The following is a 72089-nucleotide window of genomic DNA, read 5'->3' as shown; positions in this document are numbered from 1 at the left end:
GTCCCCCGTGCACAACTGAGGAAGAGGACAAGTCCATTAGAGTGTCTCGTTTGAGAAACAGACACCTCACAATTCCTCAACTAGCAGCTTCATTAAATAGTACCCACAAAACACCAGTCTCAACATCAAAAGTGAAGAGGAGAGTCTGGGATGCTGGCCTTCTAGGCAGAGTTGCAAAGAAACAGCCATATCTCAGACTGGCCAATAAAAAGAAAGGACTAAGACAGGCAAAAGAACACAGACACTGGACAGAGGAACTCTGCCTAGAAGGTAAGCATCCCGGAGTCGCCTCTTCACTGTTGATGTGGAGACTGGTGTTTTGTGGGTACTATTTAACCTTTCACACCTACCACACACGGGTGTGATCATTCTACAGTGGTCCAAGTATCATAAAATCCAACTGGTGTGATTAGAACACTTGATTAGAACTCTCATTTAGAACGGCCAGTTTCGATTTTCAACAACTAGCATTTGAGTTGGCCACATTGTTTTTCTCAGAAACATTTTGCACAAACACAGTCCTTACAAAGTTATGTCCAGAATGTGAGCAGTTTATTTTTGCATACAATGTTCAGACATTCACAGAAGTAGCTACAGCATAACACAATCATCCAAACTGGAAAATTGTAGGCTACATTTGTCCTAGCGCTGAGGAAACATTGACGTAACATAAGACACCATATTTTCATTACTCTTGGCTGACAGAAACTACAATATGAATTAGCTAATAGCAATTACTCCTTATAATTGGTCTCATCACGGGCGAGCTCACCATTGATCTAAATAATTGAGTAAAACACTTTCTAGAAATCGAAAGTAATCTGACGATGGGTAGTTTCTGCGCTCCACCATGTTTGTTTTTTCACAGAAACCAAAGATAATAAGAGGAGACAAGATGAGTTTGGTCTGTTTATAGTATGCATGCTGAAGGGGGTGTGTCGTCTACCATCGTTCTCATCCCAACATTCACTCACGTAAGTTCTCGAAAAATGAGTGAACCCTTACTCACCTCATTTTGTCATAACTTCTTTGGTCCGACAGACGTTTCTCGTGAAACCCCGAATGCATTGTATGTCAGCAAACATGCCTCCACACATAGCTGGAATTAGCTTAGCTCATCATAATCAGTACAAACTTCAAAAAAGTATTTTACACACATAATGTGTTCATTCCAACTATGCAAGAATCGGAATGCATGTTTTGCCACCAGTACTTGAAAACATGTGAATAACACAGTAAATATCTAAATAATTACCACACAAAACATTTTCTGATGGTGATTTATTGATTTATACAAGTGGCGCGTGCCAGCAGTCAATCACGTAACTTCACTCTGAGCCATTCAGTGTTGTTGTTTATGTATGTAGCTAGTGAGCTAAGCTGTAGCATTAGCAATGACTTTCAAAAAGAGACAACTCACAAATGCGGAAATTATGGAGATTTTTATCAATCTCTGTATGTATGTATCAATCTCTGTATGTCTGTATGAAAGTATGAAAGTCAGGAATCGGATTCTGACAGTGACAGTGAGGAGCTGCCCCCCAACCCTGTAGCCATTGAGAACCCTGAATCTGAGGATCCCTTGGTCCCTTTGAAGATGCTGGTGGTGATGGAGTCAGACTCACAGTGGATGAAGTACAGGAGTTCTGTGGTAGCTGGAAGGCCGCCAGCCATTTCACCCCTCCTGGCCCTGCTGTTTGCTTTGATGAATCCCAGTCTTGAGCGCAAAGCCCCTCACCAATTCCATCTGAGGCAGTGTGCTTCAAGTTGTTTCTGACAGAGGAGCTGGTGGGAGACATAGTAGAGGAGACCAATCACTATGCCTTAGAGCTACAGGAGAAGAAAGAGCCAAGAGTGAGGGGGAAACTCGCTAAATGGGTGAAAACCACAATTAGTGAAATGTATACCTTCCTGGTGACAGCCCTTCTCATGGGAATAGTAAAGAAGATCTCTCTAAGAGAATATTGGAGCACAGATCCTATGTTTGCAACTCCCTTCTTTGCCACCCTCTTTTCCCAAGAAAGTTTCCTAGTTCTGCTGCGATGCCTGCATTTCATCAACAATGCTACTGCAAACCTCAATGACCCGTTATACAAAATAATAAATGTTCTTACCAGCCTGACATCAGCATTTGGTTGAGTCTTTATGCCATACAAGGACCTATGCATTGATGAATCCCTGATGATATGGAAAGCTGGCACTCTGTCAATATATTCCCTCCAAAAGGCACAGGTTTGGGGTCAAGTTATTTTTCATGTGTTACATAAAGACAGGAATTCTCCAGGACAGTATAGTTTACACAGGGTCCACCACTGACGTCCAACATTATGAGGGGTTTGGGGTGTCCGGGTCCTTGGTGATGACCATGCTGGCTCCTCATCTCAGCAAGGGACACACTTTGTATGTGGACAATTGATACAGCAGTCCCACACTCTTCCAGCATCTCCTCTCCAACAGCACAGGGCTTGTGGCATAGTCAGGTCGAACAGGAAGGGGATGCCAGCATTCGGAGGCAGGAAGATGCAGAGAGGGAAGGTTCAAATATAACGGCCAACAGCTGACAGTAAAGTGGCATGAAAACCGAGACGTCTGTGTCCTCTCCCCTGTCCACACAGCAACCATGTCGGCCACAGGGAAGGTGGACCACCTGATGGGAGAGAGAAAGATCAAACCAGACTGTGTGCTTGACTATAACCTCAAAATGGGGGCATTGGATAAGGCGGACATGATAAACAGCTTTGTGGAATGCACTCTGAAAACTACCAAGTGGTATAAGAAGATTTTTTCCCTTCTCATCGACACTGCTGCCCTCAATGGCCACATAGTTAACCGCCAACTAACAGGTGAGCTGATTACTGAACAAGGTATTTTTTGAAATTGGACATGCAGTTCACATGCAAATCTCATACAGCTCCATTATGCAATTATAGTGACAAAATCTCACCCAGCTACCCACTGCCTCATCATCATCTCCCTTTCTTCATCCTCCCCACTCCCTCATAGGTAAAGTAATTACATACCAAAGGAGGAGCACCACACCCATCTGCCCTATTCCACTGAGGGTCGTCTTGCTGCAGTCAATCCTCTACGCTTCACTGCATTGCATTTTCCCTGCAAAGTCCCTCAAACTGCTGCTCAAGGTAGTCACACACAGTGGCATTGCAAAGTCTCCCTGTCTGGCACCAGGAGAAGGAAGCAGAGGAAGTTGACAGAATACATGTGTTTAGCTTGTGACACACCTCTATGTATTTCACCATGCTTTGGGGAGTATCATATGCTCAAGCACTATTGAGCACATCTGCAGCAATTACTGACTGACTGATCTGACAGGTAACTTGACAGGTGACCTGCTATGATACTATGCCTTTAGAGGTGGGGGATGGAAATACAGTTGTTGTTCAGTCACTGCATGAATATGAAATACGGGTTATGCATATTCATTTCCCCCCCCCCCTCTAGTAAAACAAGTTTTTGTTGTTGTTCATCCAACCACCACCAATACTGCAATAAAATATAAGACTATTACTATTATGTGTTTTCTTGGTGTGTTTCCATCCAGTAAAACTGTAAAGGAATATACACTAGGATACAAAGGCCGGCCTCAATCTTCAGCTCCAACGATGTCCAGCTCCAGGTCTGATATTGGCAAATACTGTTTGTGTGTGGTTTCTGAAAGTACAGAATAAAGAGGAATCATTAGTAATTAGAATACAATATCAGGATATAAAAATAAAACAATATTACAAATAAGTAACATAATAAACACTGCTATAAACATAATATATTGCATTGACAAAATCCCACATTTTAGTTGTAACAGTAAGAAACAGTAACTGTTGAGCTCCACAAGGGAGCAGGGCAGGGAAGAACAGAGCTATGCTAAATAGGACAAATGAAAACTAACCATAGTCATGTAATTTGTATTTATTTAACTACGCAAGTCATTTGAGAACATATTATTAAGTACAATGAAAGCCTACACCTGCCAAACTCGGATGACGCTAGGCCAATTGTGTGCCGCCCTATGGGACTTCCAATCTTATCCGGTAGTTTATACAGCCTTGATTCAAGCCAGGGTGTCTGTAGTGACGCCTCTAGCACTGAGATGCAGTGGAACCCAAACCGGCTGCGCGTGTGCGCTATCGAGCATAAATGTATTTAGCTAGCTTGCTGTTGCTGGCTAATTTGTCCTGGGATATAAACACTGAGTTGTTATTTTACCTGAAATGCACAAGGACCTCTACTCCGACAATTAATCCACACATAAAACGGCCAACCGAATCGTTTCTAGTCATCTCTCCGCCTTCCAGGCTTTTTTATCTTTGAATTTATATGGCGATCGCATCTAAACATTCATTGTATTACCACGACTACCGGCAAAACAGTTCGTCTTTCATTCACCCACGTGGGTATAACCAATGAGGAGATGGCACGTGGGTACCTGCTTCTATAAACCAATGAGGAGATGGGAGAGGCAGGACTTTCAGCGCGATCTGCGTCAGAAATAGGAATTAGTTATATTTTAACATTTGGCGTCGGAGACGCTCGTTCTCGAGCGCGAGCAGTGTGGGTGCAATAATTGAATAACATGGGTTTCTAAATTTATTTTGCGAAACTCGCACACGCAACTGGTCAGCATGTTAGAAGAATGTAGCTAGCCTGTTATGGACGATGCAAATTTTCCTGCTACTCATGCCAGGAATATAGTATATGCATATGATAAGTATGTGTGTATAGAAAACACTCCGAAGTCTCTAAAACTGGTTAAATCGGGTCTGTGGCTATAACAGAACGTGTTTAGGAGTAAAAATCTCTGGTAAAACTGTTTACCAAAAACACAAAAAATATTTGTCCGCCATTCAATGTATTGTTTAAGGCGACCTAAAATAAATGATAAATGATCCCCTGTAAACGCCTACAGCTTCCACACGATGTCGCCATTGCTGTCATTTTCTGACTCACTTGGTTACAACACGAATAGGCCCCTCCTTTCTTGAGGCGCACCACAGTATGTTGTGAAACTGAAAAATGATGATGATTTCCAGACTTGCTGCTATCGAATACAGATCGCCCCGTGATCAATTTGATACATCATTAACGTTTATTAATACCTAAAGTTGGTTTAGAAAAGTCGTTTGAAGTGATTTGTAAAAGTTTATAGGCTACTTTTGTAATTTTAAAAAGTGACGTTGAGTCTTGTAAATGGGCTTTTTGCAGCATCAGACTGGCCTTCAGCAAATGACATTTTGGGTATACAATGACGGATTTAATCGGGAAAAAGACCCAATTGTGATGTTTATGGGACATATAGGAGTGCCAACAAAGAAGCTCGTCCAAGGTAATGAATGTTTTATATCTTATTTCTGCGTTTTGGGTAGCGCCGGCTACCGCAAAATCTGTTGTTTACGTGTCGTGCTGGTATTTTGGGGGGGTGCATGCTATCAGATAATAGCTTCTCATGCTTTCGCCGAAAAGCATTTTACAAATCTGACTTGGTGGCTAGATTCACAACGAGTGTAGCTTTAATTCAGTACCTTGCATGTGTATTTTTATGAAAGTTTGAGATTTATCGAGTACTATACTATAGTACTATAGGTGGCGCTCTGAAATTTCTGCTGAGCTGTTCCTGTGCAGGGACCACCTCCGTAACAAGCTAGCTACATAAGCACGATTGAATATAACACCATAAAGGTTATGAAATTAGTTAAGTTACCTCGCATGTCCGCAGTTATAAGGAATATACACAAATATATTATGCTCCATACATACAGTGAGCTACAGTAGAAACAACATAACACGACATACAGAAACTATTATAACGTAATAAGGCAGAAACGCACACATTTCCAAAGTTATTATTAGTAAACAACAATGAAAACAACAATGACTACAATGCGGGCACCAAACAGAAAATGTGAACACGTGTGTGCAGATCCTGTTTTGATGGGAGATGCGCAAATGTCTGCAGCCTTGAACTGCACAAACAATTGTGGAATTTTGTCCTGCTCGGAAATTCCCCCAAAATGAATTGTCCACAAAAGTAAAAATGCCTACTTTTATGTGAATTAATGAGGCGGAACACACACTCTAAGGCTTCTGTTTCTCAAACGAGACACTCTAATGTACTTGTCCTCTTGCTCAGTTGTGCACCGGGGACTCCCACTCCTCTTTCTATTCTGGCTAGCCCCAGTTTGCACTGTTCTGTGAAAGGAGTTGTACACAGCCTTGTACGAGATCTTCAGTTTCTTTGCAATTTCTCGCATGGAATAGCCTTCATTTCTCAGAACAAGAATAGACTGATGAGTTTCAGAAGAAAGGTCTTTGTTTCTCGCCATTTTGAGCATGTAATCGAACCTGGCGCTACAGATACTCAACTAGGCTAAAGAAGACCAGTTTTATTGCTTCTTTAATCAGGAAAACAGTTTTCAGCTGTGCTAACATAATTGTAAAAGGGATTTCTAATGATCAATTAGCCTTTTAAAATGATAAACTTGGATTAGCTAACACAACGTGCCATTGGAACACGGGAGTGATGATTGTTGACAATGGGCCCCTGTATGCCTATGTAGACATTCCATAAAAAATCAGCCGTTTCCAGTTGCAATAGTCATATACAGCATTAACAATGTTAACAAAATACATTGTATTTCTGATCAATTTAATGTTATTTTAATGGACAAAAAATTGCTTTTCATTCAAAAACAAGGTAATTTCTAAGTGACCCCAAACTTTTGACCGGTAGTGTATATATACAGTGCCTTGCGAAAGTATTCACCCCCATTGGCATTTTTACTATTTTGTTGCCTTAACATTTGGAATAAAAATGCATATTTTAGGGTTTGTATCATTTGATTTGGTCAACATGCCTACAACTTTAAAGATGCTAAATATTTTTTATTGTGAAACAAACAAATTATAAGACACAAAACAGAAAACTTGAGCGTGCATAACTATTCACCCCCCAAAAGTCAATAGTTTGTAGAGCCACCTTTTGCAGCAATTACAATTGCAAGTCTCTTGGGTATGTCTCTATAAGCTTGGCACATCTAGCCACTGGGATTTTTGGCAAAACTGCTCCAGCTCGTTCAAGTTGGATGGGTTTAGGCCATTACACGACATTTAAATGTTTCCCCCTAAACCACTCGAGTGATGCTTTAGCAGTATGCTTAGGTTCATTGTCCTGCTGGAAGGTGAACCTCCGACCCAGTCTCAAATCTCTGGAAGACTGAAACAGGTTTCCCTCAAGAATTTCCTTACATTTGGCTCCATCCAGCATTCCTTCAATTCTGACCAGTTTCCCAGTCCCTACCGATGAAAAACATCCCCATGGGATGGTGTTCTCGGGGTGATGAAAGGTGTTGGTTTTGTGCCAGACATAGCATTTTCCTTGATGGCCAAAAAGCTCAATTTTAGTCTCATCTGACCAGAGTACCTTCTTCCATATGTTTGGGGAGTCTCCCACATGCCATTTGAGAAGCAGCCTCTGTGTCTGGGTAACAGTGGTGATGATATTCAATGATGATTATTGGGCCAATAAGGCTCTACTTTTCTGATCTGTACAGACACACATGATACAGACTGACACAGTGTGGAATAGTGCATTATTGTCTGTCTACCATCGCTCTGGGTTTGGTCTCACACACACACACATACAGATAAACGCAAGCGAGTCAGTCAGCTAATGTTAGCTAGTTAAATAACAATGATGGGAGCTAACCAACCAGGTCCAATGTTAGCTAGCTAACATTAGGCTCTAACTAGAAAAGCATACGGCTCTGGGAAACAAATAATAATGTCAGCAAGGGAGGCAGCCAGCTAACATTAGCGAAGTTGGAAAGCTGTACATTTTAGCTTGAAATGAAACCACTTTGTCAAAATTAGAAACACGTAATATCTAAAAATGCAGCTAGCTAATGCTAGACTATCTTACCAGTATACATCAACATGAATCATGGACGCGTTTCATTGTCAGGAATGCCATGCCACGGTTGCCCTTAGTTTGAAGATGTAATCCGAAGACAGGTGGTTTCTCCATCTTTTTAGCTATCATACTCTAATTCTACTGATTTCAAAACTTGATCCTCCAGAAAATGGAGAGCAACACTTATGCAGCTCCGCTACACAATACATTTTTTTTAAAAGCTGCGCTCGACAGGATTACCAACACAGACTGACGAGCTGAAATAGACAGGCGCCTTTAATATGGTAGACCAATCCGAACTCCTCTCGTCGAGCCCACTCATTATCTCAGCCAATCATGGCTAGTGGGAAGGTTTTTCTATGACTTAACCATCAAGGCTCATAATTTAACCATTGTATTTTTATTTACATATGGCATATATGTTTTTTATTAACTTTTTATGGCTGCAGGGGCAGTATTGAGTAGCTTGGATGAAAAGGTGCCCATTGTAAACGGCCAGCTCCTCAGTCTCAGATGCTAATATATGCATATTATTATAAGTATTGGATAAAAAACAAAGTTTCCAAAACTGTCAAAATATTGTCTGAGTATAACAGAACTTATATTGCAGGCGAAACCCTGAGGAAAATCAAAACAGGAAGTGGTTTCTATTTTGAAAACTCCATGTTCCATAGCCTTCCTTTGCTGGATTTAAAGGGATATGAACCAGATTCCTTTTCCTATCGCTTCCTCAAGGTGTCAACAGTCTTCAGACAGTTTCAGGCTTTTATTTTGAAAAAATGAGCCAGAACGATAACATCGCGTCATGTGGTCACATGAGTTTTGCTCGTGCAACAGACTTTGGATAGGTATTGCTTTTCCCTCTCCTACTGTGAAAGACATTTGCGGTTGATATATTATCGATTATATATTTTTAAAACAACCTGAGGATTGATTATAAAAAACGTTTGACATGTTTCTGTGGACATTATGGAAACTATTTCAATTTTTGTCTGCGTTGTCGTGACCGCTCTTTCCTGTGGATTTCTGAAAATAACGTGGCAATCAAACGGAGGTATTTTGGATATAAAAATAATCTTTATGGAACAAAAGGAAAATTTGTGGTGTAACTGGGAGTCTCGTGAGTGAAAACTTCCGAAAATCATCAAAGGTAAATTATTAATTTGATTGCTTTTCTGATGTTCGTGACCAAGCTACCTGATGCTAAGTGTACTTAATGTTTTATTGTGCAATCAATAAATTTACACAAATTGCTTTCGCTGTAAAGCATAATTTCAAAATCTGACACGACAGGTGGATTGACAAAAGGCTAACCTGTGTTGCACTTGTGATTTCACGAATATAAATATTTATAGTAATACTTATTGAATGTAGCGCTATGCTATTCAGCGATTGTTGATGACACTTATCCCGTTAGTGGGATTGCAGCCATAACAAGTTAAATTTGCTTTTCTAGATACTTTACTTAGGACAGCAAATCAGCCGAACCAGTGATTGTCCGGGAGGTGATATTATCGTCTCTACCTCATGTTGATATTCAGAGTTCGAACCACTTTGGACGTGAACTTCAGCTCCAAGTCTCTCAGGTCTCATATGTTAATTGTTATTTATACCGTTCGTTCAAAAGGGCAGTTCGTCAGGCTGACACGCTCTCTGACCTCACTCAAGGGGGCGGTGACTAGTTACTTGTATAAAGTTATCGAAACAATTTCCTCTTATAGTTTCTAAAATCACACCCCTCCCTTATTAACAAAAACACGTTCCTAATTTTTCACATTTCATGCATCGGATATTTCAATGCATCGGATGGACACTTCACACATATATTGTGTATACTTTTGAAGTTACAGTATTTCCTTTAGAATGTTTTTTATGATATCACAACAAAAAAAAACGACTTAAGTGTTCTTTTAGGTCGTCTCTGACCATTCCCCACGTTCTATGTTAGAAATATTGTTCTAGTATTCGCTTTAGAACATGTTAGAGTTTCGGCGTGAAAATGTCTGTGTAGACAAAGGCACATTCCTGTGGTGAAAATTGGAGAGGGAGAGAGCTGAATGTTCTGTCCTTGATTTACAACAGGGAGCTGTCAACCCCTACCAGGTTCCTTCTCCTCCCTCTGGTTGAAGTTATTTATTGAAAAGCTTGATCTGACCTATTTGGATCCTTACAGGAAAATCATGACAGTGACTTTGCCACATTGAAAGGTAAACAAACAAACAGGAAAATATAGTCTACAAGCGGATTCAGCACCATGGACAGCGATCAGAATTCCGTCGATTTGACAGTTAGGTCAGACAGAGAACAGTGAAAGAAGCATTTTAAAAAATATTATAAGAATAAACCCCTTTTTCTCCCCAATTGGTAGTTACAGTCCTGTCCCATCGCTGCAATGTCCATACGGACTTGGGAGAGGCGAAGGTCGAGAGCCATGCGTCCACCGAAACACAACCCACCAAGCCTCACTGCTTCTTGACACACTGCTCGCTTAACCGGGAAGCGTGTCAGAGGAAACACCGTACAGCTGGCGATCGAAGTCAACGGGCATGCGCAAGAAGTGTCAACGGGTCGCCACAAGGAGTCGCTAGAGCGTGATGGGACAAGGACATCCCGGCCAAACCCTCCCCTAACCTGGACGATGCTGGGCCAATTGTGCACCGCCTCATGGGTCTCCCGGTGGCGGCCGGCTGCAACACAGCCCGGTATTGAACCTTGATCTGTACAAACTCCTCTAGCACTGCGATGCAGGGCTTTAGAACGTTGCGCCACTCTGGAGGACCTGGAAGATGAATTTTTTGAGAAAATGGTAAAGAAACAACAATAAGTAGTGTTTTTTACTTGATGTTCCTAAACGGGCTTCTTACAGTCACTGACACCTTCCATTCAATGGGCATCGCGCATAATGAGTCCAAACGTTTCACAGAAGCTGGACAAAAATAATATCCAATGTAAATATAAAAAAAGTGGAATGTCTGTTGACTGTTTTGCTATTTTTATGACATTGGGGATGTACATAACGCTACTGCGTGCTCTACGGCTTGCAAAATCAATGCAATAAACAATTGTGATACCCCTAAGACCAGCTTTTGGTCGGTCTTAATATCCCTAGTTGTGCTCACCGAAATAGGCATCTTGGCGCATATATTTAAGGACACAACTAAAATATTTCCACCTCTCCCACCTCAACACAAACCAGCTATGTTAGACAGGTAAATTGCCTAAGCTGGTGTACGTTTTTGACACATGCACCTCATTACCGCCAACCGGAAATAGAGTACGAGCCCTCTGGGCAAAGACGTCAATTCATCTTCTATTTCACGTTGGTTCAATGACATGGAAACAACATTGATTCAACCAGTGTATGCCCATTGGCAGGTGTCTTTGCAGCAACAACCGATGGTGAATCACAGTGAATTCGGAAAGTATTCAGACCCCTTGACTTTTTCCACATTTTGTTACGTTACAGCCTTATTCTAAATTGTGTGACACTACAAGCTTGGCACAGCTGAATTTGGGGAGTTTCTCCCAAGTCCGGGCTCTGACTGGGCCACTCAAGGACATTCAGATGAGATGAGAGTCTTTACGTTCATTTTGTTAAATGCCATACGGGCTGTCATTTGCCTTTTACTGAGGAGTGGCATCCGTCTGACCACTCTACAATAAAGGCCTGATTGGTGGTGTGCTGCAGAGATGGTTGTCCTTCTGGAACGTTCTCCCATCTCCACAGATGAACTCTGGAGCTCTGTCAAAGTGACCATTGGGTTCTTGGTCTTCTCCCTGACCAAGCCCTTTTCCCCCGATTGTTCAGTTTGGTCAGACGGTCAGCTCTAGGAAGAGTCTTGGTGGTTAGAAACTTCTTCCATTTAAGAATGATCGAGGCCACTGTGTTCTTGGGGACCTTCAATGCTGCAGACATTTATTGGTACCCTTACCCAGATCTGTGCCTCGACACAATCCTGTATTGGAGCTCTACAGACAAATTCCTTCAACCTCATGGCTTGGTTTTTGGTCTGACATGCACTGTCAACTGTGGGACATTATATAAACAGGTGTGTGACTTTTCAAAACATATCCAATCAATTGAATTTACCATTGGTGAACTCCAATGAAAACATCTCAAGGATGATCAATGGAAACAGGATGGACCAACGTCCAGGATAAAACAGGATAAAAATCTAAGTCGAGTCTCATAGCAAAGAGTCTGAATACTATAAATAATGTATTTCTGTTTTTTTTTGTAATAAATTTGCAAGAATTTATATAAACCTGTTTTTATCTTTATCATTATGGGGTATTGTGTGTAGATTGATAAGGACATGTTTTTATTTCATTAATATCAGAATAAGTCTGTAACGTAACAAAATGTGGAAAAAAGTGAAGTGGTGAAAACTTTCCGAATTCACTGTATGTGTTGTTTATCCGCTGTTGAACCCCCACTGTGCTTTACCTTGACGCAGCAGAGATATACAAGCTAAAGGATCAAAGTGGAATGCCTCGACAGAAACAAATCAAAACTGAGAGAAAGAAACAGAGAAACAGAGAAAAATGTTGTATGTGCTTGCCAAAATGAAATTCCCTCCACACTCTTCGAAAAAAAGGGTTCCAAAAGGGTTCTTTGTGGAGGGATAGGGTTCTTCCAAAAAAAAAAACGTTTTGATCAGAGAACCCTTTTTGGAAAACAAGTTAATAAGGCAAAGGGTTATATCTACAAACTTTAATATCCTAAGAACCATTTTCGGAAGAAAGGCTTATTTGATGATTCTTAGGAGTGCAAGAAGGATTCTTTTGAAGGCATATTTCTTAGCATGCTCTATTGCAGGGAGATTTTCGGAAATGTTTGTTTTACAGTAATAAAGTATCTGTGTTTTTTCATGTACAGTGATTGGTTGATAAATGTTATGCTACACAAAAAAATATAAAAAACATACAGTTTTCTAAACTAATCCAATCTGTTAGTAATTGGATTTACTGCACCCATATGGAGACGGTTGTTCCTGTATAGATAATTGAGGTGGTCTCAGTATTCCATCTTCCCTACATGGCAGTCATTCTGAATGCAGGTTGCAGGTGATTAACAATTCCACTTGTTGGATATGATAACACTGGCTGGATTCTAAAAGGAATTACACATCACTTTGCAAGCCAGCATAATGTGACTTGCAGACCTGATGTGGCCTGTAAACCAGGAGATTCCTAACACCGTTGTGTTAGGGTATAACTAGGCCCTCAAAGAAAGGCCTGATAATATACAGTATGTATTGTCATACATAATTATATTTTAAAGGCTAATAAGGCTTTTGGAACCATTCACAGAGGGTTCTAAGAAGAACTTTCCAAAGATAAAAGGGTTCTCTGTAGAGGCCTTCACAGAGGGTTCTAAGAAGAACCCTCCAAAGATAAAAGGGTTATCTGTAGAACCTTTCAAAGAGTGTGCTAGGTAGAACCCTTCACAGCGGGTTCTAGGTAGAACCATAAACAGGGTGTTCTTTGAAGAACCCCACATAGGGGTTCACACATTCTGGTTAGAACCCTGTGCAAAGGGTTCTACCCAGCACAAAAAGGGTTCCCAAATAATCCTGTATGGTTCTACTTAGAACCTTTTATTATTAGTGTAGTCTAAATGGTCTCCAAAAACATTAAAAGGACAGTATGTGGTAATGTGGTAGTGTGTGTGTGTGCGTGTTTGTGTGTTCTATGTATAAAAGAAGATGCTTGAACAAATGTGCTTGCCAAAAATATATATCCCCAGCCCATGAATTATGCCTTTGAATCTCACTATTTTGAAGGCCACCGAACATCTCCATATTCATGAAGACCTGAATTATATATGAAAAAAGTTAAGCAAAGGAAACTGACAAGGTGTCGTTTGGGAAATAAATCTTTGTTGGGCTTCTCACACACACACACACACACACACACACACACACACACACACACACACACACACACACACACACACACACACACACACACACACACACACACACACACACACACACACACACAGAGTTTCTATGTGTGTTTGTGTACTAGGGTTGAATGGCGGGAAAACAGTTAGTTACGAAGATTTACCACTCAACCACTCAATTTTTACCGGGAAAAATAACTGAGAGAAACCAGTAAATTATAATAAATTCTTTATATGAACAGCATGGCGTTAAATGGAACTGTTAAATTATATGTGATGTCTAAATCTGGCTTCTCTACGGCCAACATTCAGGGTTGTAAAAGACTGCTCATATCAGTATGGAGAGCAGTTCACAACAAATGTAGACCATTGTAACTTGTTTTCCTATGACAGGTAGACCTACATTTGCTGCAGCATAGTCTTTGCTACAGTAATATAAAGACAGAATGCAAGTAATTTACCCATCTCCATCTGGCTTTTTGGGGTCACCTGCTTTTTTATTGTAAAGATTTCCTTTTTTAAATTGCACCTGCAGAGTTTTAAAACAGCCTATCACTCTAATATTTGTTTTAATCAGTGCACAGGCGAGCACTCTCTCGCGGTCTCTCTCTCCATCAATTGCATCCAAAATAGATACTCCTGTTCTTGATTGATATACTGTACAGCCATATATACAGTGCCTTGCGAAAGTATTCGGCCCCCTTAAACTTTGCGACCTTTTGCCACATTTCAGGCTTCAAACATAAAGATATAAAACTGTATTTTTTTGTGAAGAATCAACAACAAGTGGGACACAATCATGAAGTGGAACGACATTTATTGGATATTTCAAACTTTTTTAACAAATCAAAAACTGAAAAATTGGGCGTGCAAAATTATTCAGCCCATTTACTTTCAGTGCAGCAAACTCTCTCCAGAGGTTCAGTGAGGATCTCTGAATGATCCAATGTTGACCTAAATGACTAATGATGATAAATACAATCCACCTGTGTGTAATCAAGTCTCCGTATAAATGCACCTGCACTGTGATAGTCTCAGAGGTCCGTCAAAAGCGCAGAGAGCATCATGAAGAACAAGGAACACACCAGGCAGGTCCGAGATACTGTTGTGAAGAAGTTTAAAGCCGGATTTGGATACAAAAATATTTCCCAAGCTTTAAACATCCCAAGGAGCACTGTGCAAGCGATAATATTGAAATGGAAGGAGTATCAGACCACTGCAAATCTACCAAGACCTGGCCGTCCCTCTAAACTTTCAGCTCATACAAGGAGAAGACTGATCAGAGATGCAGCCAAGAGGCCCATGATCACTCTGGATGAACTGCAGAGATCTACAGCTGAGGTGGGAGACTCTGTCCATAGGACAACAATCAGTCGTATATTGCACAAATCTGGCCTTTATGGAAGAGTGGCAAGAAGAAAGCAATTTCTTAAAGATATCCATAAAAAGTGTCGTTTAAAGTTTGCCACAAGCCACCTGGGAGACACACCAAACACACCATGTGGAAGAAGGTGCTCTGGTCAGATGAAACCAAAATTGAACTTTTTGGCAACAATGCAAAACGTTATGTTTGGCGTAAAAGCAACACAGCTCATCACCCTGAACCCACCATCCCCACTGTCAAACATGGTGGTGGCAGCATCATGGTTTGGGCCTGCTTTTCTTCAGCAGGGACAGGGAAGATGGTGAAAATTGATGGGAAGATGGATGGAGCCAAATACAGGACCATTCTGGAAGAAAACCTGATGGAGTCTGCAAAAGACCTGAGACTGGGACGGAGATTTGTCTTCCAACAAGACAATGATCCAAAACATAAAGCAAAATCTACAATGGAATGGTTCAAAAATAAACATATCCAGGTGTGAATGGCCAAGTCAAAGTCCAGACCTGAATCCAATCGAGAATCTGTGGAAAGAACTGAAAACTGCTGTTCACAAATGCTCTCCATCCAACCTCACTGAGCTCGAGCTGTTTTGCAAGGAGGAATGGGAAAAAATGTCAGTCTCTCGATGTGCAAAACTGATAGAGACATACCCCAAGCGACTTACAGCTGTAATCGCAGCAAAAGGTGGCACTACAAAGTATTAACTCAAGGGGGCTGAATAATTTTGCACGCCCAATTTTTCAGTTTTTGATTTGTTAAAAAAGTTTGAAATATCCAATAAATGTCGTTCCACTTCATGATTGTGTCCCACTTGTTGTTCATTCTTCACAAAAAAATACAGTTTTATATATTTATGTTTGAAGCCTGAAATGTGGCAAAAGGTCGCAAAGTTCAAGGGGGCCGAATACTTTCGCAAGGCACTGTATATATATGACCTAGCCTACCTCTCTCAGGTAACACAGTCAATGCAGTATTAGCCTTATATTTATCTATTTAATTATGGGGAATGAGTAATAAGCTTCTAACTTATAGCCTCCTTCTCTTGCACAATACCCATGCACCTGTGCACCGCTGGCCTCTCTCCCTGAAAAATGCTCCTTAGCTCTTGGAGTCCCGTGCAGGAAAAACATTTTCTAAGCATTTCTTATACCAATAGACTTTTCGAAGTGGGAAGCAAGTTCTTGTTTGCTGAATGTTAAATACAGCTGCCAATAGAACTCATGGCTAGTTTGAAAGAAGATTGAACGCGGAGCAGTGGTAGGCTGCAGCAGTTATTTATTCAGACCCATAATCATTCAATATTCGGGGGAAAAGGGCCTTGGTCAGGGAGGTGACCAAGAACCCAATGGTCACTTTGACAGAGCTCCAGAGTTCCTGGGCACCTTTTCATCCAAGCTACTCAATACTGCCCCCCAGTCCCCAAAAAATTATAACAAACTATAGTTTTGGCAAGTCGGTTAGGACATCTACTTTGTGCTTGACACAAGTAATTTTGCCAACAAAAGTTTACAGACAGATTATTTCACTTTTAATTCACTGAATCACAATTCCAGTGGGTCAGAAGTTTACATACACTAAGTTGACTGTGCCTTTAAACAGCTTGGAAAATTCCCAAAAATTATGTCATGGCTTTAAACCTTCTGATAGGCTAATTGAAATAATTTGAGTTAATAGGAGTTGTACCTGTGGATGTACGTATTTCAAGATATACCTTCAAACTCAGTGCCTCTTTGCTTGACATCATGGGAAAATCAAAAGAAATCAGCCAAGACCTCAGAAAATAAATTGTAGACCTCCACATGTCTGATTCATCCTTGGAATGGCAATTTCCAAATGCCTGAAGTTACCAAGTTCATCTGTACAAACAATAGGACCCAAGTTTAAACACCATGGGACCACGCAGCCGTCATACAGCACAGGAAGGAGACACGTTCTAACTCCTAGAGATGAACGTACTTTGATGCAAAAAGTGCAAATCAATCCCAGAACAACAGCAAAGGACCTTGTGAAGATGCTGGAGGAAACAGGTACAAAAGTATCTATATCCACAGCAAAATAAGTCCTATATCGACATAACCTGAAAGTCCGCTCAGCAATGAAGAAGGCACTGCTCCAAAACCGCCATAAAAAAGCCAGACTATGGTTTGCAACTGCACATGGGGATAAAGATTGTACTTTTTGGAGAAATGTCCTCTGGTCTGATGAAACAAAAATAGAACTGTTTGGCCATAATGACCACCGTTATGTTTGGAGGACAAAGGGGGCGGCTTGCAAGCCGAAGAACACCATCCCAACCGTGAAGCACGGGGGTAGCAGCATCATGTTGAGGGTTTGCTTTGCTGCAGGAGGGACTGGTGCACAAAATAGATAACTTCATGAGGATGGAAAATTATGTGGATATATTGAAGCAACATCTCAAGACATCATCAGTCAGGAGGTTAAAGCTTGGACACAAATGGGTCTTCCAAATGGACAATGACCCTGAGCATACTTCCAAAGTTGTGGCAAAATGGTTTAAGGACAACAAAGTCAAGGTATTGGAGTGGCCATCACAAAGCCCTGACCTCAACCCTATGGAACATTTGTGGGCAGAACTGAAAAAGCATGTGCAAGCAAGGAGGCATACAAACCTGACTCAGTTACAGCAGTTCTGTCAGTAGGAATGGACCAAAATTCACCCAACTTATTGTGGGAAGCTTGTGGAAGGCTCCCCAAAACATTTGACCCAAGTTAAATAATTTAAAGGCAATGCAACCAAATACTAATTGAGTGTATGTAAACTTCTGACCCACTGGGAATGTGATGAAAGAAATTTAAGCTGAAATAAATCATTCTCTCTACTATTATTCTGACATTTCACATGATTTAAAAAAAGTTGTGATCCTAACTGACCTAAAACAGGGAATTTTTAATAGGATTAAATGTCAGGAATTGTGAAAAACTGAGGTGAAATGTATTTGGCTAAGGTGTATATTATCTTTTTATGGCTGCACGGCCAGCACCTCAGTCTCAGTTGCTAATATATGCATAGTATATTATTATTGTTATTGGATAGAAAACACTCAGAAGTTTCTAAAACTGTTTGAATTATGTCTGTGAGTATAACAGAACTCATATTGCAGGCAAAAACCTGAGAAATTCCACTTCCTGTTTGTATTTCTTCTGGGGGTGGCAGATTTTCAACCAAGCTCTCATTGAAATTACAGCGAGATATCGATGAGTTTTCTCTTCCTACGCCTTCCACTAGATGTCAACAGTCAATAGAACTTTGTCTGATGACTCTAATGTGAAGGGGGGGGGGCGAAGGAGACAGGAAATAGTCACCAATGCCACGAGTTGACCATGCTTTCACTATGCACGTTCACAGGGGAAGGACCGGCGTTCCACCGGTCATCTGAAGTCATTCTAATTCTCCGGTTGGAATGTTATTCAAGATATATGTAAACAACATTCTAAAGATTGATTCAGTACATCGTTTGACATGTTTCTACTGACTGTTATGGAACTTTTCGACATTTTGTCACGTTATAATGGATGCGCTTTGTGACTTTGGAATTGTTTACCAAATGCGCTATCCAAAGTAGCTAATTGGACATAAATAACGGAAATGTTTTAACAAATCAAGCATTTATTGTGGACCTGGGATTCCTAGGACTGCATTCTGATGAAGGTCATCAAAGGTAAGGAAACATTTATCATGTATTTTCTGGTTTCTGTTGACTCCAACATGGCGGCTAATTTGGCTTCTGTTCTGAGTGCCGTCTCAGATTATTGCATGTGTTGCTTTTTCCGTAAACTTTTTTTAAATCTGACACAGCGGTTGCATTAAGGAGAGGTATATCTATAATTCCATGTGTATAACTTGTATTATCATCTACATTTATGATGAGTATTTCTGTTGAAACTATGTGGCTATGCAAAATCAGTTGATGTTTTTGGAACTAGTGAATCTAATAAACCAATGTAAACTCAGACTTTTTTATATAAATATGAACTTTATCAAACAAAACATGCATGTGTTGTGTAACATGAAGTCCTATGAGTGTCATCTGATGAAGATAATTGAAGGTTAGTGATTCATTTTATCTCTATGTCTGCTTTTGTGAATGCTATATTTTGCTGGAAAATGGCTGTGCTTATTGCGGTTTGGTGGAGACCTAACATAATCGTTTGTAGTGCTTTTGCTGAAAAGCATATTTGAAATCGGACACTTTGGTGGGAATAACAACGGGAATAGCTTTAAAATGGTATGAGACACATGTATGTTTGAGGAATTTTAATTATGAGATTTTTGATATTTTGAAAATGGCTGGCTGTTGTCAAATCGCTCCCGTTAATGGGATTGCAGCCATAAGAAGTTATTCAAGGATGTCATTAGAAGGATGAAGATAAGGACAACGAAACATATTTCATTTAACTGCTGAAAGCGAGGAAGAAACGAAGCAACAATAGCGAGAGAAAGAGGAGGTATGCTAACAAAATGATATGAAATATTACGAAATGTATATGTGTCAGCCTACTAATTATACAAATAGGCCCTATCATATTTAAAAATTGGAATCTAATTTGTTAGCCTGTACTTGTAACTTTGTAGGACCCATGTGCTGCACCAGAATCCCATGTTCTCTCCCTGCTTTATCAAGGTTTGAAAGATGTGGGTAATTCCAGTCCATATAATACAGTATAATGCAATAGAGGTACAGTAATGCAGTTCACACTCAAAAAGGTTAGCCCAGTTTAATTTATTTAGCCAAGAGAGCATACATCCATGGGCTTTTATGCTTTTCATTCAACGCGTAATGTTCATTAGCCTATATCATGTAGGTATTGAATAATGGCACAATCATTTGGGCCTTTTGGGGCTTGGCTCATTGAATGTCTTTAATGTAGAGCTTATAAAATGTATTTAATGTATGGCTCATCAGGCTCAGGTGGCATCTGGCTGATCAAATCCAGACATAGGCTTATTGATATGTTTTGTAATGCTTTTGAATGACACTTTCAGTTTTGGCGGGAAACACAGGGTTACCCGGGAGAAAAGCTATTTATTCTCAGGATGGAACATTTGTAAAATACTGGTGAAATATTAAACCCTAGTGTGCATGTGTTTGTGTGTGTACGAGTGTTCACTCCTACTGTATGTCTGTGTGCGTTCTGTTAAGTGGTTGAAATTCAGATCACAGATATGTAGCAGGTCACCTCTTCAGCATGCCTCTCAATCTTCCAGAGCCCTTGATTTAACGGGAGTGATTAGTCCTCTTGTTGAGAGACATTAATCAGCCCCTCCTGCATGGTAGAGGACTTCTAATTAAACCAATAGATATTGCTATCTTGTTCATCACAGTGTCTTAGAGAGAGAGAGAGAGATGCAAGACAATAATTGAACAAAAACATCTGTTGTATTCCACTAACAACAGCTAAAGGAGAAAACAGCATTTCATAGGGGGAGAACAAGGCCCTCTAAAAAAAATATGGGTACCCTATACAAGGTGTTTGAGGGGTTATATTGGGTTGGTTCTCGTTTTGTTATCTCACAGTGGGAGTCGCTCTGGTGATCACAATTGACCAAGAGACCAATCACACAACATCAAGTGGCAAATGAGGTGAGCCCCTCCATCCTTATAAGGAGCCACTTGGGCCCTTATATTCTCATTCTCTCCTCTCATCCTTGTAGAAGGGATCACGATGGCTCCTGAAACTCTCCTCAGCACGACTTCCTGATCTTCCTACTTAAGCCTGACGAGCCAGCTGAGGCATCACTGGTTGCTTCGGCAACGGTACTTAGACCCGACATTACCAGTAAAAAAATAAAATAAATCCCTGTCGCTGCCCCTTGGTGAGGCTAAGAATCGGGAAGCAAGTTCAGGGAGTGAATTTAATAAATACCAGAACATTGAACAAAACAAGAAACACGAGTAGCTACAGACATGAAACACAGAAACAGAATCAATAATGCCTGAGGAAATAATCAAGGGGAGTGACAGATACATGGGAGGTAATCAGGAAGGTGATGGAGTCCAGGTGAGTGTCAAGAGGCTTAGGTGCGTGCAATGATAGTGGCAGGTGTGCGTAGTAATGAAACAACTTGCAGGAGAGGGGGAACGGGAGTAAACTGGCCAGCTTTTCAAGTCACGAAGCAGTGGTATTTGCAGAGTTAGTTTTAGGTAAATGTTACAATTTGTCAAACATTTGCGAATCTGTGATCAAAAACAAGCTAAATATGAGCAGTACCAAAACAAGCGATCAAATGAATGTGTCTCTTCGCAGCAAAATCTGCAGAGCATAACATATTTGTTGCATATTTGTTGCAAAAATTTTGTAAAAATAATTTAAATGTAAAAACTCTAAGCTTTAAATCAGGAATTGTTTTGTGTATCAGTTCTTGAACCATGTGCCATGGAATTGGCTATTTTGCAACCTGTATGGCGCAGCTGTCTATTTGTTGGTCCTTAAGTGAAACTGGTATACTTTTTTATTTATATATACAGTACCAGTCAAAGTTTGGACACACCTACTCATTAAGGGGTTTTTCTTTGTTTTTTACTACTTTCTACATTGTAGAATAATAGTGAAGACATCAAAACTATGGCCACACAGGTTTCCGTATATTTTTGTGTGACACAAGTCCACCTGTCCTATTTATGATATCATGCACAAATAATAATTGTATCAATTACTATATTTGAGTTGAACATTAATATTTGTTGTAATATTTGATTTGTCTTTTCTGGTGAATGAAACTGAAATTGCAACCAGCTTTCTATGGCTTGTTTAAAAAATAACGATATTTTGGAGATTATTTCATTTTCAAATAACCGAAAGTGAGAGGTTGTAATCTGGATAAAGAGATGAGCCATAACAAGAGATGAGCCATTCTTTCTAATCTGCTAGAGAACCAGTTCAGATTTAAGTATGACTTTTGCATGACTGAATCCTTCAGTAAGAGGTTCAATGCTTTCATATTTAAGAATTTTAGCCCTCCAAATTCATCAAATAAATAGACCTGTTTAATTTGTCTGGCTTGCCGTTCCAAATTAAGTATAATATTTTTGCTCGTATAGTTAAAAAAATAAGTTGTTTGGCCATAAGTAAATAGGTCAACTGGGCTATGACTAAATAAAACATTTATGTTGGAGGCTTTCCTGAGCCGGACAAACTACTCTCTTCAAGGAGAACCCAAGCACTTCCCCAGTTTTTCCGCAGATCAAGTATGCAGACATTTGCACAGTCTTGAATAAACTTTCCCCCCCCTGGCACATTTTCTGTCTGGCACTCACATTGACTTCATTGTTGTTTTCCTTACAATTAATAACTTTGGACATGTGTGCGTTCTTATCAAACTAAGTGCCTTATTTTCTGTATATCGTGTTTGTCAGTATCTCCCGAGGAGAGGTGGGTGTGGAGTCAGGCGCAATAGAGCAAGAATTTCAAGAAGGGCGTTCCATTTACTGGTCCACCAACAAACAGCTACAGGTACACAAAAGCAGCCACTAGAAAACTGGAACGTAGTGTAGTCGAAAACGGAGGAACACACTCCTCTGACTAAACTAACGTGCTGGAAAAACAGCCAACGACAGTAACACAAACAATTCCGCACAAAACCTAGCGGGTAGGGCGAGATTAAATACCCCACTGATTAGCCTAAACTAGACACAGGTGAACATAAGACAGACAAAATCAAACGAAAGAGAAAAGGGATCGGTGGCAGCTAATAGGCCGGCGCCGCCGAGCGCCGCCCGAACAGGGAGAGGAGCCACCTTCGGTGGAAGTCGTGACAGTGTTGTTGATTATACTGTAGCATACAGTATGTATGTATGGAGCGTAATGTATTTATAGTTTTAGTCACATTAACAATTACTGGTGACAAATCATGCATTCCGATTATTACATAGATTGTCATGGACACCTATGATGTGTGTAAAATACTTTTTTGAAGGTTGTACTGATTATGTTGAGCTTCTGCTAAGTTAGCTACATAGTATGTGTGATGCCATGTTTGTTGACATTATCCAATATATTCTGGGTGTCACGTAAACACCTGTAAAACCAAAGATGTTATAACAAAATTAGGTGAGGAAATGGTTCCCTCATCTTTCGAGTAAACTTCTGCAAGTGAATAAAGGGAAGTGAATGATCATAGATGACACACCCCCTTTCAACATAAATACTGAAAACAGACCAAACTCATCTTGTCTCCTATATTTATCTTTGGTTGACGCGAAAAAAAAACAAACATGGTGGTGCTCACAAACTACCCATTGTCGGATAATTTTAGATTTTTTGAAAGTTTTTTACTTAACTATTTAGATCAATAGTGAGCTCACCCATGATGTGATGAATGGTAAATAGTAATTGCTATTAGCTCATTCATACTGTGGTTTCTGTCATCTGAAAGTTAGCTAAATATGACCGCTTGTGTTGCATCAATCTTATCGCAATTAGCACTAGGACGAATGTAGCCTACATTTTCGGGTTTGGATGATTGTGTCATGCTGTCAGTACTTCTGTGAATGTCTGAACATTGCATTCGGGTTTGGATGATTGTGTCATGCTGTCAGTACTTCTGTGAATGTCTGAACATTGTATTTTTGCATTGCAAAAATAAACTGCTCACATTCAGGACATAACTTCGTAAGGATTGTGTTTTTGCTAAATGTTTCTGAAAAAACAGTGTGGCCAGCTCAAACGCTGACTACCGTGTCAATTGAAACTGGATGTTCTAAATAAGCGTTCTGATCACACCGGTTTGAGCGTACACTGAAGGGACCACTGTAGAATGAATAAGCTTTTTTTTTTTTGGTAGGAGTCAAATGGTTAATGCTTTCTGAGAAGTAGCCATTATTTTCTATTTTAAACCTGGGGTTACTATACATAACTTTAACCCATTGTATAAGAGAGCCCAAAATTAAAATAGTCCAGGCATATATATATAATTTCTAGTTGTACTTTATTAAAGACCTTTTCAAAATCAGCTATGAATACCAGGCCCGGTTTCCAAGATTTTAATAGTGTTCAGTGAATGTCTGAACATTGCATTCGGGTTTGGATGATTGTGTTATGCTGTTATGCTGTGTTATGCTGTCAGTACTTCTGTGAATGTCTGAACATTGCATTTTTGCATTGCAAAAATAAACTGCTCACATTCAGGACATAACTTCGTAAGGATTGTGTTTTTGCAAAATGTTTCTGAAAACACTTGTCTTATATTATCTCCAATGCATTGTCCATGTAAAAAAACCTGTCTGATTGGGATGAATAATATCCATCAATAACTTTTTAGTTCTATACGTTATGCATTTGTGTAGGATTTCTGAATCCAACACTGAAGTTTAAGGGGTCTGCAGTTTTTTAGGTGGACTGGATCTTTATACTTACCACCTGGGTCCTGTTTCAGTAATAGTAAAATCAGACCTTCTCGCTGAGTATCTGATAATCTAGCATTTTTATAGGAGTGTTTAAGACATGCAAATAATGGACCTCTGAGTACATCGAAAATTGTTTGATATACCTCAACTGGTATGCCATCCAGGCCTGGAGTTTTCCCAGACTTAAAGGCTTTAATTGCATCAAGAAGTTCCTCCTCTGCAATTTAGCCTACGCATCTTTCTGTATAGCGGTTAATTTTAAACTATTATTAGAAAAAAAATCCTTAATTTTAATTTAAATTAGTGGAGATAGAGGAGACTGAAATGAGAAGATATCCTTAAAGTATTGTGCTTCCTCTTTCAAAATATTGTTTGGTGAATCATGGATGACATCATTTGTAACAAGTTTCTGTAATTTATTTTGCGTAGCACTTTGTTCAATATTAACACCAAATTTGGTGCATTTTCCCCCATATTCCATCCAGTTCGCTTTATTTTTATAATATATTACGGTAACACTTTACTTGACACCCAGTGTTATAACACGTTATGATACAGTCATAATACAATATGTCATAACAGCTGACATAACTTGTCAAAATATGGTCATAACACTCTCATGACTCATATATTTATACCTGTTGTGACATATACTCAGTGGCGATTTTAGCATGTAAATCTTAGTGGGGCAAACTCCCCCAAAAAGTTTTGATGCATGCCAGCAAAGCCACTACACAACACAACACTAAACAATACATTAAACAATACATTAACCTATATTTAACCTAAACAATACATTAACCTTGCGCGCGGAACGGTTGAGCTAACGTGGGCTAATGTGATTAGCATGAGGTTGCAAGTAACAAACAAAAACATCCCAGGACATAGACATATCTGATATGGGCAGAAAGCTTAAAGTATTGTTAATCTAACTGCACTGTCCAATTTACAGTAGCTATTACAGTGAACAAATACCATGCTATTGTTTGAGGACAGTGCACAATTATGAACTTGAAAATCTATTAGTAAACCAATTAGGCACATTTGGGCAGTCTTGATACAACATTTTGAACAAAATGCATTGGTTCATTGGATCAGTCTAAAACTTTGCACATACACTGCTATCTAGTGGCCAAAATCGAAATTGCGCCTGTGCTGGAATAATACATTTAATACATTTCAAAGATGATGGTAAAAAAATACAAAAGAATATGCATTTTTTTTGTATTATCTTTTACCAGATCTAATGTGTTATATTCTCCTACATTAATTTCACATTTACACAAACTTCAAGGTGTTTCCTTTCAAATGGTATCAAGAATATACATATCCTTTCTTTAGGTCCTGAGGCTATAGGCAGTTAGATTCGGGTATGACATTTTAGGCGAAAATGTATATTTTTAATTGCACTATAACATTGACAAACAGTTCCCACAAACTGTTAGGGCCTACATAAAGCTGTCTCAACAGCAGTCCCAACACCTTACCACTGCATAACCTGGCTGTCAGCGGAGCCTTGTCTGCCGGCGAAACAGTTCATTCAGCCTCATAGCTGATATGGCTGACTTACTTAAACAAATGTGGTTTCTACTGACAATTGAGATGTACAAACTATTGCGTAAGGGGACGACGAGTGGATAAGAGGCTATCTGTAATTTCGATGAAGACATTAATGAGCGAGCTAGGACGGGCATAGTCAATATAAGAATTTGTTCAGCACTTTTGAAATGTGCTGTAGGGGATTTGATTTGTTAGAAGGGAAGAGAGACTGCAGAATTTTCTAATAAAAACTTTATTATAAGATTAGCAAAAATGGAGCAGTTAACCATGCACTTCAACAGTGCATAGTGTCATGTAGAGTAGGCCAGAAGGCAATACTGGAAAACCTAACCTCTATCAAAATAAAAAAAGATGGCGGAGCCGCAAAAGTTATTCTGTGCAAGGGTGTTTATTTACAAAGTGATTCCGGAACAAAAACAACAGTACTGCCATCAAACATATACCTTATGGGCCAGCTAAAAAACAATGCTACTCCATCCACAGCTCAATCCAAAATGCCTCTCCATGAACTGAAAGAGAGGCTCCTTTTGTAGGGCTAGCCCCTCCCCTTAGAACAATTAACACTAATTAATTAAGCAATTACCTAGTCAAACCTACATTTTCCATTAACTAAACATACTACAGGATATACATTGCAACACATTTTTTATGAAACAATATCCAATATAACATTTACAACATTACATCACTACTGACAGTGTCTTTCAATATGCCCATTTACATGAATGAACCATTCGGGACAGGCACTACAAAGCCAGCGCAATTCCCTTAGCTCCGGTCCTTATCCAGCATACCCGGAAGCTACAGAGATAGAGAGAGAGAGGAACAGAACAACGTTATCTTATAACGGAGGAAGGAGGAGTGATGAATGTGTGCGTGTGTTAAAGTACCAAATGCTGCCCGCGGCCAGTGACGGACTTCTACGTCACATTACCTTCCTCCTCTCCTGAAGCGACCAGGTTCGGGAGCCTTGATAGGTAGTCCGCCGTGACATTCTCTTTTCCTGCCTTGTGACGGACACAGAATCTGAAGGGCTGGAGCTCTAGGTACCACCTGGTCACACGAGAATTCCTGTCCTTCATGGTCTGGATCCAGGTCAAATCATAGTTGGGTCTCAGCTCTTGAAGAAAAAGTACAACCTCTTTTGTCTACGTGGCAGTTAGTAGATGTGTGGAAATAGGGGCCGAACATAGTGTAAAAGGCGATTGGTTTGTCAGTTCAGTTTAAGTTAGCCCGAGGTTGATACGACGAGGGCTCAACCGTATAACTGCGTTTTGCCACAGTTAATGTGCTTCTTCCTGCAAGGTTCCACACAGGTGACTTCCTGCAGATAGTAAACCCACGGGATGTCTCACATGCTGCGGTCGCACCTAAACGGATCTTGGCTGTACACCCAGTCTTATGACTAAGTCACACAAAGACAAGTTTGTATCAGGTTAGCAAAAACACTAGCATTTAACAAGAGACTATTTTTAAGCAGCAAAACACAGGATAGCATGACAAATGATCAAATTTTCCACGACAGTACAGCAACATAATTCAGAACATGGGCATTTCTTACAGTATTTTCCCTATATACTAAGTCAGAACCGTATATAATAAATAAAGGAGGCATGTAAGCAGACAATGAAAGCTCTTACAATATTAAGTGATTACATTTCTCTAAAACAGGCTATAGGCTAAATGTGATCCAGCAAGTCAGAACAGTTGGCTAAATTATGAGGGGAAAAGGGAGCAAATTATTAGGGTGAGGCACATAGGCTGCTAACAGCTTACTACACAACATACACTTAGTATTACTTTCTTAGCTACAGTATACATATCTTCCTGGCATATTACATAATGTATGCAGCAGCAAGACATTTTTAGACTCACCTTGTTGTGCTGTGCTCACTTGAACAAGAAGGTGGAGCGGCGGTCCTTTTTGGGCAAATTTTGTCATCAAAGTCTGGCATTCTCTGAATTGATGGTGCTTTCAAGACAACTGGGAACTCTGAAAAAAAATAGGGTTGAATCTTGATGATGTCAGTGATCTTCAGGTCAGAGCTCTAGAAAGAGGCCAGAGTTCCCAACTTGGAATTCCGAGTTCGGAAGATGTCAAGGCTGTGTTGCCGAAGGAGTTCAGTAGGTGTCCAGACACCCAAGTCATCATTGACTGTACCGAGTTGAGATGCCAACAGCCAGCGTCTCCCTCTACACAGTGAGATGTACTCTCATTACAAGTCCCACTGTACCTTGAAAGGCCTGCTTGGGAGGGCCACACATGGAGCAGTTACTTTTGTGCCAGAAATGTATGCTGGCTCCATCAGTGACAAAGAGCTATTCAAACAATCAAGACTGTTTGGCTTGCTGACTGAAGACATGGCAGTGATGGCAGACAAGGGGTTCCTGATTGATGACTGTGTGCCAGGCAAGGTCTACCGTCCCCCCTTTCTGTCTAAACAAAGCCAAATGCCAGCAGCACAGGTCCATCCAACGCAAGAGATTGCCTATCTTAGAGTCCACATTGAGAGATTAATTGGCAGAATTAAACTGATCAAGCTGTTTCAGTCAGAGATTCCCATGTCACGGGTGGGAAGCATAAACTGCATCTGGACTGTGGCTTGCCTTCTCACAAACTACCAGTGTGGGCCTCTTGTGAAGGCATGGGCCAAGGAGCAATGAGCTACTACTGCAATGCATCTTTCCTTTTTTTTGCTGTGACCATCCACATTGTCTAACACCCTGTAGTCCATGTACTGATAATAAACACCACCGCTTATACTCCAAACACAACATGTTGTAAAGACTTTTTATTTACAGTGACAAGAAAACAGAAAAAATGTAAAATGTAATTAATTAATTAATGTCAGCTGTTGGTGCTGTGCCTTTGAGGATCCTTTCAGCTAGATTGTCTGCGGATGTCAGCCCTCTCACATGGCAAGCCTCTCGGAACCGTGACGAGGTCATTCTTGGTTTCCAGAGCCCCTGCCAGTCAGACAGCACTCTGTTCTCTAGTAGTTTCCTCTATTTTATGGCTGTTGCGAAGCCCGCCTGAAGAGACTATATATGAAGCTGGTCTTCATCTCTGAGCACAAATGTGCAGCCTTGAATGTTGCTCTCCAGTCTGTAGCCATCCATGGACAGTGAAGGGAATGGTGGTGTCTCCTTATGGTGAACTATGTGTCGCGTATTGATTGGAGGCTGCTGGTAAGAGAGTTGACTAAAAGCTTTTCAGCAGACATCCCCATGCTACAGATCAATGGCTTAGATACAAGGTCAAAGTTATTGTATGCATATTTTATCAGGAGAACTGAGAGGTCAAGGAGCGGTCCAAGAAGGGAGCTGGAGAGTGTACTTCTGCAAAGCAAAGCAGCCGCGGTGGTTAGCCAATCCGAACAATGTACTAGAAACCACCTGAATGAAATCGTTTTATATAGTCAAAGTGTAATAGGACATGACCAGCTATTACGTACTATACTGGCTATTAGGGAACACTCACCTAATCCATCCTTCTGCCATTCGCTTTTCGGTGGGCTTGGTGATGGTCATTTTGACTATGGCCCAGGTTTCAGACCATGTAAAAAGACAGTACAAGGGCACTATTCTAAATCTAATCATGAGACGATTTAAGTTTTCATTAAATAATTTCTTAGCATTATGATGTGATTATAACCATATGATGTTGATACGTGGTAAAGCTGTAAAACATACCATAGTCCTTGGCTTACGCCACTGCTGCTCGGCCTCCGTGCATCTGTGCACAGGTGGGACGACTGGTGTTCCCATCTGGGAAAAGTGTCCAGACTGGAATAGTAATGCAACTGTGTGGTTTCCTAATGCAGTGCTGTGTCATTGTTACTGGCTTAGAGGGCTTCAGTACAACCTATGTGCGGATATAAAATACAATTATTAGACTATAAAATCACTCAACATGTGTCACGACCAGCAAACAGAAGTGACTGGCTTAACATGCAACAGTCATTAAATTCATTACAGCAAAACAGGTTTAAACTTTTCTATTAAGGGTATATACCCTTGTTTAAATTTAATCGAATGTGTTCAACATAACAGAGCTCACAGAAACAGCAAGGAAGACGAATGAACAATTACTACACTAAGAACGGTTTCATAGACATGGGTTAAGTCCTAGACTAAGCGATGCCTCTTAATGCAGATCTCCATTGACAGGAACTTCTCACTCTAAGACAAGGCTTCATCTCTGACTGTGTAACCGGCATGAAGAGTGTCACAAACAGCTGACTTTTCACCCTGCACTCATACTGTGTGGTTCCTCATTTTTCCTCATGGACCTGCAGCAGCAAGCCCCTACGCTGACCTCTCCTGTCACTTTGTCTCTCTTCGAAACTGTTTTGAATGAAAAGAATGAGCAATCATGATGTTAGCTAGCTACTGTAAAAGGCATGTCTTAAACTACGTTACAGCTTTGAATAAAGGCCCTTGTCTGGTCTGATAGGCAACTTGGCTTGTCTTAAACTGGAGACATACAGTGTGAATCCTTTTTCCAACTTGGAGGTTGGTGCTTTGCTACTTGTCTTGGCCAGACGATGTACATCCGCCACTTATCGTTGGCAGCTCTTGCAAGCACCTTGTGTAAAACAGTGCCATGGATGTGTCTTCCATTAATAATAGAACAAGCGACTTCGATGCTAGTATGGCTACAATCAGGCTTACAGGACGCAATCGGGAGAGGAAGCTATGTATCTTGTAGGAAGTTGAGCTGAAGTGGCCATTGCTACAGTACGTTGTGCAAAAGGTCTATTGCTCATGTTTCTTGGCCCAAGTAAGTATTTTCTTCTTATTGGTGTACTTGGTAGCCTAGTGGTTAGAGCGTGGGGGCAGTAACTGAAAGGCTGCTGGATTGAATCCCTGACCTGACAACGTAAAAATCTGTAATTCTGCCTCTGAGCAAGGCAGTTAACCCACTGTACCCTGGGCGCCGGAGACGTGGATGTCGATTATGGCAGCCCCCTCACCTCTCTGATTCAGAAGGGTTAAATGCGGAAGACACATTTCAGTTGAAGGCGTTCAGTTGAATAACTGACTAGGTATCTCCCCTTCCCTTTGCAGAAGGTTTATTTGCAGAAATTCAACCATCAGGCCTGATTCACACAGTCTCCTCCGAACAGTTGATGTTGAGATGTGTCTGTTACTTGAACTCTGTGAATCATTTATTTGGGATGCAATTTCTGAGGCTGGCAACTCCAATCAACTTATCTTATGTGGCAGAGGTAACCCTGGGTCTTCAAATTCTTGTGGCGGTCCTCATGAGAGCCAGTTTCATGATAGTGCTTGTTTTTTTTTGACTGCACTTGAAGAAATGTTCAAAGTTCTTGAAACGTCCCGTATTGACTTTACCTTCATGTCTTAAAGTAATTATGGACTGTCGTTACTCTTTGTTTATTTGAGCTGTTCTTGCCATAATATGGACTTGGTCTTTTACCCAAAAGGGCTATCTTCTGTATACCCTGCCTACCTTGCCACAACACAAAATTATTGCCTGATTTTAATTGATTGCTTATTGATTTAAATCGATTATTATTTTGAAAATAATTATTTAATTTGAACTTATGTGACATTTTACCTGTAAAGAATTTGAAAAATCTAACAAATTAAATGACCTGTTATAATTAAAATGAAACTCTTTATGACAATACATTACATATCTCACAAGGGCTTTTTTTGAGGCTTAGTTTTAGCCTTATACAGTGGCCTGAAACTCATTGTTCCAGTTACTTTACCAAAATTCCCAGAAATCCATCAGGCCTGCATGTGGTGTTGCAAAATTCCAATTCCTTTCCCCAAATTCCCACAAATCTGGACATTTGTAAAAATCCCCAGAGTTTTGCAAACCTACCTGCAAGTCACATTATGCTGGCTTGCAAAGTGAATTGTAATTCCTATTGGAATCCAGCCAATGTTAGGATATCCAAAAGTTAAAATTTCTATTCACTTCTTGAAAACATATACAGTGCCTTGCGAAAGTATTCGGCCCCCTTGAACTTTGCGACCTTTTGCCACATTTCAGGCTTCAACCATAAAGATATAAAACTGTATTTTTGTGTGAAGAATCAACAACAAGTGGGACACAATCAATCAATCAATTAGTATTTGGTTGCATTGCCTTTAAATTATTTAACTTGGGTCAAATGTTTTGGGGAGCCTTCCACAAGCTTCCCACAATAAGTTGGGTGAATTTTGGTCCATTCCTACTGACAGAACTGCTGTAACTGAGTCAGGTTTGTATGCCTCCTTGCTTGCACATGCTTTTTCAGTTCTGCCCACAAATGTTCCATAGGGTTGAGGTCAGGGCTTTGTGATGGCCACTCCAATACCTTGACTTTGTTGTCCTTAAACCATTTTGCCACAACTTTGGAAGTATGCTCAGGGTCATTGTCCATTTGGAAGACCCATTTGTGTCCAAGCTTTAACCTCCTGACTGATGATGTCTTGAGATGTTGCTTCAATATATCCACATAATTTTCCATCCTCATGAAGTTATCTATTTTGTGCACCAGTCCCTCCTGCAGCAAAGCAAACCCTCAACATGATGCTGCTACCCCCGTGCTTCATGGTTGGGATGGTGTTCTTCGGCTTGCAAGCCGCCCCCTTTGTCCTCCAAACATAACGGTGGTCATTATGGCCAAACAGTTCTATTTTTGTTTCATCAGACCAGAGGACATTTCTCCAAAAAGTACAATCTTTATCCCCATGTGCAGTTGCAAACCATAGTCTGGCTTTTTTATGGCGGTTTTGGAGCAGTGCCTTCTTCATTGCTGAGCGGACTTTCAGGTTATGTCGATATAGGACTTATTTTGCTGTGGATATAGATACTTTTGTACCTGTTTCCTCCAGCATCTTCACAAGGTCCTTTGCTGTTGTTCTGGGATTGATTTGCACTTTTTGCATCAAAGTACGTTCATCTCTAGGAGTTAGAACGTGTCTCCTTCCTGTGCTGTATGACGGCTGCGTGGTCCCATGGTGTTTAAACTTGGGTCCTATTGTTTGTACAGATGAACTTGGTAACTTCAGGCATTTGGAAATTGCCATTCCAAGGATGAATCAGACATGTGGAGGTCTACAATTTATTTTCTGAGGTCTTGGCTGATTTCTTTTGATTTTCCCATGATGTCAAGCAAAGAGGCACTGAGTTTGAAGGTATATCTTGAAATACGTACATCCACAGGTACAACTCCTATTAACTCAAATTATTTCAATTAGCCTATCAGAAGGTTTAAAGCCATGACATAATTTTGGGGAATTTTCCAAGCTGTTTAAAGGCACAGTCAACTTAGTGTATGTAAACTTCTGACCCACTGGAATTGTGATTCAGTGAATTAAAAGTGAAATAATCTGTCTGTAAACTTTTGTTGGCAAAATTACTTGTGTCAAGCACAAAGTAGATGTCCTAACCGACTTGCCAAAACTATAGTTTGTTATAATTTTTTGGGGACTGGGGGGCAGTATTGAGTAGCTTGGATGAAAAGGTGCCCAGGAACTCTGGAGCTCTGTCAAAGTGACCATTGGGTTCTTGGTCACCTCCCTGACCAAGGCCCTTTTCCCCCGAATATTGAATGATTATGGGTCTGAATAAATAACTGCTGCAGCCTACCACTGCTCCGCGTTCAATCTTCTTTCAAACTAGCCATGAGTTCTATTGGCAGCTGTATTTAACATTCAGCAAACAAGAACTTGCTTCCCACTTCGAAAAGTCTATTGGTATAAGAAATGCTTAGAAAATGTTTTTCCTGCACGGGACTCCAAGAGCTAAGGAGCATTTTTCAGGGAGAGAGGCCAGCGGTGCACAGGTGCATGGGTATTGTGCAAGAGAAGGAGGCTATCAGTTAGAAGCTTATTACTCATTCCCCATAATTAAATAGATAAATATAAGGCTAATACTGCATTGACTGTGTTACCTGAGAGAGGTAGGCTAGGACATATATATACAGTGCCTTGCGAAAGTATTCGGCCCCCTTGAACTTTGCGACCTTTTGCCACATTTCAGGCTTCAAACATAAATATATAAAACTGTATTTTTTTGTGAAGAATCAACAACAAGTGGGACACAATCATGAAGTGGAACGACATTTATTGGATATTTCAAACTTTTTTAACAAATCAAAAACTGAAAAATTGGGCGTGCAAAATTATTCAGCCCCCTTAAGTTAATACTTTGTAGTGCCACCTTTTGCTGCGATTACAGCTGTAAGTCGCTTGGGGTATGTCTCTATCAGTTTTGAAAAACGAGAGACTGAAATTTTTTCCCATTCCTCCTTGCAAAACAGCTCGAGCTCAGTGAGGTTGGATGGAGAGCATTTGTGAACAGCAGTTTTCAGTTCTTTCCACAGATTCTCGATTGGATTCAGGTCTGGACTTTGACTTGGCCATTCACACCTGGATATGTTTATTTTTGAACCATTCCATTGTAGATTTTGCTTTATGTTTTGGATCATTGTCTTGTTGGAAGACAAATCTCCGTCCCAGTCTCAGGTCTTTTGCAGACTCCATCAGGTTTTCTTCCAGAATGGTCCTGTATTTGGCTCCATCCATCTTCCCATCAATTTTAACCATCTTCCCTGTCCCTGCTGAAGAAAAGCAGGCCCAAACCATGATGCTGCCACCACCATGTTTGACAGTGGGGATGCTGGGTTCAGGGTGATGAGCTGTGTTGCTTTTACGCCAAACATAACGTTTTGCATTGTTGCCAAAAAGTTCAATTTTGGTTTCATCTGACCAGAGCACCTTCTTCCACATGTTTGGTGTGTCTCCCAGGTGGCTTGATGCAAACTTTAAACAACACTTTTTATGGATATCTTTAAGAAATGGCTTTCTTCTTGCCACTCTTCCATAAAGGCCAGATTTGTGCAATATACGACTGATTGTTGTCCTATGGACAGAGTCTCCCACCTCAGCTGTAGATCTCTGCAGTTCATCCAGAGTGATCATTGGCCTCTTGGCTGCATCTCTGATCAGTCTTCTCCTTGTATGAGCTGAAAGTTTAGAGGGACGGCCAGGTCTTGGTAGATTTGCAGTGGTCTGATACTCCTTCCATTTCAATATTATCGCTTGCACAGTGCTCCTTGGGATGTTTAAAGCTTGGGAAATCTTTTTGTATCCAAATCCGGTGTTACGGTGCGTGAATGAGGACCCAAAAGCGAATTAACGTAAACAGAGCTTCTTTAATAAGAAAACATACGTAGGCTCAGATGGACCGGCAGATTCCGACAGGACAGGACAAGGTTGCAGCAAACATGACGATAGTCTGGTTCAGGCATGAATAACACAAACAAGAATCCGACAAAGACAGGAGCAGAAACAGAGAGAGATATAGAGGACTAATCAGAGGGAAAAAGGGAACAGGTGGGAAAAGGGGTGACGAGGTAGTTAGGAGGAGACAAGGAACAGCTGGGGGAAAGAGGGGGAGAAAAGGTAACCTAATAACGACCAGCAGAGGGAGACAGGGTGAAGGGAAAGGACAGAAACAAGACACAACATGACAATACATGACATCCGGCTTTAAACTTCTTCACAACAGTATCTCGGACCTGCCTGGTGTGTTCCTTGTTCTTCATGATGCTCTCTGCGCTTTTAACGGACCTCTGAGACTATCACAGTGCAGATGCATTCATACGGAGACTTGATTACACACAGGTGGATTGTATTTATCATCATTAGTCATTTAGGTCAACATTGGATCATTCAGAGATCCTCACTGAACTTCTGGAGAGAGTTTGCTGCACTGAAAGTAAAGGGGCTGAATAATTTTGCACGCCCAATTTTTCAGTTTTTGAAATGTTAAAAAAGTTTGAAATATCCAATAAATGTCGTTCCACTTCATGATTGTGTCCCACTTGTTGTTGATTCTTCACAAAAAAATACAGTTTTATATCTTTATGTTTGAAGCCTGAAATGTGGCAAAAGGTCGCAAAGTTCAAGGGGGCCGAATACTTTCGCAAGGCACTGTATATTATATTTTTTTAAGGACTAAAATGTTGCCATGTCCGCACCGCATTAGCCTGCAATGGTCACCTCATTTAGATTTCTCAAATGTACTTTGTTTCTTGTTTCGTATTCCCCCTGCAGGCTGGCTGATTCTGACATATTAAATTGTTTATTGCAAATCCAACCCTTGTAATTTAGGTAATGTATGAAAATGAGGAGATAACAATTAGGCTGCAGGAGATGAGCATTACAGGTATTATGATGTTCATTATCATTTATTTAATTAATTTGAGTAATGTTGCTTTCAAAAAGGTTCCAGTTATTCCCATAGATAGACAGTACGTTGCTCAATATCAGTGGTTCCTAACTCTGATCCTCATATACCCTCAACTGTACACATTTTTATTGTAGCTCCGGAAAAGCGCGCCTGATTCAACTTGTCAAGTAATCATCAGGCCCTCAATGAGTTAAATCAGGTATGTTATAGCTCAATTACCTAGCTAGCGAATGCAGCTAGCTAGGTTAGCATACTCAAACACCCAGCTCTAACAGAGAGGGATGCTGTGTTAGCTAGATGGCTATGGCTATCCAACACTGGAACTCTTCTAAGTCCAGGTTACCTTTAGGTTTTTATTAATTTATTGCCACTGCCCCCCCACGGTGTAACTTCTAAACTGCTTGCTGTACTCTGTACTGCATGATTGTAGAGGGTTAATTGAGGTATTAGTTTTAAACGCTAGCTGTGTTGACTATGACGTTAGCTCATATGGTGACAACGATGTAGGCGGTGTATAGCGGTTAATGTATCAAGGTTTGGCACGTCAAGTTTTTTTTTGCTTGGTCACAGACAGCTGTTGTATTGTGCACTGAAGTCCACAAGCGAAGGGAAAAAGGTGAGAGGAGGAGAGAGCGTAGCTGTGAGAAGGAATTATACAGCAAGCTAGATTCAGGCAAGAGTTTGCAAAGGCGGTGTTGAATGTGTCTCTCGACCTGTCTCCATCAAAATCTGTCTGTTTAAGCTAGAGACCACATCTGCCGATTTTGCCATTCCGCATCTGTGGTGAAAGGTGGCAGAGCTAGAACGGTGTTTGTCAAACCATGAGACATCCTGAAAATCGGTCTTCTCACGAAAACAAAAACCTCTGTAAATACATGAATTCATTAATACAATTAAATATGGGGAAATGTATGATTGAAAGGTGAGGATCTCTTCTTCACAGTTACCATGATGACATAATCCTGTGGTTGAAATTTCAACCTCAAAACAACAGTGGATTACTTTATTCAAATGTAATGTATTAGTGGGTTGCCACTATTTAGCGCTATCTGTAATAATAAGTAAGAACGCCCGAGGATGAAATAATCTTGCTAGCTACTACTTTGTACCTGCAGGAATGTTAACCTAGTGCAACCACAGGAAAAACAGTGACATAGGCAGTGATGTGGGAAAGCTGAATTTCCCAACTCCTCCAATTCCTCTATGCCAAACTGACGTGGTACAGGCGCTGTTAAGCATTTGAAGATTGCGGGAGGCGACGTGGATGTCAAGAGAGACTACTTCATCCCTGAGTCTTAACCCTGACTCACAGCATCTCTTGACTCTGATGGACATTTCTGTTGTATTTCATAGCTCAAGCACCTTCCTATCTCACCACTCACTACAGAAGTAGGAGAGGAGAACTCCAAGTCTCATCTTCTATCCATCCGTCCCTGAGTCTTACGAGTTAATAACTGTAACAATAGTCATTCTGGCCATTGTGTTAAACTGTTTTATCCTGCAGGCAAAAAGCTTACCGCAGTGTTTATTCCCTCCCTGTATGGCCATTGTTCTGAGCTGCCCCTGTCTTGTCTTACAGTCAGATAGCTTAAGTGCTGTTGCTCGCTGTCTCCCTGGTCGATCTGCTTAACTTGTGGAAACCATGTTCCAGCAGAGCCCTATAAGTGGACTGTCAGTGGTAGTGGTGCCCAGAGGTCCAGCCTCTCAGAAAAACCTATACATTTAGCAACAGATTAAATCGAACTCAACAAGGTGAGCTCAGACATGTTATGAGGATGATGAGGATAGAGAGAGTGAGAGAGAGAGAGAGAGACATTGACCCTACATTGACCATACGTACATATCCCAACCAAAAGCCATGGATTCAAGGCAACATCCGCACCGAGCTAAAGGCTAGAGCTGACGCTTTCAACGAGCAGGACACTAATTAACGGAGCAAAGTACAGAGAGATCCTTGAAGAAGACCTGGTCCAGAGCGCTCAGGACCTCAGACTGGGGCGAAGGTTCACCTTCCAACAGGACAACGACCCTAAGCACACAGCCAAGACAATGCAGGAATGGCTTCGGGACAGCATTCTGAATGTCCTTGAGTGGCCCAGCCAGAGCCCGGACTTGAACCCGATTGAACATCTCTGGAGAGATCTGAAAATATCTGTGCAGCGACTCTCCCCATCCAACCTGATATTGCTTGAGAGGATCTGCAGAGAAGAATGGGAGACACCCCCCAAATACAGGTGCTCCAAGCTTGTAGCGTCATGCCCAAGAAGACTCAAGGCTGCAATTGCTGCAAAATGTGCAAAAGGAGTAAAGTGTCTGAATACTTATGTAAATCTGATATTTGAGTTTTTTTATTTAAAAAAAATAAATTAGCAAAAAGTTATAACCTTTTTGCTTTGTCATTACGAGGTAATGTGTGTAGATTGATGAGGAAAACATATATTTAATGAATTTTAGAATAAGGCTGTAACGAACAAAATGTTGAACAAGTGAAGGGGTCTGAATACTTTCTGAATTCACTCGTTAGTGTTATTTTATTGTGATACTTTTTAAAACTTTAGTTTATTTACTAAATATTTTCTTAACTATATTTTCTTAAAACTGCATTGTTGATTAAGGGCTTGTAAGTAAGCAATTCACGTTAAGGTGTCTGACATGTCTGAAAATCTGGATGGATGACTGAGGATAATAGCAAACGATATTGCCACTCCTATTTGCCACATTTTCAATTTAAGCCTACTAGAAAGTGTGTGCACTCAGGCCTGGAGGGAAGCGAAAGTCATTCCGCTACCCAAGAATGGTAAAGCCCCCTCTACTGGTTCAAATAGCCGACCATTCAGCCTGTTGTCAGCCAATCAGCCTGTTGCCAACCCTTAGTAAACTTCTGGAAAGAAATGTGTTTGACCAGATACAATGTTATTTCACAGTAAACAAATTCACAGCAGACTTTCAGCACCCTTATAGGGAAGAACACTCAACAAGCACAGCAGTTACACAAATGACTAATGATTGGCTGAGGGAAATTGATGATACAATGATTGTGGGGGCAGTCTTGTTAGGCTTCAGTGCAACCTTTGACATTATTGATCATAGTCTGCTGCTGGAAAAACGTATATGTTATGGCTTTACACACCCTGCTATAATGTGGATAAAGAGTTACTTGTCTAACAGAAGACAAGAAGAAGTGTTCTTTAATGGAAGCATCTCAAACATAATCCAGGTAGAATCAGGAATTCACCAGGGTAGCTGTTTAGGCCCCTTACTTTTTTCAATCTTTACTAATGACGTGCCACTAGCTATGAGTAAAGCCGGTGTCTCTATGTATGCGGATGACTCAACACTGTACACATGCCGTGGCGGAGATCTTGTGGGCTATACTCGGCCTTGTCTCAGAATGGTAAGTTGGTGGTTGAAGATATCCCTCTAGTGGTGTGGGGGCTGTGCTTTGGCAAAGTAGGTGGGGTTAAATCCTTCCTGTTTGGCTCTGTCCGGGGGTATCATTGGATGGGGCCACAGTGTCTCCTGACCCCTCCTGTCTCAGCCTCCAGTATTTATCAATCAATCAAATTTATTTTATATAGCCCTTCGTACATCAGCTGATATCTCAAAGTGCTGTACAGAAACCCAGCCTAAAACCCCAAACAGCAAGCAATGCAGGTGAAGAAGCACGGTGGCTAGGAAAAACTCCCTAGAAAGGCCAAAACCTAGGAAGCCTCTGGCTGTGCCGGGTGGAGATTATAACAAAACATGGTAAAGATGTTCAAATGTTCATAAATGACCAGCATTTATGCTGCAGTAGTTTATGTGTCAGGGGGCTAGGGTCAGTTTGTCATATCTGGAGTACTTCTCCTGTCTTATCCAGTGTCCTGTGTGAATTTAAGTATGCTCTCTCTAATTCTCTCTTTCTCTCGGAGGACCTGAGCCCTAGGACCATGCCTCAGGACTACCTGGCATGATGACTCCTTGCTGTCCCCAGTCCACCTGGCCGTGCTGCTGCTCCAGTTTCAACTGTTCTGCCTGCGGCTATGGAACTGACCTGTTCACCGGATGTGCTACCTGTCCCAGACCTGCTGTTTTCAACTCTCTAGAGACAGCAGGAGTGGTAGAGATACTCTTAATGATCGGCTATGAAAAGCCAACTGACATTTTCTCCTGAGGTGCTGACTTGCTGCACCCTCGACAACTACTGTGATTATTATTATTTGACCATGCTGGTCATTTATGAACATTTTAACATCTTGGCCATGTTCTGTTACAATCTCCATCAGGCACAGCCAGAAGAGGACTGGCCACCCCTCATAGCCTGGTTCCTCTCTAGGTTTCTTCCTAGGTTTTGGCCTTTCTAGGGAGTTTTTCCTAGCCACCGTGCTTCTACACCTGCATTGCTTGCTGTTTGGGGTTTTAGGCTGGGTTTCTGTACAGCACTTTGAGATATCAGCTGATGTACGAAGGGCTATATAAATACATTTGATTTGATTTTGATTTTGATCAGCTACTACATCAACTGAAATGACTGCAACACTTAACAAATGGGTAGTTTCCAAATGGGTAGCAAGTAATCAGTTATTCCTGAATATTTCCAAAACTAAAAGCATTATATTTGGGACAATTTGGGATCATTCACTAAACCCTAAACCTCAACTACATCTCGGAATGAAAAATGTGGATATTGAGCAAGTTGAGGTGACTAAACTGCTTGGAGTAACCCTGGATTGTAAACTGTTATGCTCAAAACATATTGATACTACAGTAGCTAAGATGGGGAAAAGTCTGTCCATATTAAAGCGCTGCTCTGCCTTCTTAACAACACTATCAACAAGTCAAGTCCTACAGGCCCTAGTTTTGTCACACCTAGACTACTGTTCAGTAGTGTGGTCACGTGCCACAAAGAGGGTCTTAGGAAAATTGCAGTTGGCTCAGAACAGGGCAGTACGGCTGGCCTTTAAAAGTACAGAGAGCCAACATTAATGACATGCATGTCAATCTCTCATTGCTCAAAGTGGAAAAGAGATTTACTTCATCACTACTGCTGAATGTACCGAGCTGTCTGTTTAAAATACTTGCACACAGCTCGGACACCCATGCATACCCCGCAAGACATGGAACCAGAGGTCTGTTCACAGTCCCGAAGTCCAGAACAGACTATGGGAGGCTCACGGTACAACATGACTTCATGGAACTCTATTCCACATCAGGTAACTGATGCAAGCAGTTGAATCAGATTTAAAAAATTGGTAAAAATGCACCTTTTGGAACAATGGGGACTGTGAAGATACACACACACACAAAGGTACAGACACATGCATACGCATGCATTTTGATATTGTTGTATGGTGGTATCAAACATTTTGTATTGTAGATAGTGTAATAATGTTATAAAATGTACTGTTTTATCTTTGTTTTATATATAATGTCAGTGCTTTAATACGTTTGGACCCCAGGAAGAGTAGCTTCTGCCCTAAAATATACAAATACAAAACTTGACTGGCCTGCACAGAGCCCTGACCTCAACCCCATTGAACACCTTTGGGATGAATTGGAATACCGACTGCCAGCCAGGTCTAATCGCCCAAGACCAATGCCCAATCTCACTCATGCTTTTGTGGCTGAATGGAAGCAAATCCCCGCAGCAATGTTCCGACATCTAGTGGAAAGCCTTCCCAGAAGAGTGGAGGCTGTTAAAGCAGCAAAGGGGGGGGGGACCAACTCCATGTTAATGCCTATGATTTTATAATGAGATGTTCATCGCGCAGGTGTCCAAATACATTTGGTAATGTTGTGTACCTTCTAACAGGCTCAGTGGTTCATGGCCGCTCAACATTTAAAATACAAAGTAATATATATTAAACACTGCAGCGCAATTAAATTCTCTCCTCTGAAATTCAAATGTAAACATAATTAATGCCAAATAATTAGTTATAACTAGTGCTTGACAATGACCCATAGATTAAACAAATCCATTACTTCATATCAAATTGCCAGCATGAGGTATCTGGAATAATGAGCCATGGTGATGGTAGCTGTAGTAACAAAGATGGACATCAGGCATAACATATCATATTAATATAATAATTTAATAAACAGCTGGAAGAATGGGCAGCATGACCTGCTATTATGAAACTACTCCCTGACGAAGGCCATGCAGCCGAAACGCATCTGAGTTTTGACATTTTTGTTTCCATTGAGCATGTCATACAAATAGATGTATTTTATTTTATTATATGAAGAGTGCCTTGGTCCCCTTTTCTTTTTGATTACAGTGTTCCTATTATTGGAAGTGTGTGATCAGTGGGGTTGCAAAATTCCGTTAAACTTACCCAGAATTCCCAGGTATTCCATAAATCCTGGTTGGAGGATTCTGAATGTCCTACTTAATCCCTAAATCTTCCATTTCTGGGAAACTTGGGAAAGTTACGAGTGATCAATCTAGTGTGGGGGTCATTCACTCATTTTCAGGGTGAGCATACTCAAAGAAATGGGGAACAAATGTGGGACAGGTACATATGTATCTGCCCTGGTAACAAGATTGGTTAAGCCCTGGGGTTGTATGTTTTCATCCCAGCCTAGACCGACTCATGCCATAGAGGTCCATAGAGGTCTGCGGTTTGGTCCTCCTCATCTTTACACAGGATACTTGTGTATCCTGATACTCGTGTCCATGAACAGGTCTCAAATCTAAACATCCCCCCTTCCTCCTCACAAAAACCAAGCAGAGAGAACACTTCCTCCCTTCCTCCCGTCAACCTTGAAATTGGAACCAGAAGGCAGATGCTTGTGTGTGTATGGACTGGGTTACAGAACATGTGTGCATATATAGTTAACCGCGTTTGTATCTGAAGCAAGAAGAGCAAATTACTGTGTAACCCACTTCTATCTGAAACACATGCTTCTTTCTCAAAGCGTTAAACAGCTACAACCTGCCAGGGTTGAAGGAGTGTGCATGTGCGTGCACGTGCAGATATGCATGTTATGTGTGTGTTAGGGGTTCACGTGGCATTCCATGTTCAACCATTTTCATGAAAATGACCCCTGTGAGGAGTGGGAGGCAAGTATACCTTGTTGAGCACTGCAAAATGACCGCTTATAGTGATTCTGCTGCCTCTTTTTCATAAATATCGTCTACGCGCAATTACACACAAACACACACACACGCGCTCTTCGAAAATACGTGTTATTTTTTAATGCATCCATGTGTCTAGTTAGGGATGACATATGTTGTCTAATTTTTTACACAATCACTGTGTTGATTTGTATAAATGTTTCAACACATTTTGTGTCAATTCCTGCAATTCATGTGTTAAAATCTGAAAATCACGCAACACACCCTAAATGTTTAGATTATTGACCAATCATATTGCAGATCTGAAGTCATCATGTACTGTATCTATACTCTTAGAACAGATGTGTTAAAAACAACACGTTGTGTTCTTTTTTTAACATGTCTGTGTGTCTAGTTATGGATGACACGTTTTAGTTTAAAACAATCACAGTGTTGGCACATTTAACACATGGTTTGTGTAAAATGTTCAACATAGTGATTGTGTTAAGAGTAACACAACACGTGTAACCCTATGTGCAAGTCATGTTAGGTTGTCTTGCAAAGTGAAGTGTAATTCCTATTGGAATCCAGACAGTGTTACGATATTCCAATAACTACCTAAGCCATTTAAACTGGAACTAGTTTAGATAAATGTATGTTATTTATAGTGAACAAAAATACAAATGCAACATGCAACAATTCCAAAGATGTTACTCAGTTACAGTTCATATAAGGAAATCAGTCAATTAAAATCAATAAATTAGGCCCTGTTCTATGGATTTCACATGACTGGGAATACAGATATGCATCTGGTCACAGATATCTTTTAAAAAAAAGGTAGGGGCATGGATCAGAAAACCAGTCAGTATCTGGTGTAACCACCATTTGCCTCACGCATCACAACACATCTCCTTCACATAGCGTTGATCAGGTTGTTGATTGTGGCCTGTGGAATGTCGTCCCATTCCTCTTCAATGCTGTGCGAAGTTGCTGGATATTGGGAGGAACTGGAACACGCTGTCATGCACGTCGATCCAGAGCATCCCACACATGCTCAACGGGTAACGTCTGGTGAGTATACTTGCCGTGGTAGTACTGGGACATTTTCAGCTTCCAGGAATTTTGTACAGATCCTTTCAACATGCATTATCACGCTGAAACATGAGGTGATGATGGCAGATTAATGGCATGACAATGGGCCTCAGGATTTCGTCACAGGACAGTGGTTCCCCCTTTAAATGTTGCGTCATACTGCAGCACATCTTGCGTGCTGTCACAGAATTCTGTGGGACGTCATTTAATTCTCAGCCATTTTTTTATGTTACTGCAAGTTATTGCTAGTTTGACCACCAGTGGGCATCTTTGAGAAGCATTTGATAGTATTCCGTATTGGCATTACCAGAGAATTTAAAACCTTTTTTGTAATAACATAGTATAACGGATTGATTTGAAGAAATTTAGCTTAATTAATTTGATTAATATTATGGTGTTTCTATTCTATTCAGAGAAAAATTAAAAACCAAACCCTCAGGGCTTCTGTTAGGATGGAATGGAGAATATGGCGATGTACAACATGATGGTTGGTAGTAGACTACAGGATTCGAGGATTCTTAATGGTTTGCCTTCATTAGACAACTTTGTTCCAATATTTCTGTAAATCAGTGATATTTATTCCGGTAGTAATTAGTTACGGATCCATAACTAAATCAACATATGCATGGCAAGGGGTTGGAGGTGAGGGGAAAACAAATAAGTGCTAACAAATATAAAAACATTTCGGAAATGTTTAAATAGAGTTTGTGTACATAAAACGTATTAAACATGTCTGTAAAACCACAATGCGGATATCGACCTAGCAAGCAAGTTTTAATAAATCATTGGCTACAGTGTAAGAAAAACAGAGTAATCTGAAATAGGGGCATAATTCATGTTCAAATTTACAACATAACATACATAGGCATTTCATCGTTAAAACTTCTTCAGGATCGGTGTCCCGTTCACGGAACGGTTAAGCTAATGTAGGCTAATGCGATTAGCATGAGGTTGAAGTAATAAGAACATTTCCCAGACAAATCTGATATTGGCAGAAAGCTTAAATTATTCTTCATATAACTGCACTGTCCAATTTACCGTAGCTATTACAGTGAAAGAGTACAATGCGGTTCATTCGGAAAGTATTCAGACCCCTTGACTTTTTTATTCTAAAATTGATTTAAAAAATGTTTTTCTCATCAATCTACACACAATACCCCATACTGACAAAGCAAAAACAGGTTTTAGATTTTTTTTTCGGTGGCGGCTCTGGTGCGGGACGAAGAACCCTCTAATACCGCGGATCATCCAGCATCGGAGGTGGCTCAGGTGCGGGATGAAGAACCTGCTCATCCCGTGAATCTAGCCGTGGACCCGGACTGAATACTGTACCTGGACTGGGAACCAACGCAGAAGAGGACACTGACCTTGGAGCTGGACTGGACGCCATGCTTAGACTGGGCATCGGCGCAGGAGAAGGCTCCGGCCATGGAGCTGGAGGTTCCGGACTGTGGACTGTCGCAGAAGGTTCCGGACTGTGGACCGTCTCAGGAGTTCCGGACCATGGACCGTCTCAGGAGATTACGGACCATGGACCGTTGCCGGAGGTTCCGGACCGTGAAACTGTCGCCGGAAGCTCCGGACCGTGGAACTGTCGCCGGAAGCTCTGGACTGTGGAGGCACACTGAAGGCCTGATGCGTGGGACCAGTACAGGTGGCACCGGGCTGATGATATGCATCTCAGGGCGAGTGCGGGGAGGAGGCACAGGACGTACTGGATTGTGGAGGCGCACTGGAGGTCTAGAGCATAGAGCTGGCACAACCCGTCCTGGCTGGATGCTCACTTTAGCCCGGCAAGTACGGGGCGCTGGCAAAGGACGCACTGGGCTGTGAAGGCACACTGGCACACAGTGCGTAGAACAGGTGCAGGATATCCTGGTCCGAGGAGGTGCACTAGAGACCAGGAGCGCTGAGCCGGCACAACCCGTCCTGGCTGGATGCTCGTTTTCGCATGGTAAGTGCGGAGAGCTGACACCGAGCGCACCGGGCTGTGAGTGGCAGTGGAGACACAGTGTGCATCACCGCATTACATGGTGCCTGAACGGTCACACGCTCCTCACAGCGAGTGCAGGGAGTTGGCTCTGGTCTGGAACCTGGCTCCGCTAACCACCCCGTGTTCCCCCCCCCCAAAAAAAAAAAATTGGGGGCTGCCTCTCGTGCTTGTGTCTTGGTTGCGAACCCCGCAGTCGTCGTTGATCCTCCTTCGCTGCCTCCGTCTGCTTCCCCGGCAAGCTTTCATACCTCTCCAATACTTCCTCCCAAGTCCAGGCTATTCTCTCCTCAACCTCCTCTATAGACCAGGATGCCATCTCCTCCCGAGCACGCTGCTTTGTCCAGTTGTGGTGGGATCTTCTGTAACACTCATCGAAATGGGTAGACCAAGGCGCAGTGTGATTTGGGTTCATCATAATTTATTAGAATGTGAACCAGCAACAAAAACAATAAAGAGAAACAAATATTTTTAAGCTAATTTCCTACAATTTTACACATATTGCCATGACTTATGCCATGTTAACATAATATCTGAGTTAAAATAACTAACAAAATCAATGGGGGCCCACTGAAGATAAGGGCCCCTGGCCACATGCCCGGTCGGTGATTCAACCTTGATTACTACAAGTTTAGATAGCTAACTAGACTAATTTACCAATCGAAAAAATGTTTTGTGTTAAGACTAAAACTAAGACTAAATCTAAAATAGCTGTCAAAAATGAACACTGTGAAATGGGCTAATTGAGTGATTGTCAGTTACTGAAGAGAAGAGAGAACTAAGAAGAGAGAACTGCTGATGCACCACAACCAAATAAAAAAATTGCAACTTTAATTTTCTACTATTCTAACTCTGAACAGTAAGCTGAGATCCCGAATGAGTTCCCCAAAAACAGTCGCTTATGCCTGGAACCAGCTGAGCTTGCTAAATTTATCAAAATTCTTGCAGACCAGTTTCATGGGCTTAGTAGCCTCAAATGCAGAGAACTGGTCTACGAATTGAGAAATTGAAACAACATCCCTGTCCCAGACAACTGGTCAAAAAATGTATGGTAAGTGATATTGAACAGAGAAATATATACCTGAATGTAGGCATACATTTAAGAATCTGTGTACAATATACCACACCCACATTCTATAAATTAACTTTGACCTACCAGCACCATCACCCACTGTCACAGGACAACATCACCAGCTTACCTCAAGGCGGCTCAACTTACCCTGTCCCTAACCTCAATGTACCTCATAAGGTAAGTGAGTTGTGCAAAGAGACCACTTTTTTTGGACAAGTAATTTTTTCCCAAACTTATGTTTACATGAATTATAATTATTTACGGGGATGCACAACATTCTGAAATATACTGTATGTAGATATTTTTGTTACAAAGAATACTATATTTGCCTTGATGTAGTGATGCTGAATGTAAAACATGGCTTAACATACCCCACTCTCCCCTACTACTGTAAGAGATTTGTTAACACTTAAATTTGCAAGTCACGGTCGGTCTCAAAGGATAATACACAGAGACGTCACTCGCTCTCCTGCCCTTTCTCTCCTTGTCTCTTTCTCATACACCCACTCACTCGCTCGCTCGCACACACACACACACACACACACACACACACACACACACACACACACACACACACACACACACACACACAGAGAGAGAGAGAGACCCCCCCCCCCACCCCCACATACACACACACACACACACACACAGAGAGAGAGAGAGACCCCCCCCCACCCCAACATACACACACACACACACACACACACACACACACACACACACACACACACACACACACACACAGAGAGAGACCCCCCCCCCCCCCCACCCTCACACACACACAGACACACAAACACCGCAGCTCACCAGAGTGTGAAAACAGGCAGCAGGCAGGCAGGAATCTGACCTTTAAAATGTGCAGTGTCAAAGGAGTCTATTCCTGGTGCTAATGCATCATGCAGATACACAATAGACCAACCTTGGACTAATGTCTCCAGCTCTACTCCTTTAACAAGCAAGCCGTTACAAGTTCACTAACTTCCTTTATGAAGGTCAGTCAGTCAGTCGACTTCATGGCGGATTTTCATGAAGGCCGACCAGCTTGTGTGTGTATTTGTGTGTGCTTGTGTGTGTATGCATGAGTATGCTTGACGCAGATGGACCCTAGGATAGCAATAGGTCAGGTTAGGGGTGTGAGGTTTCCTCACTGAGAGTCTGGAGCACTGGAAGGTTACACTAGGGCCAAATGGCAGGGTCTGCAGTCTGTCACACAGGTCAACTGACACACAGATCCCCTCTACATTCACACGTAGATAAAGGCTAAGCTAAACACACAATGGGGAGCTACGTATGCACACATTGACACATACTCACACAGACATAAACCCGTGTACACACTCAACTGTATGCATGCTCAGGTCAATGCTAAAAAGCAGGGGAGTGCGTCCTCAAATCAAGCCAGTCATGTTACCTGATGACTATAGTGAAAATGTATTATTTGATTTGCCTGTGGACTCAATCTGTGTTGTCATACAGCATTGCACCACAATCATGATCACTTAGTTGTTGTTAAGCAGAGTTGTTGACTCGGGTCACATGGATGACTTTAAACTCAATTTGATACTTGACTTGGATTTGGAGCCTCAAGACTCTGGACCCGACTGACTTTGACTTGAGACTGATGACTTGAAATTATCTGGCCAGGTTTTGAAACGTTTTGTCACTCATTTTGTGGCACAGAGTCTCCCTGGATTACTCTCCACACAGCCATAGACAGTAGCAGCAGCATCTCCCTTGCAAAAAAAAGTGTAACAGATTGGCTAGTGAAACGCACACTCAGCACGCCGATTGGAACAGCAAACTGTCAATCAACGCAGGTTGGGCAAACTAGCAAACAGATTGATGATTTACTGTCCAGCTATAGGATTGGGAGCAGCGCAAACATGACAATGTATGGCGAGAGGATTTCCATAATAAACATGCAGCTCCAAAAATGTATGAAGAATATTAACTGTTTACTTTGAAAGCTCACTAGCAATTGGGCATCAAGCAACAATTACTAGCATAGGCCTATGTAACCGGTGTGAAATAGCTACTTAGCGGTGAGCGCTAATAGTGTTTCAATCGGTGACGTCACTCGCTGCTTTTGTGGAGCAATAAGTAAGTAAAGATGCTTCAAGGGTGTCAGTTGTTGGTACCGGCATAAGACTACTGAACATCTAATCAAATGGTACCCAGACCCCTCCCCCAACTATTTTACACCGCTGCTACTCTCTGTTATTATCTATGCATAGTCACTTTAATAACTCTACCTACATGTACATATTACCTCAATTACCTCAACTAACCGGTACCCCCTGTATATAGTCTCACCATTGTTATTTTACTGCTGCTCTTTAGCTACTTGTAACTTTTATTTCTTATTCTTATTTGTATTTTTTAAACTGCATTGTTGGTTAGGGGCTTGTAAGTAAGCATTTCACTGTAAGGGCTACACCTGTTGTATTCGGTGCATGTGACTAATACAATTTGATTTGATTTGTGCGTAGGGGTCCCTGGTTCGAGCCCGGGTGGGGGCGCAGAGAGGGACGGAATCAATACTGTTAAATTGGTGCCGTGACCCAGATCAACAGCATCAATTTAACAGTATTGCTTCCGTCCCTCTCCTCGTCCCCACCTGAGCTTAAACCAGGGACCCATTGCACACATCAAAAACTGTCTCCCACGTAGCGTCATTACCCATCGCAAGGGAAACAACTACTTCAAGGTCTCAGAGCGAGTGACGTCACCGATTGAAACGCTATTAGCACGCAACCAGCTAAGTAGCTAGCCATTTCACACCGGTTACACCTACTGGACTTTTGGTATGTCAAAATGTCTTGAAATGGACAATTTTCTTATGAAGCTTACAATTGGAATTTGTTATTAAAATGAATCATTAGCCTACTGTGGTGAAGATACAATATACGCATGTCTCTCCACTTGTGCTCTCCAATCTCACGCCATTAGAGAGCGCTTTGTTCTCTTGTTGAAATGTTTGCTGCTGCTTTCACATGTTTACATGCATTTGTGGCAAATCTACAGTATGTTCCATCTCATCCTACAAGGATTGCTACCATTTCATCATTCCATAACATACCGTTTATTGCAACACTTAGACATTTCTATTGCATGTTTGACAACATACATTTTCATTTACCACTTCTTCTGAGTGGGCACAATGTTTATTGTGCACATGAACGTTCGCAAGACTAATGAGGTAGAAGTCATGTTTACTTAATTCAATGTATGGTTTCCTTTGTTCATATTTCCAGGGTTATGTCGGAGTTGGGTGTGACTGTATTCTATGTCTATTCTTCTTCTTCTTCTAAAGGGGAAACTAACCCTACACTCATTAAAACCCACCACCTTATTCCACTACTTTAACCCTATCTGATCCTACCCCAGGCCAACTACCTGAGAGTATGGGGCACTACCACTCAACGCAACATGTAACTCTTCTGAAGTCAAATCTCGTACCCCCAATCTCTCTCTGCAGATGCCACCACAACATCTATTTTCTGTGACTTACTCTCCATCTCCGCGGTACAGTTGATAACCATTGCTATGAACACTAAGAAGCCAACCTTACTTGAACATATATAACTCATTGGCCTATCGAATTGTTCTGGCACAGATCAACTGTTCACAGGGATCCTCTCAGAATCCCTCACCCTTGATCCACCCTCCTCTCACTGGTCTCACTGCCTCAGCATACAAGATTTTTTGCACTACTTTGACCCTGGCCACCTCAACCAGCCTCTTTCACACCGGAACCCTTCCGATCACCAGCAACATGGGCACCCCTGCAGTTGACACACACAACTTTTTCCACCGAAACTACACATTCCTCTCTCCCATGTCCTCCTGCACACTTCCCACATCTTGGAATCTCCCTCCTACACACTGCTGCGACATGCCCATTAACGTGACACCGCAGTGTATTTGGCACAAAAGCTAGAACCGTATAACTTGTATATCCCAACATGACTTTGTCAGGGAAAGACTCAAAGCTCAAAAGAACAGACTGTCACCTTTGTTTCACCACACTCCACACCAAATCTTAATCACACCAAACGATGAGCGTCACAAACACCAGGAATCTTCAACTTAAATTGCTACACCTCCACAATTAACGCTACCCCAAAAATCACTCCCTTCAATGGTGCTCTGAACCTAAGCGCAAAGCAGGATACAGGTCTTTCCCCCAAGTTGCGTCGCATGGAGTGCCTGCTCCCTCTTATCTGAAGAAACACAAACTAACATCACAAGTCCACTTTGGGTTACTTTCACCGACTCAACAGCATCCACCATATTTTCTACCTAACCTGAAACCACCCATGGGTCCGCCAAATGGCTTGGTTCCACCCCCTTCAAAAATCTCACTCCCACTGGGCCAAAGTATCTTTATCAAAACCATGTCCATCAATGCGAGGCTCGGGCTTCGAGCTCCTCACAACTCATTATACTCGTTCAATTGCATTTTAGATTGTAGAACCAGTATATTGGTTGTAATTGCCAATTTAGTAATTGTATGACTTACTTGTGACTTGAATAATAGTGACTTGGTCCCACCTCTGGTGTTAAGACTAAATAAAGGCAAAGCAGTTACCATGACAGAAACATCAGTCTGGGTTATTTCTGGCTGCTGGGACTATACAGTACCTGGGAATAGGCTAGTTGAGCTAATGGAACTTGAGTGTTGAACCCCATTTGGGAGGAGAATAAACATTGCACACACGATTTTTCCACATCGCATTATCAAATCAAATCAAATGTATTTATATAGCCCTTCGTACATCAGCTGATATCTCAAAGTGCTGTACAGAAACCCAGCCTAAAACCCCAAACAGCAAGCAATGCAGGTGTAGAAGCACGGTGGCTAGGAAAAACTCCCTAGAAAGGCCAAAACCTAGGAAGAAACCTAGAGAGGAACCAGGCTATGTGGGGTGGCCAGTCCTCTTCTGGCTGTGCCGGGTGGCGATTATAACAGAACATGGCCAAGATGTTCAAATGTTCATAAATGACCAGCATGGTCGAATACTAATAAGGCAGAACAGTTGAAACTGGAGCAGCAGCACGGTCAGGTGGACTGGGGACAGCAAGGAGTCATCATGTCAGGTAGTCCTGGGGCATGGTCCTAGGGCTCAGGTCCTCCAAGAGAGAGAAAGAAAGAGAGAAGGAGAGAATTAGAGAACGCACACTTAGATTCACACAGGACTCTGGATAGGACAGGAGAAGTACTCCAGATATAACAAACTGACCCTAGCCCCCCGACACATAAACTACTGCAGCATAAATACTGGAGGCTGAGACAGGAGGGGTCAGGAGACACTGTGGCCCCATCCGAGGACACCCCTGAACAGGGCCAAACAGGAAGGATATAACCCCACCCACTTTGCCAAAGCACAGCCCCCACACCACTAGAGGGATATCTTCAACCACCAACTTACCATCCTGAGACAAGGCTGAGTATAGCCCACAAAGATCTCCGCCATGGCACAACCCAAGGGGGGGGGGGGGTGCCAATCCAGACAGGATGACCACATCAGTGAATCAACCCACTCAGGTGACGCACCCCTTCCAGGGATGGCATGAGAGAGCCCCAGTAAGCCAGTGACTCAGCCCCAGTAACTCAGCAGTAACTCTATTATAACACATAAACAATGTATGAAATCAAAGAAAATCAAAGTTTATTGGTCGCGTACACAGTTTTGCAGATGTTATTTCAATGTAGTGAAAAGCCTATGTGTCTAGCTAGCTCCTACAATGCAGCAATATCTAGCAATACAATAACAATACACACATACTGCAAAAGCTGGCAAAAGCGTCAGAAATCCGGTGACATTGTAGAGAGAAGCAGTCCGATATGCACTGGGTTGTTATCGCGCTGTGCAGACTGGCAGGTGATTGTCCGAGCTAAGGCTGGCTGATTCCGGGGGAAAAAAGGTGAGGACCGCGAGCCGTGGCTAACAAAGACTAGTAGCTAGTTACCTGGCAGATCCATACCATGTTGGGTGACGCGGGTTACTTTAAGACAGGAAGGTCAGTCAATACGGAACATTTCAAGAACTTTGTTCAGTCGCAAAAACCATCAAGCGCTATGATGATACTGGCTCTCATGAGGACCGCCACAGGAGAGGAAGACACAGAATTAACTCTGTTGCAGAGGATATGTTCATTAGAATTAACTGCACCTCAGAAATTGCAGCCCAAATAAATGCTTCACAGAGTTCAAGTAACATCTCATCTCAACATCAACTCTTCTGAGGAGACTGCGTGAATCAGGTCTTCATGGTCGAATTGCTACAAAGAAACCACTACTTAAACACACCAATTATAAGAAGAGATCTGCTTGGGCCAATAAACACAAGCAATGGACATTAGACCGGTGGAAATCAGTGCTTTGGTCTGATGAGTCCAAAATTCAGATTTTTAGTTCTAACTGCCGTGTCTTTGTGAAACGCAGAGTAGGTGAACTTAGAATGTGTGGTTCCCACCATGAAGCACGGAGGAGGAGGTGTGATGGTGTGGGGGTGCTTTGCTGGTGACAATGTTGTGATTTATTTAGATTTCAGGGCACAAATAATAAACATATCTACCACAGCATTCTGCAGTGACAAGCAATCCCATCTGGTTTGTGATTAGTGGGGCTATTATTTGTTTCTCAACAGGACAATGACCCAACACACCTCAAAGCTGTGTAAAGGCTATTTAACCAAGAAGGAGAGTGATGGAGTGCTGCATCAGATGACCTGGCCTCCACAATCACCCGACCTCAACGCAATTGAGATGGTTTGGGATGAGTTGGACCGCAGAGTAAAGGAAAAGCAGCCAACAAGTCCTTCAAGACTGTTGGAAAAGCATTCCAGGTATAGCTGGTAAAGAGAATGCTAAGAGCGTGCAAGCTGTCATCAAGGCAAATGGTGGCTTCTTTGAAGAATATCAAATATAAAACTATTCACTATTATTCTACAATGTGGAAAATATTTAAAAAATACCGGTACTGTATATATACACCACATGACCTTGAGAGGATTTGCAGAGAAGAATGAAAGAAACCAAGCTTGTAGCCTCATGCCCAAGAAGACTCGATGCTGTAATCGCTGCTAAGAAAGTACAGAGTAAAGGGTCTGAATACTTATGTAAATGTGATATTTCTGTTTTATTTTTTTTTATAAACTAGCAAAAATATATAAAACCTGTTTCTGTTTTGTCATTATGGGGTATTGTGTGTAGATTGATGAAGGGGAAAAAACTATGTAATACATTGTAGAATAAGTCAGTAACGTATCAAAATGTGGAAAAAGTCAAGGGGTCTGAATACTTTTCGAAGGCACCGTAGCTACTGAAATGCAAGCAGCAGGTAATGAGACCAAATACAGAAAGTATTACAATACTACAACATAAAAAACATAATATTTCACTCAAGTCAACCTTACCAACATGATTGTTCTAAGTATTATTCGTATTAACCTACTGGACTTCCTTAGTACAAGCAAGAACATGAAACAAAGCGTATTAACTTTAAATTGTGTACTGGTGAATTAATCAAATGTGGTAGCTGCAAACTGTCTGTGTTTACAGCCCTCTCATTCCAATCAACAAAGACGGCTATAGTGGAGGGAGAGTGTTTACAAGAGAAAAGGGTGGGGGCAACTAGGTAGTTTATCAACCAGCTAGTTATTAGAATCAGATGCACTAGATTAGGGTTGGAGAAAACCTACAAGACTGAAAGATTTTGCATCGAGTCTGTTGATTCCATCTCGATCTGGTCATCCTCATCGTGGCACTCCAGCCCTCTGGGGCCTAATTGGTGTCACCTTTTCCTCATTCCAAGGAATAGAGTTGCCCATCTCTATGAAAAGACTGTCACCATGGTCAACTGAAAAACATAAATAGTGTCACAATTGCTTTGTTTGCAAGCTGTAGCAGCACTGAAACTTCTTGAAAACTAAACAATGCTCTCATATCTAACCTACATGCTTGTGGTCGGCAAAGACAGCAAACAGGTACACGTAACAAACATTCATTGAAGTACAGTCAATGTGTTTAAAGTTGGATCATGTCTACATTGCCAGTGAGAGGTGAGGTGGGGAATGTGATTAGTCTAGATAGAACATTATTTCTAAAACCTGGTCCTTGGGACCCAAAGGGGTGCATATTGTTGTTGATGACTTGAATCAGGTGCTAATGCAAAAACAGTATATCTTCCTTCACTGTCCCTGTCCTACAGTGGGCTCTAATTTCTATCAGCATATCGATTGTGCATCCAGGGATGGTAAAACCCTTGGTTCTATCTTCCGCGATGCATATAAGGCCCTCCCCCGCCCTCCTGTCAGAAAAGCTGACCACGACTCCATTTTGTTGCTCCCTGCCTATAGACAGAGACTAAAACAGGAAGCTCCCGCGCACAGGCTGTTCAAAGCTGATCCGACCAATCGGATTCCACGCTTCAAGATTGCGTCGATCACGTGGACTGGGATATGTTCCGCATTGTGTCAAACAACAACATTGACGAATACGCTGATTCGGTGAGCGAGTTTATTAGCAAGTGCATCGGCGATGTCGTACCCACAGCAACTATTAAAACATTCCCAAACCAGATACCGTGGATTGATGGCAGCATTCGCGCGGAAATGAAAGAGTGGACCACTGCTTTTAATCAGGGGAAGGTGTCCGGAAACATGGCCGAATACAAACAGTGTAGCTATTCCCTCCGCAAGGAAATCAAACAAGCTAAGCTCAGTATAGAGACAAAGTAGAGTCGCAATTCAACGGCTCAGACAAAAGAGGTTTGTGGCAGGGTCTACAGTCAATCACGGATTACAAAAAGAAAACCAGTCCCATTGCGGACCAGGATGTCTTGCTCCCGGACAGACTAAACAACTTCTTTGCCCGCTTTGAGGACAATACAGTGCCACTGACAAGGCCCGCTACCAAAACCTGCGGACTCTCCTTCACAGCAGCCAACGTGAGTAAAACATTTAAACGTGTTAACCCTCGCAAGGCTGCAGGCCCAGACGGCATCCCCAGCCGCGTCCTCAGAGCATGCGCAGACCAGCTGGCTGGTGTGTTTACGGACGTATTCAATCAATCCTTATCCCAGTCTGTTGTTCCCACATGCTTCAAGAGGGCCACCATTGTTCCTGTTCCCAAGAAAGCTAAACGGCTACCTCCCCGTAGCACTCACTTCCGTCATCATGAAGTGCTTTGAGAGACTAGTCAAGGACCATATCACCTCCACCCTACCTGACACCCTAGACCCACTCCAATTTGCTTACCGCCCCAATAGGTCCACAGACGACGCAATCGCAACCACACTGCACACTGCACACTGCACACTGCCCCAACCCATCTGGAATACCTATGTGAGAATGCTGTTCATCGACTACATCTCAGCATTTGACACCATAGTACGCTAAAAACTCGTCATCAAGCTCGAGACCCTGGGTCTCGACCCAGCCCTGTGCAACTGGGTACTGGACTTCCTGACGGGCCGCCCCCAGGTGGTGAGGGTAGGTAAGACGGGTGAGGGGGGGGGAAGACGGGAAGGAGAGAAAATTGACATGGTCTCATCAGTAAGGTGTACCAGTATAAATACAGGTATTCTGGTTGGAAATGGGTTACTTGTCGAGGCAAATAATGCATTTCTAAACCGTCTATACAGAGATTGTGGAGCCATTGATACATTGAGGAGCTGAGGGGAGGATACTCCCGTGTAAATGTAAAGGAAGCTACAGGTAGAATTGACTCCGTACATCTCCTAGTTGAACTTTTCACTGGCATCCGAGCCATTAGACTAACAGAGAGAGATACAAAGGAATGGTGGTTTGTGTGTGTGTCACAGTGTGTGTCTCACTGTGTCTGTTACCAGAGTGGTATACCACAAAGCATACTAGATCTGCTCACTGTTTTCTAAAGTTAGCCAGCATTACGTTCCAGGTCAGGCTTCATCCGTACTACGGCAGTGGATATCGCTCGCCTGCCCACTTGCCGCTAACTCTAGTGGGCATGTAAATGTGCATGCATGTTGCACATGGCTAGTCGAGCGACAAACTCTTCATTGAGATAATGCTGAAACATCAATCCAAGGGCGAGTCAATGCCACATTTTCATTTGTGCCGAAATCAAAATGAAATAAATATTTTCTTGCAAATTCAGCAGGCTATGGTGTGAAATAGACTTTTACAAGTTCCGTCTTTATCTTATGAATTATCGTCAATGCCGTCTTTGGTGTGCTTATCAATGCATGACCACCTTTTTCCCACTCTTATTTCTCCTTATGTAATGTGATAGGTATACATTTTTTTTCACACAAATATTTAATCAGTCGTCTTCCTCAAATGAGGAACGGAAGGGAGGGACGGAGGGGAGGGAATCTGATTTCATTGGTCCTCAACTCGTGGCTCATACATTTCATTCAGGACAAATGGAGTTAGCCCTGAGTTGGCCTGTGTACCTGAGTGGATTTTGATAAATGCTCAACATCGCCAATCAAAGTAAAAGTTCTACCACAGTGACCATGTTATTTTGGGGAAGCCTATTTTATTCTGAGTTCGGACATATAAAGTTTGTATGTGAAAACTATTTCTAAAAGGCATAGGTCTACTTTCAGTTTAGAGAGAGGCTTGCGCTGATGTGCCGACAGAACTTAAGCAAATCGTACAATCTGGCCAGGTTGCTACTGTTGTTAGCTAGCCAACTTCAGCTTACTAATACATACTCTTAAGAGTAGATTTACCCCGTTAATGTACTTAGTAATGTAAAGGTGTTTTTTTTCTCCATATAAGACACACATGCAATCTGCCATCTGAGAATCAATTGAATGTTCTTAATCTTGACATACCCATTGGGATCTTAAAGGGTCCATCTGCAGTTCAAATGTTATAATGTCTAAATGAGTGGAATGGGTGATGTCTTACATGAAAAAAAACTAGTTTACATTACCAAGTACATTAATGAGGTTAACCTACTCTAAGAGTATGTATTAGGCTGTTTGAGAGAAGGTTTGAATCCTAATCAACCCATCCAATGTGAGTACATCTGTTGTTGTCCAGAAGATCAAAAAAGCTACAGTACTCCAGCAGTAGTCAAGCTGCTTATGTTGAAAAGCCTTGTTAGTGCATAGGTCAAATTAGCTTTTTGAATTTTCTTCAGACAAAAGCCAATATTTCACTTAACCGTTTTTTGGTTTAATATACATATAAAGGGGGTAAAAACAGTATGTAAAAAATATTCAAGTGACCAGTGTTCGATGACTCTGTCTACATAGGGCAGTGCTCTCTAAGGTGCAGGGTAGAGTACAGGATGGTCGCCGGCTAGTGACAGTGTCTAAGGTTCAGGGCAGGTTACTATGCGGAGGCCAGCTATTGATGACTGTTAACAGTCTGATGGTGTGGAGATAAACAGCTTCTATCAGTCTCTCGGTCCCAGCTTTGATGCACCTGTACTGTCTTCTAGGGTGTGAGCAGGGTGAACAGGCCGTGGCTCAGGTGTCAGAAGTCCTTGATGATCTTCTTGGCCTTCCTGTGACACCGGGTGCTGTAGATGTCCTGGAGGGCAGGTAGTGTGCCCCTGATGATGTGTTGGGCAGACCGCACCACCCTCTGGATAGCCCTGCATTTCCGGGCAGTGCAGTTTCTGTACCAGGCGGTGATACAGCCTGACAGAATGCACTCAATGGGGCATCTGTAGAAGTTAGTGAGGGTCGAGGGCCCCTTCAGCCTCTGAAGTGTCTGTATGTGTGTATTTGTCAGCACATTATTTGGTCAGAGCAACTTGTTCTTTCAGCAGGAGAGTTCAGACGGTTCAGTAGCAGTTACTCACTCACAAACCAGTCAAGAACAAGTGAACAGAAACACTCAAGGCTCAGATGGGAGGTTGTGTATGTGTGTCTCAGGAAAGCAGGGGGGGTGTGTTGTGTGTGTGGGCCTTAACATAATGATGTTCCATTAAGGATTTAATATAGAGCATGTTTTTATAGACCAGGTGAAAATTTGAATTTGTCATCACGTTGTTAATGGTGGTGTTACATGACCTTGAGGTGTGTGCAGAGAACAGTGTGTGTGTGTGTGTGTGTGTGTGTGTGTGTGTGTGTGTGTGTGTGTGTGTGTGTGTGTGTGTGTGTGTGTGTGTGTGTGTGTGCGCGTGTTTATACATGTTTATACATACTCTATTTCTTGAACTGCATTGTTGGATAAGAGCTTGTAAGTAAGCATTTCACGGTAAGGTAATACCTGTTGTATTCGGCGCATGTGACAAATACAATGTAACTTGATTTGAAGTGTGTGTGGATGTGTGTGTGTGTGTGGTTGTGTGTGTGTATATATTGTCCTTGTGCACGCAAGTGTGTCTGTGTGTGTGCACACGTGTGTGTGTGTGTGTGTGTGTGTGTGTGTGTGTGTGTGTGTGTGGGTGTGTGAGTCTAGAGGGGATTCAATATGTGTAGATCAGAGTGGTATGAGCGAACGGTTGGTGGTAATGGATGTTCAAAATTAGATCAAAATACATTTTATTTGTCACATGCGCCGAATACAACAGGTGTCGACAACCCTGAAATATTTCCTTACTGTCCCTTCCCAACAATGCAGAGTTAAAAAAATACGAAAAAGTAAAATAGTAACACAAGAGGAATAAAATACACAAGAATGATACCAATTCCAAGAATGATTACCAGTACCATATCAGCACATGCCTTGAGTAGATTAGGGCATGGGATGAAGCAAACTTCCTTCAACTGAACAACAGCAAAACTGAGGCCCTACTTGTTGGCACCCTCCACCAATAACCCACCTCACCATTGCAGGACAGGACATCCCTCTCTCCGCTTCAGTTTCCAGTCTGCAGCTTGATTCCTCCCTGACCTTTGCGGCCATATCAAACAACTGTGTAAAGCGTCATTCACCTCAAGAACAACGCCAAACTCGGTACCACCCTCACTCAGTCTGATGCAGAGAAGCTTGCCCATGTCTTTCTCCCCTGAAGGCTGGACTACTGCCACACACTCTTCATCGGGATCCTTGGAAGGAGTCTCCAGAAGCTCCAATACATCCAGACCAGAGCTGCCAGGATCCTGATGAAGGTGCTGAAACTCCATCACATCACCCCCATCCTGGCGTCTCTGCACTGGCTTCGCGTCTCATTCCAGATTGAATTCAAAACCCTCATTATGACTTTCCAGTGTATTCATGGTAATGCCCCTCCATATCTCAAATAACTGCTCTCCCCACAGACACTGGGCTCCTTTAAAACAGGACTAAATACCTTTCTCTTCACTGGGCATCTCACAGCTGGGTTTCCCTTTTTAATCTGTTATTGAGCCGGTGTACTTATATTCAAACTTCCTCACATATTTTCCTTTTTCATGATGGATGTGTTGTCGGAGGTTGTGGAAGGCTTTCTTGCATGTGTCCAATTCAAATACTGCCTGTAATCCATTGTATTTAGTTTAGATACGTTAGTATGATCACTGTGAGGACGACGTCGTCTATGCACTTATTGATGAAGCCTGTGACTGGTGTGGTAAACTCCTCAATGCCATCAGATGAATTCCGGAACTTATCCCAGTCTGTACTTGGAAAGCAGTCTTGTAGACTCATGTCTGCTTCATCGGACCACTTTTGTATTGATCATATCACTGGTACTATCTGTTTGAGCCTTTGTTTGTAAACAAGAAGCAGGAGAATAGAGTCGTGGTCTGATTTGCCTAAGGGAGGGCGAGGGAGGCCCTTGTATACATTTTTGTGAGTCGAATAAAAGTGGTCTCGAATTTCAGCAGCACTTGTGGTGCAGGAGACGTGTTGGTAGAAGTGATGTTGAATGGTTTTAACTCTCCCCGCGTTAAAGTCTACGCAATTTGTTTGTTAACATTTGTTTACAGTTCGTTGAGTGCCAAAGTGGTGTTGAGAGCTTACATGAGGTATTCTACATCAGGTGAGCAAAAGCTCACAATGTTCTTGAAACTGGAAGTAGCAGACCAGTTGTTGTTTAAGAATAGGCACACCCCTACCCCTTTGGACTTGTCTGAGGCCGCCGTCGTTCGAGTGTGTCACTGCATGGAGAGCCCACTGAGTTATAAATTCATAGATTCAATCAGCCAAGTTTCTGCAAACTGTATAATATTGCAGCTTTTCAAGTCTCTCAAACGAAGCTCTTCCAATTTATTCTCGAGTGACTGGACATTTGCCAATAAAACAGAGTTGAGTGCCAGTCAATTTTCTCTTCGTCCCAGTTTCACCAGGTAGCCTAGCGTGTTGGGCCAGTAACCGAAAGGTTGCTAGTTTGAATCCCCGAGCTGACTAGGTAACTAGGTAAAAAATATGTTGACTTGTCTTTGAGCAAGGCACTTAATCCTAATTGCTCCTGGTTAGGTGTCAATAATGCCTCTCTCTCTCTCTCTCTCTCTCTCTCTCACCATATTCCTGGTATTCCAGCTGGAATCAGACAGGACTGTGCAGTTTTTCCTGCTAATAAGGAACGCAATAATTCATAACTACGCTTTACTGGACAAATCACACACTGTGATGACTGTGATATGTTGTTGTTTAACTACATATTTGGGCAAGTCATTCTGGATAAGCGGGTCTGCTAAATGACCAAAATTTAAATTTATATGTGAAAATTAATATACCTAAGTGAACTGCAAAGCACACTGGAGCAGAGCTCATTAGAATAATACTCAGCATGTTAATTTTTCATTTTTACATATACATTTATATTTAGTTCATTTAGCAGACACTTTTATCACACCATAGTGCTATCATACTTTTGATACCAATGCAGGATGAAAGAGGTCCAGAAATGTGAACCAAAATAATAAAATGACAGTATTTTGAAAATTCAAATTACAGTATTTTGAAAATACAAATGACAGTGTTTTGAAAATACAAAATACATTGGAGTATTGTTAAAAAAAACTCATTAAAATACGTATTTCAAATACATGTAACAGAAATACTGCCCATCTCTGCACCTATCTAAACATACATTGTTTGTGAGATCAGACATAAACGCATTATAATCTGAGTGTTAATTTTTGGAAATTTCAACTTTTTTCAATTTCACAAAAAATTAGCACCCGTCAAAATAAAATGTTCTTTCTTCTCCTTCATGTGATGTAAGTGTCGAGACAGTGCGTTAGATCCCTGACGAAGCTTCAGCGTTCTCATTAGAGTTCTTTCAATGGAAAGCCAATGTATCCCATTGATCCCATTTCAGCCATTACTGGGGTGTGTTTGGCAGATCATTACAAACATTTACTACAGGCACGGGCAAGAGTATGAAAGAGTCGCAGGAGTAAAATGAAAGAAATCAATCTACCCCTCCAACACAGGAAATAGATGGCTAAATAAAACTAATCAACAACAGTGCACTATAAAGGGAATAGGGTGCCATTTGTATTTCTCATTCACTCAGACCAGACAGGCGTCAGAAGAATGATATTTGGCAGTGTGTGTGTGCGCGTGTGTGTGGGTGGGTGGGGGGGGGGGGGGGTGGTTGTGTGTAGATGAAGAGGAATCCCAGGACGTTGAGTGACATTAAACCCAGAGCAGCGTCACAGCTTTTGCATGCAAAAGGCTGGCCCTTAGACAGTCAGAGAGGCTTTCTATAACAGTTACAGGGAATGAAGATGAGCTGGGCTGAGATGAGCAGAAGGGGGGGGGGAGAAAAAGAATGAGAGAGATGCAGCCTTGGAATGCCAGTTATTTCACTTTTGTTTATTGTTTATTTCACTTGCTTTGGTAATGTAAGCATATGTTTTCAATACCAAGAAAGCCCATTTGAAGTAACAGAGAGAGAGAGAGAGAGAGAGAGAGAGAGAGAGAATTAACAGCCCAAACAGATATAACATTTGACTAGAACATAATAATTTATGAGAGAGAGAGAGATGGGTAGAGGATTCGGTGATACGGTGTAAGTGACATTCACTTCCTGCGTCCAAATGGCACACTATTCCCTACGCACCACTTTTGACAAGGTCCATATGGGTGTGGTCAAAAGTAAGGAACTATATAGGGAACAGGGTCCATTTGGGAAACTGATATGTTCTGGAGGAGCTGAATTGGGCCTGTAAGGGAAGCAGTCACATTCAGATCGTTTCATGAGGTAGTTTGAAAAACAGACACTTTTCAGAACTCAACTCTTCTAACTCCAGACTAGTGCTGTTGGGAGAAGTGAGGAACAATACTATCATTAGATTAATCATGAAATTAAACCGTGAAAAGAATGCTGAAGATCTTGCTGACACCGCCTGGTATAAAGGTCCTTGATGGCAGGGAGGTCTGCCCCAGTGATGAGGGTCAGCGTGGTGGACATGTTGTTGCCTACCCTCACCGCCTGGGGGCGGTCCGTCAGCAAGTCCAGGATCCAGGTGTTTAATCCCAGAGTCCTTAGCTTAGTGATGAGCTTTGAGGGCACTATGGTGTTGAATTCTGAGCTGTAGTCAATGAACAGCTTTCTCACGTAGGTGTTCCTTTTGTTCAGGCCGGAAAGAGCAGTGTGGTGAGCAATAGAGATTGCATCATCAGTCAACGGTTTCCTTAATATTAGAAAGAACAATGGGGATATTTACAGTAATTTCGATGAGAACCTATGGCAGAGTGCTCAAGACAGGCTTGATGCAAACTAATGCCTGATAAACATTACGTTTCTATTATTTATTTAATTTGATTACATTGTGAATGATGCCTTCAATGATCACACCTTTGGTCACACAGGAGAGAAATTATGGAAATGAGATGTTCAGACGATTTTAATGGGTGGTGTATTGCATAATTTGAAAACAGTGTCATGTACTGTAATTCACTGTACTGTAGCATAATAGATTTTAAGGACTTGTTGGTATTGGATTAACTGGTTGTTAATAAAATAACTACATTGAGAACATATCCTTATGTTGTGTTTTGGTGATTAAACCAATGTACTCATTATACTTCACAGTAGACTTATGTTTTGGATCAATGGTTGTGTGATGAAAGATGTCTACAAACAAAATGAATGCATAATAAAAGGTTTTGAATATAAAACTGGCTGCTTTCCAAGTGTTACCAGTTTTGAGTTTTGTACTAAGAGTTTTGAGAATTCACCACATACTTGTGAAAATAGCACCAAAGCAATAAAAAAAAACGGTACTTTTTTTATTATGCAAGTTTATGCATTGAGATTGTATTTTTGTGTGCATCTACAGTATGTGTGCATTTGTGTTTGTATGTGTGTGGTTGTGTGTGCAACAAGCTCTCACAGTCTGATGTCAGAATTAGAAGTTCATCCGTTTTTCTCAAACTTGTTTAAGGTTTACTTTAGGCATTAACTCCAAATTGTTAAGGTTAGGGTTAAGGTTTGAGATAGGCTTAAAAAAAAAAAAAAAAAAAATGTTATGTCGCTGGATTCGAACATGCAACCTTCTTACACCAGAGGCAGATGCTTACTTGAAGGTAACAGCTCTCACTGTTGCCCCTAGTGCCGGTTTCCATGTCATCTCCCGACGTCCTTAGACATAGATGGACGTCTAATACTGACTTGTATCACAGGTGACCTGGCTGGTGTGTGTGTGCATTTATGTGTGTTTGTGTGTGTATGTGTGTGTGTTTGAGGCAGGGAATAAAGCATTTAAATGTAGACGTTATTAGAGCAGACACTAAATAATTACAGTCTTAAGAAAAGTTAATAATACCGTCAGAGGAGGACACACTCAAATAAAGTGTAGTCCTGGCTTCCCCCATCACCCACACACACACACACACACACACACGATACACAAACAAGCACACGCACGTGCGCGGGCACACACAAGCACACGCACACAGCTACCCAGCCCAGGGCCCCAAAACAACAACAGGATGAACGATGTGCGACGACTCCCATACAAGGTGATTAGATTGTTCTGATTAAAACGATTACTTCTGCCTGACTTCAATCAATCTGCTTTATGGTTGGCGTTGCCATGCCACAGAGAGAGATCCACAGACTGATGTTGTTTTGTTGTTTTTTGGTACCTAATGCATCATTTATGATACGGGATGGGGCTGAGTCTCTGATGTATGGCTGCTCAGGCCAATGAAGAGATGAGAGAGAGAGATCTGTGTCTGTCGCGAAGCACTCAGGCTGCTTGACCAAATGTTATCCCTCTCTATGTGTGCATGCATGTGTGTGTGTGTTATTTGTATGCAGGCACGCACACAATGACACACACGCAAACTCACAAATTGTGCTTCCTTCTTTTACACTGATCTGACTGAAGAAAGGGAAGAAGAGATTGTTTCTGTTAAGGCTCAGTCACATTAGACAAGTGGCTTAGTCTAAGAAAAGCTCCATCCTTCTCGCAATACTAAACAATCCATCACATTTTATTATGTTATACATAACAAGGCCTGGTTATATATTATCCCAAATGGCACCCTGTCCCTATATAGTGCAGACCTGGGTTTAAATACAGTACACATGTATTTGATTTTATTCTTATGTAAATACTTATTATCTGTGTATTTTAGTATTTTCAAAAGATGTGGCCTGAATCAACTACTTCCATTGGAAGTGACCAATATTCTTTTAACATGTTACATTTTTTTTATACAGAAAAAAATAAATACAAAAAATAGTAGGACCTAACAAATACCAATTAACCTGTGAGAAAAAAAAAACGAAACAGAAAAGAAAAAGACGACAGCAAACAAAAACCAGCAAAAAAACAGGGATACTTTAAAATAAAATCACTGGCTAATCACTGGCAGAGAGAATAGGAGAAATATGTCAATCAATATTATAGAACACGTGGAAAGGGTTAGGTTTATATTTTCACTGCGGTCTCATGAACCACTGATATGACCAAGTCATTTGCCCCATTTCAAACAATATTTCTCCACATGATTGATAAGTCATAAGTTAGGAGAACCATACATTTACTTACCTGGAGTAAATCAGAGACTTTCCTTTCTCTAACCAGAATTTTCTTCCAAGCGTAAGGAATGTGTGTACCCAGTCTGCATCGGAAGCAAGGAGATCATGCAAAGGTGGGGGATCACCCAGAATGTACAGATTGGGGGAAAAAAATGTATTATTGTAACGAATAACCCATTTTACAGTATGTTTTCATGAATGGCTGCCCTGAAGTCTTGCAGTTTTGGGCACGTCCAAAAAACTCTCCCTGCATCTCCATCACTCTGGGCTATCCCCCAGCTTGTCTCTAAACAACCCTGAAGGCAGTGTTGTTGAAATCAAGGTCTGGAGTCCTGTATTGAGACCACATATTGAGTTCAGCGGAGGCTGGTGACTTGAAGAATTGAGGAGGATGGAAGACCAACATTATAGGTGCGGACCGAACGACGAAGCACGTTTGAAAAATCATCAAAGACAAATGATTTCTTACCTGAAACATTGAAGAAAGACATTTATAGGGTTGAGGTGTTCAGAGGCTTTAGTGCAGAAAAAGGTTTGTCGTGGATGAATGGATGGAGGGTGTTGGAGAAGAGCCCAACTCCTCAACTAAGGGCAGGACAGGATTTGACTGGGATGACAAAAAACAATAACACACAGTTAGACAAAAGTGCTAAGAATGAGTTAGTCCAAGCAAGGAGTAAAATCACGTTGATGTGTAATAATGGGATTGTGTTTGTTTATGTGATTGACTCTAAATAGTAATGAAAATAAAATGTAAAGGTGTACTCACAGTGCTTGGAGAGGAAAGATTCAATGTGCCAGGGGATAAAAGGGCATATGGGAAATGGGGAATAAAAGACGGCAGAGGACCAGAGAACGAGAGGAGTCAGTCCTTGAGAGGGGTACATGGCTGTTCAGTTCTTCAGAGGGGTTCAGGGCTGTTCAGTTCTTCAGAGAGGTACAGGGCTGTTCAGATCTTCAGAAGGCACAGGGCTGTTTAGTACTCCAGAGGGCACAGCCCCCTTTACTGGCTCAAATAGCTGACCTTTCAACCTCAAATATTGTCAAATGTTACTAGTTACATGCGCCGAATACAATAAATCAAATCAACAAATCAATACAGTAAAATATTACTTACAAGACCCTAACCAACAATGCAGTTTAAAAAAATATGGATAAGAATAAGAAATAAAAGTAACAAGTAATTAAAGAGCAGTAGTAAAATGAAAATAGCAAGACCATATAGAGGGGGGTACCGGAGTTAATGTGCGGGGGCACCGGTTAGTTGAGGTAATATGTACATGTAGGTAGAGTTATTAAAGTGACTATGCATAGATGATAACAACATAGTAGCAGTGGTGTAAAAGAGGGGGAGGGGAGAGCAATGCAAATAGTCTGGGTAGCCATTTGATTAGATGTTCAGGATTCTTATGGCTTGGGGGTAGAAGCTGTTTAGAAGCCTCTGGAGTCTTTGACAATTTTTAGGGCCTTCCTCTGACACTGCCTGGTATAGAGGTCCTGAATGGCAGGAAGCTTGGCCCCAGTGATGTACTGGGCCGTTCGCACTACCCTCTGTAGTGCCTTGCGGTCGGAGGCTGAGCAGTTGCCATTCCATGCAATGATGCTCCCGAATCTTAGTAAAATTCTGGAAAGAATTGTGTTTGACCAGATACAATGCTATTTTACAATAAACAAATAGACAACAAACATTCAGCATGCTTATAGGGAAAGACAATCAACAAGCACAGCATTTACAGAAATGACTGATGATTGGCTGAGAGAAATTAATGATAAAAAGATTGTGGGGGCTGTTATGTTAGACTTCAGCGTGGCTTTTGACATTAACGATCAAAGTCTGCTGCTAGAAAAACATATGTATTATCGCTATATTGTGCATAAACAGTTACCTGTCAAACAGAACACAGGGGCTGTTCTTTAATTGAAGCCTTTCCAACATAATCCAGGTAGAATCAGGAATTCTCCAGGGCAAAAAGAGTAAAGCCAGCTTGAGAAAAGCTACTGTGTCTATATATGTGGATGACTCAACACTATACATGTCAGCTACTATAACGACTGAAATGACTGCAAGGCCTAACAAAGAGTTGCAGTTAGTTTCAGAGTGGGTGGCAAGGAATAAGTTAGTCCTAAATATTTTTTAACTAAAACATTGTCTAGGGTTTTTTGTATGTCTAATGGGTTTTGGTTTGTCTAGGTAAATGTAGGTCTATGGTGGCCTGAATTGGTACCCAATCAGAGGAAGCTGTTTATCGTCGTCTCTGATTGGGGATCCTATTTAGGTTGCCATTTTCCATTTTGGTTTTGTGGGTTATTGTCTATGTGTAGTTGCCTGTCAGCACTCATGTTATATAGCTGCTTGTTTGTTTTTGCGTCTTTGTTAGTTTGTTTAGTGTTTTTCCTTCAATTAAAGAATGAATGCTTATCACGCTGCACCTTGGTCTCATCAATATGACTAACGTGACAGAATAACCCACCAAACAAGGACCAAGCCACGTGAAAAGGAGGAACAGCGATTAATGTGGAGATGGACCTGGGAGGAGATATTAGATGGAGCAGGACCCAAGACACAGCCGGGGAAGTTTCGCCGTCCTAAGGAGGAGTTAGAGGCAGCGAAAGCGGAACGGCGATACTACGAGGAGAAATACAGGAGAATAGAGGAACAGCGAAGATATGAAGGTACACGGCTAGCACGGAAGCCCGACAGGCAGCCCCAAGATTTTTTTTTTGGGGGGGAAACATGAGAAGATTGGCTGAGTCAGGTAGGAGACCTGAGCCAACTCCTCGTGCTTACCGTGGGGAGTGTGTAACTGGTCAGGCACCATGTTGTGCAAAGATGCGCACGGTGTCTCCAGTGCGCTATGGGCATCCTGAATGGGCATCCAGCCAGGCCATATTGAGCCAGCTCTATGTTCTGGATCTCCAATGCGTCTCCACGGTCCAGTGTATCCTGTGCCTTCTCCCCGCACTCGCCCTGAGGTGCGTGTCCCCAGCCCGGTACCACCAGTGCCGGCACCACGCACCAGGCCTACAGTGCACCTCGGCAGTCCAGTACACCCTGTTCCTCCTCCCCGCACTTGCCATGAGGTGCGTGTCCCCAGCCCGGTACCACCATTTCCGGCACCACGCACCAGGCCTCCAGTGCCTGGGTTTTTTGTATACCTATGGGGTTTTGGTTTGTCTAGGTAAATGTAGGTCTATGGTGGCCTGAATTGGTTCCCAATCAGAGGAAGCTGTTTATCGTTGTCTCTGTTTGGGGATCCTATTTAGGTTGCCATTTTCCATTTTGGTTTTTGTGGGTTATTGTCTATATGTAGTTGCCTGTCAGCACTCTTGTTATTTTTGTGTTAACTCGTGTTAGTTTTGTTTCTTTGTTAGTTTGTTTAGTGTTTTTCCTTCATTAAAATAAGAATGTATGCTTATCACGCTGCGCCTTGGTCTCATCAATTTGACAAACATGACAATGAGAGCTTTGCACAATCTTGGCACTCTCAACCAGCTTCATGAGGTAGTCCCCTGGAATGCATTTCAATTATCAGGTGTGCCTTTTTAAAACTTAATTTGTGGAATTTCTTTCCTTCTTAATGCATTTGAGCCAATCAGTTGTGTTGTGACAAGGTAGAGGTGGCATACATAGGATAGCCCTATTTGGTAAAAGACCAAGTCCATATTATGGCAAGAACAGCTCAAATAAGCAAAGAGAAACTACAGTCCATCATTACTTTAAGACATGAAGGTCAGTCAATGCGGAATATTTCAAGAACTTTGAAAGTTTCTCCAAGTGCAGTCTAAAAAACCCACAAGCGCTAAGATGAAACTGGCTCTCGTGAGGACCGCCACAGGAAAGGAAGATACAGTTACCTCTGCTGCAGAGTTCAAGTAAAAGACACATCTCAACTTTAACTGTTCAGAGGAGACTGTGTGAATCAGGTCTTCATGGTTGAAATGCTTCAAAGAAACCATTTCTAAAGGACAACCATCAGAAGAAGAGACTTCAGTGGGCCAAGACACATGAGCAATGGACATTAGACCGGTGGAAATATGTCCTTTGGTCTGATGAGTCCAAATTTGAGATTTTTGTTCCACCCACCGTGTATGTTGTGAGACGCAGAGTAGGTGAACCAATGATCTCCGCACGTGTGCTTCCCACCATGAAGTATGAAGGAGGAGGTGTGATGGTGTGGGGGTTCTTTGCTGGTGACACGGTCTGTGATTTATTTAGAATTCAAGGGACACTTATCCAGCATGGCTACCACAGACCTCTACAGCGATACTTTGTCCCATCTGGTTTGCGTTTAGTTGGACTATCATTTGTTTTTCAATAGGACAATGACCCAATATGTGTAAGGGCTATTTGACAAAGACGGAGAGTGATGGCGTGCTGCATCAGATGACCTGGCCTCCACATTCACCCTACCTCAACCCAATTGAAATGGTTTGGGATGAGTTGGACCTCAGTGAAGTAAAAGCAGCCAACAAGTGTTCAACATATATGGGAACTTCTTCAAGACTGCTGGAAAAGCATTCCAAGTGAAGCTGGTTGAGAGAATGCCAAGAGTGTGCAAAGCTAGGCAAAAGGGTGGCTACTTTTACGAATCATGAATTTGAAAGTAATCCTCGAAGTAATCAACTCGTTTTTCAAAAGTATATTTAATCTGATTACAATATTTTTGCAAGCAACGTAACTGATTAGATTTACCGTTTTTTTGTAATCCGTTACTCCCCAACCCTGCTAGTCGGCTACCACCCTGTTACTCAACCCTGTACCTTAGAGGCTGCTGCCCTATATATATATACATAGACATGGAATCACTGGTAACTTTAATAATGGAACACTAGTCACTTTAATAATGTCTACATATTGCATTACTCATCTCATATGTATATACTGTATTCTATTCTACTGTATTTTTGTCAATGCCACTCCGACATTGTTCTTCCTAATATTTATATATTTCTTAATTTTAAATTGAACTTTTAGATTTGTGTGAGTTGTTAGATATTGCTGCACTGTTGGAGCTAGGAACACAAGTATTTTGTTACACCCGCAATAATATCTGCTAAATATGTGTATGTGACCAATAAACTTTGATTTGATTTGATGGAGTGAGAGGACACAGGTGAGTTGATGTTACCGCTGTTGTTAGTTTTTATATTTATTTTTCAAAATAATATTGTTGCTTGGCCTGGCGGAGCACCGTTGCCTTCTTAAATCATGCAGAGACGGGCAGCGTGAAGGTCTCGTCATTGATTTTGCTGGAAAAGGGAGAAATTGTGCTTTACAATAGTATTAATATCACAGTTGACCTGGAAGTATTACATTTTTGGGGGCTCTAACATAAGGTCAAATGTATGGAACACTGTGCTGTACGGAAGTTTGCTAGCATACATACATATACACATACATACTTCTTGTTCTTATAAGAAACATCAATGTTTTGGAAATTCCAAATTGTTTGCTTCGTCAAATTACACATAGCACTGACACACACACTTATGCCCCCAGCCATGCCACCAGGGGTCTTTTCACATTCCCCAGGTCCAGAACAAATTCAAGTAAACGTACAGCATTATAAAGAGCCATGAGAGCCCGAAATGACCTTTCCATCTCACATAGCGCAAGTGAACAGCAAACTTGTTTTCAAAAAACAAATAAAGCAAAACCTCAAGGC

General features: G+C 41.6%; 1 long non-coding RNA gene across 1 annotated transcript; it reads left to right on the top strand.

The window, feature by feature from the left end:
• The first annotated feature begins 18551 nt into the window (after positions 1-18551).
• On the top strand, positions 18552-44182 carry LOC149984001 (uncharacterized). The gene is made up of 2 exons (XR_016495234.1): positions 18552-18893; positions 40269-44182. It is a non-coding gene; the product is annotated as an uncharacterized LOC149984001 (long non-coding RNA).
• Positions 44183-72089: the final 27907 nt, after the last annotated feature.

This window comes from Oncorhynchus mykiss, chromosome 4 (genome assembly GCF_057628025.1).
Source record: "Oncorhynchus mykiss isolate SJ-2025 chromosome 4, ASM5762802v1, whole genome shotgun sequence".
Classification (NCBI taxonomy): domain Eukaryota; kingdom Metazoa; phylum Chordata; class Actinopteri; order Salmoniformes; family Salmonidae; genus Oncorhynchus; species Oncorhynchus mykiss.
Note: the sequence above shows the minus strand (reverse complement) of the source record. Positions and strands in the feature narration are given on the sequence as shown.